We start from the raw sequence: 71,331 nt of genomic DNA on the forward strand, positions 1-71,331 counted from the left end.
GGAAAAGGAGAGATGAGAGCCAAGGGAAAAGGAGAGATGGAGAGATGAGAGCCAAGGAGAGATGGAGAGATGAGAGATGAGAGCAAAGGAGAGATGGAGAGATGAGAGCCAAGGAGGGAGAGATGGAGAGATGAGAGCCAATGGGAAAAGGAGAGATGGAGAGATGAGAGCCAAGGAGAGAGGAGAGATGAGAGCCAAGGGAAAAGGAGAGATGGAGAGATGAGAGCCAAGGAGAAAAGGAGAGATGAGAGCCAAGGAGAAAGGAGAGAGGAGAGATGAGTCGAAAGGAGAGATGAGAGCCAGGGAGAAAAGGAGAGAGGAGAGATGAGAGCCAAGTTGAAAGGGAGATGAGAGCCAAGGAGAGATGGAGAGATGAGAGCCAAGGAGAGATGGAGAGATGAGAGCCAAGGAGAGAGATGGAGAGATGAGAGCCAAGGAGAGATGGAGAGATGAGAGCCAAGGAGAAAGGGAGAGATGGAGAGATGAGAGCCAAGGGAGATGGAGAGATGAGAGCCAAGTCGAAAAGGAGAGATGAGAGCCAAGGGAGAAAAGGAGAGATGAGAGATGAGAGCTAAGGGAAAAGGAGAGATGAGAGCCAAGGGAAAAAGGAGAGATGGAGAGATGAGAGCCAAGGAAAAGATGGAGAGATGAGAGCCAGAGGAAAAGTAGAGATGAGAGCCAATGGAAAAGGAGAGATGGAGAGATGAGAGCCAAGGAGAGAGGAGAGATGAGAGCCAATGGGAAAAGGAGAGATGGAGAGATGAGAGCCAATGGGAAAAGGAGAGATGGAGAGATGAGAGCCAAGGAGAGAGGAGAGATGAGCCAATGGGAAAAGGAGAGATGGAGAGATGAGAGCCAAAGGGAAAAGGAGAGATGGAGAGATGAGAGCCAAGGGAAAAGGAGAGATGGAGAGATGAGAGCCAAGGAGAAATAAGGAGAGATGAGAGCCAAGGAGAAAAAAAGGAGAGAGGAGAGATGAGCCAAGTCGAAGGAGAGATGAGAGCAAGGGGAAAAAGGAGAGATGGAGAGATGAGAGCTAAGGAGAATGGAGAGATGAGAGCCAAGGAGAGATGGAGAGATGAGAGCCAAGAGGAAAAGGAGAGATGGAGAGATGAGAGCCAAGAGGAAAAGTAGAGATGAGAGCCAATGGGAAAAGGAGAGATGGAGAGATGGGAGCCAAGGAGAGAGGAGAGATGAGAGCCAAGGAGAGATGGAGAGATGAGAGCCAAGGAGAGATGGAGAGATGAGAGCCAAGGAGAGATGGAGAGATGAGAGCCAAGGAGAGATGGAGAGATGAGAGCCAAGGAGAGATGGAGAGATGAGAGCCAAGGAGAGATGGAGAGATGAGAGCCAAGGAGAGATGGAGAGATGAGAGCCACGAAGAAAAGTGAGAGAGAAAAAAATAAAACAGAGATGAAGGAATCTCAGGAGTTAATACGAGTCTTCAGAGAGGTAAGAATCACATTTACTCCTTCAATCTGGTTTCCTTTAAGGCTGCAGCTAGTATTGGGAAATCGACGGTGTGTGTGGTGTGTGTGTGTATTGGGTAATACAGTTTAAATAGTTGGCTGTGGTCCAACAGGGTCCAGCCAGAGGCAGCTCTCTGGAGGAGGAAATGCTTTCTAAGCTGTTGTGTGTGTGTGTGTGTGTGTGTGTGTGCGTGTGCGTGCGTGTGCGTGCGTGGGATCAGATCAAATCAGATTAGTGGGGGGGGGGCGGTTGGGGGTTGTAGGGACTGTTGGTCGTTCAAAAGGTATTAGACGTTGGGATTTTGGGGGGATCATCTACTTAGGACAGTCTTGTTCATTGACTTGGAAGTTGGAACAACAGAAAATATGTTGGATTGCATTATGCTTAAGAGTACAGCTGAGCTGTCCACGGACGGAACGAGAAAAGGGGGACACAATTGCATCATTGCATCAGTAGGTGATAGTAGAGCTAGAATAGGAGTATCTTCAAATCCCGAGAGAGCATTTCAACAAATTCCTCTAGTTATTGTAGACCGCTATGTTATCTTGATGTCCCAGCAGTAACTTTGGGATAATGTGTAATAAAACACCATCTGTATTCTCATCACCTCGGAAAATGTCTCTTTTGTGAATAAACTGGGCTTCCATCTTATAAAACAGAAATGTCACTCACATATCTCTATAACACTACTGCCAGAGAATCTCTTAGTTTTCAATAATAAAGGAATGAATATCCCCTCCACAGCACTGGAAGGAGCAGAGCTCGTAGTAATGAATATGTCATTAGTGAGGGGACAAGCCAACCAAAACATATGACTGGATAGTTGGCCATCAGAATGGACCATAATAATGTCCCAAATGGCACCTGATCCCCTATATAGTGCACTACTTTAGACCAGAGCCCTATTCCCTATATAGTGCACTACTTTAGACCAGAGGCCTATTCCCTTTATAGTGCACTACTTTAGACCAGAGGCCTATTCCCTTTATAGTGCACTACTTTAGACCAGGGCCCTATTCCCTATATAGTGCAGTACTTTAGACCAGGGCCCTATTCCCTATATAGTGCACTACTCTAGACCAGGGCCCTATTCCCTATATAGTGCACTACTTTAGACCAGGGCCCTATACCCTATATAGTACACTACTTTAGACCAGGGACCCTATTCCCTGTATAGTGCACTACTTTTGACTTGTTTCAAATTTGGACACAGCCTTTGAGAGGTCAGGGGTTAGATAGTAAATGACAACGACCACAAGAGAAAGCACAGACTGATTTGGGACCAGGCTAGAGATTCACAGCAACAGAGAATGAACAGAGAGGAAGTATAGACGAGGAGGGTAGTAAAGAGGTGAAGAAGAAGAAGAACAGAGGGAGTAAAGAGGAGAAGAAGAGAACAAGAACAGAGGGAGTAAAGAGGAGAAGAAGAGAAGAAGAACAGAGGAGTAAAGAGGAGAAGAAGAGAAGAAGAACAGAGGGAGTAAAGAGGTGAAGAAGAAGAACAGAGGGAGTAAAGAGGAGAAGAAGAGAAGAAGAACAGAGGGAGTAAAGAGGAGAAGAAGAACAGAGGGAGTAAAAGAGGAGAGAGAAGAGAAGAAGAACAGAGAGAGAAAAGAGGAGAAGAAAGAAGAGGGAGAAAGAGGAGAAGAAGAGAAGAGGGAGAAAAGAGGAGAAGAAGAACAGAGGAGAAAAGAGGAGAAGAAGAACAGAGGGAGAAAAGAGGAGAAGAAGAGAAGAGGGAGAAAAGAGGAGAAGAAGAGAAGAGGGAGAAAAGAGGGAGAAAAGAGGAGAAGAAGAACAGAGGGAGAAAAGAGGAGAAGAAGAACAGAGGGAGAAAAGAGGAGAAGAAGAGAAGAAGAACAGAGGGAGAAAAGAGGAGAAGAAGAGAAGAAGAACAGAGGGAGAAAAGAGGAGAAGAAGAACAGAGGGAGAAAAGAGGAGAAGAAGAACAGAGGGAGAAAAGAGGAGAAGAAGAGAAGAAGAACAGAGGGAGAAAAGAGGAGAAGAAGTGACTTGCCTGGTTAAATAAAGGTAAAATTAAAAATAAAAAAAATAGTACATATAGCTCTATTAATACGATCTAGTCTCTAGTACATAGCTCTATTAATACAACCTAGTCTCTAGTACATATAGCTCTATTAATACGATCTAGTCTCTAGTACATATAGCTCTATTAATACGATCTAGTCTCTAGTACATATAGCTCTATTAATACGATCTAGTCTCTAGTACAAATAGCTCTATTAATACGATCTACGCTCTATTAATACGATCTAGTCTAGTACATATAGCTCTATTAATACGACCTAGTCTCTAGTACATATAGCTCTATTAATACGATCTAGTCTCTAGTACATATAGCTCTATTAATATGACATAGTCTCTAGTACATATAGCTCTATTAATACGATCTAGTCTCTAGTACATATAGCTCTATTAATACGATCTAGTCTAGTACATATAGCTCTATTAATACGACCTAGTCTCTAGTACATATAGCTCTATTAATACGATCTAGTCTAGTACATATAGCTCTATTAATACGACCTAGTCTCTAGTACATATAGCTCTATTAATACGATCTAGTCTAGTACATATAGCTCTATTAATACGACCTAGTCTCTAGTACATATAGCTCTATTAATACGATCTAGTCTAGTACATATAGCTCTCTACAGTGGATGATATCAAATGCCATTTTCTTCAACATGTGGTTCATTTCATTAACAACTCATGCTTTATACTCGTTATAGATTTGAATTGCAATTCAAGATGTCGTCGACACTAATCACCGGTATGAGTGCTTCCTAATCACGACCTCTGATCAACTAATCACCGGTATGAGTGCTTCCTAATCACGACCTCTGATCAACTTACATGAGAGAAGAACGCAAATTTATTTTTCAAAAGGTAGTAAAACAACATTATCTGTCCGTTTTCCCTAACAACTAAAGAGCATTGAGCAACGAGGCTAAACTTCTCCGCAGGTTTGGTTCCCAGCAGCTACCACGTTGTAGCATGCGTGAAAGCAACACTGTGTGTGACTGTGTGTGGGAGACACAGTTTTGCATGTCGCTCATCTCAACAACAACAAAAAAATCTGTGGTGAACGCTTGTGACAGTGTGACAACGCTGAGTCTAACATTTGAAATCTGCTCAAGTCAGTGTTGAGTTGGACTTTACCCTCGGTGCTATTCAACAGGTTCATCAACTTGTCCTGAGCTTCTTCCAACATCTCCTGCCTCACGTCAACTGTAACACACACACACACTTCATTTCAATGCTCTGCAGCTTCCCAGAAGTCTGAAGCATGGCTAGCGTGGCTACACTGAACAGTTTAAGTCTGACTGTCGGGACTATATATTTATGTAACAGACCCGCCATGCCAAAAGAAAGATTCAAGTCAGAGGTGCAGATCAGGGTATGATGGGCCTTCTGATGGTTCCCAAACCAGATGGCCCCCTTTAACCATTTCACAACCTTTATCAGTTCAACTAAACCGCTCATACATCTGGATTCCTGTAGTGAATGAAAAACAGACGAGAGGTGGTGTGTGTGTGTGTGTGTGTGTGTGTGTGTGTGTGTGTGTGTGTACTATGATGTAATAACCATGTCTACAGCTGATAGCGAAATCAGTAGACCATTGCAGCTTACAGTGTGTGTGTGTGTGTGTGTGTGTGTGTGTGTGTGTGTGTGTGTGTGTGTGTGTGTGTGTGTGTCTGAGAATGCAGACTGATGTGGGAAACTCTATTCCTGGGTGGGATTGATTCCTGTAGTGTTAGCACTGTTACTATACTAATAATGTGATTTACTCTATTTGTGTTATTTGAGCGGTTGGCTGATAACAACATGTGAAATGGGCCTGTAGAACATTCTGGAATGGAATGCCAGATGTCTACTGGGTAAATAGTTGGACCCCAGACCAGGGTTCTTCAGACCTCTCCTCAGGGAACCACAGACATCCCATGTATTTGAATAATTCAACAGACATGATTCTAGTTGTCAACTAATCAATCAAGTCCTTTTCTACGTTTCGTCAGGAATTTATTCCATTTTTCTCCCAATGTCGCGGGAGTTCAGGCCTCGTCTCATCGCAGCGACTCCCAGTATTTGAAGATCGAGACATGCTTCCTCTGAAACATGCCCTGCTGCTTCCTCTGAAACATGCCCTGCTGCTTCCTCCAATGCCCTGCTGCTTCCTCCGAAACATGCCCTGCTGCTTCCTCAGAAACAGCTGCTTCCTCTCTGAAAACATGCCCTGCTGCTTCCTCGAAACAGCTTCCTCCGAAACACTTCCTCCATGCCCTGCTGCTTCCTCCGAAACAGAAACATTGCTGCTTCCTCCGAAACATACCCTGCTGCTTCCTCTGAAACATGCCCTGCTGCTTCCTCTGAAACATGCCCTGCTGCTTTCTGAAACATGCCCTGCTGCTTCCTCTGAAACATGCCCTGCTGCTTCCTCTGAACATGCTTCCTCGAAACATGCCCTGCTGCTTCCTCAAACATGCCCTGCTGCTTCCTCCGAAACATGCCCTGCTGCCCTGCTGCTTCCTCTGAAACATGCCCTACTGCTTCCTCCGAAACATGCCCTCCTCCTCTGAAACATGCCCTGCTGCTTCCTGAAACATGCCCTGCTGCTTGCTTCCTCCGAAACATGCCCTGCTGGACATGCCCTGCTGCTTCCTGAACATGCCCTGCTGCTTCCTCTGAAACATGCCCTGCTGCTTCCTCCGAAACATGCCCTGCTGCTTCCTGAAACATGCCCCTGCTTCCTCTGAAACATGCCCTGCTGCTTCCTGAAACATGCCCTGCTGCTTCCTCCGAAACATGCCCTGCTTCCTCTGAAACATGCCCTGCTGCTTCCTCTGAAACATGCCCTGCTGCTTCCTCTGAAACATGCCCTGCTGCTTCCTCCGAAACATGCCCTGCTGCTTCCTCCGAAACATGCCCTGCTGCTTCCTCCGAAACATGCCCTGCTGCTTCCTCTGAAACATGCCCTGCTGCCCTGCTGCTTCCTCCACTGCTTCCTCTGAAACTTGCTGCTTCCTCCTGACATGCCCTGGTCCGAAACATGCCCTGCTGCTTCCTCTGAAACATGCCCTGGCTTCCTTGAAACATGCCCTGCTGTGAAGACGGCTTCCTCCCGGAAACATGCTCCGCTGCTTCCTCTCTTAGTCTGAAACATGCCCTCTGCACAGAACTGAAACAGATGAAACAGCCCTGCTGCTTCCTCCGAAACAGCTGCTTCCTCCGAAACATGCCCTGCTCACATGCCCTGGCGGGTCTGTAGCCAGGACTGATCAAGTCTTTTGATTGGTGAATCAGGAGAGGAAGTGAGCCGAACCCGGCCAAACCCGGACAACGCTGGGCCAATTGTGCACCACCCTATAGGACTCCCGGTCACGGCCGGGTTGTGACACAGCCTGGGCTCAAACCCGGGTCTGTAGTGATGCCTCAAGAACTGAGATGCAGTGCCTTTAGGCCGCTGTGCCACTTGGCGAGGTCTGTAGATCCTATTTCACAGACATCTGGAAACACTGGACAGGTACTTTAAGTTCCATCACTTGGCTGCATCTCAAATTAAATGGCACCCCATTTCCTAAAAGGGGCACCGTATTGGGCCAGACTACACTGGCTAGGAGAACCTGGCACAAAAGACTAGGGACGGCATGCCAAATGGCGCGCTATTCCCTATGGGGACTGGTCAAAAAGTAGTGCACTATACAGGGAATAGGGTGCCATTTTTTTGGGACTCGGAGAAAAGCCTAGTTACTGTAGAGAGAAAGGAAAAAGCAGACCGGTTTTCAAAGAGGAACGTGGCGATGAAAACAGGTGTCTGTAATCAGCTGATTTATGTCTGGATCAAACACCTGTCCTCCTCCTCACCTGCTGCTGTAGCGAGAGATGTTCTGGGTGATATGCATTCCTTTTCCATACCTTCCTGTCTGTACATTCCTGTCTGTACATACCATACCTTCCTGTCTGTACCTTCCTGTCTGTCCATTCCATACCTTCCTGTCTGTCCATTCCATACCTTCCTGTCTGTACATACCATACCTTCCTGTCTGTCCATTCCATACCTTCCTGTCTGTACATACCATACCTTCCTGTCTGTCCATTCCATACCTTCCTGTCTGTCCATTCCATACCTTCCTGTCTGTACATACCATACCTTCCTGTCTGTCCATTCCATACCTTCCTGTCTGTACATACCATACCTTCCTGTCTGTACATACCGTACCTTCCTGTCTGTACATACCGTACCTTCCTGTCTGTACATACCATACCTTCCTGTCTGTACATACCATACCTTCCTGTCTGTCCATTCCATACCTTCCTGTCTGTACATACCGTACCTTCCTGTCTGTACATACCGTACCTTCCTGTCTGTACATTCCGTACCTTCCTGTCTGTCCATTCCATACCTTCCTGTCTGTACATACCATACCTTCCTGTCTGTCCATTCCATACCTTCCTGTCTGTACATACCATACCTTCCTGTCTGTACATACCATACCTTCCTGTCTGTACATTCCATACCTTCCTGTCTGTCCATTCCATACCTTCCTGTCTGTACATACCATACCTTCCTGTCTGTACATTCCATACCTTCCTGTCTGTACATACCATACCATCCTGTCTGTACATTCCATACCTTCCTGTCTGTACATACCATACCTTCCTGTCTGTACATACCATACCTTCCTGTCTGTACATTCCATACCTTCCTGTCTGTACATACCATACCTTCCTGTCTGTACATACCATACCATCCTGTCTGTACATACCATACCTTCCTGTCTGTACATTCCATACCTTCCTGTCTGTACATACCATACCTTCCTGTCTGTACATACCATACCTTCCTGTCTGTACATACCATACCTTCCTGTCTGTACATACCATACCTTCCTGTCTGTACATACCATACCTTCCTGTCTGTGTAGTGGAGACAATGACTGTTTCATTATAACATAGTGGAGACAATGACTGTTTCATTATAACATAGTGGAGACAATGACTGTGTCATTATCACATAGTGGAGATAATGACTGTTTCATTATAACATAGTGGAGTCAATGACTGTTTCATTATGATATAGTGGAGACAATGACTGTTTCATTATCACATAGTGGAGACAATGACTGTTTCATTATAACATAGTGGAGCCAATGACTGTTTCATTATAACATAGTGGAGACAATGGCTGTTTCATTATAATATAGTGGAGTCAATGACTGTTTCATTATAACATAGTGGAGACAATGACTGTTTCATTATAACATAGTGGAGACAATGACTGTTTCATTATAACATAGTGGAGACAATGACTGTTTCATTATAACATAGTGGAGACAATGACTGTTTCATTATAACATAGTGGAGACAATGACTGTTTCATTATAACATAGTGGAGACAATGACTGTTTCATTATAACATAGTGGAGACAATGACTGTTTCATTATAACATAGTGGAGACAATGACTGTTTCATTATAACATAGTGGAGACAATGACTGTTTCATTATAACATAGTGGAGACAATGACTGTTTCATTATAACATAGTGGAGACAATGACTGTTTCATTATAACATAGTGGAGACAATGACTGTTTCATTATAACATAGTGGAGACAATGACTGTTTCATTATAACATAGTGGAGTCAATGACTGTTTCATTATAACATAGTGGAGTCAATGACTGTTTCATTATCACATAGTGGAGACAATGACTGTTTCATTATAACATAGTGGAGACAATGACTGTTTCATTATAACATAGTGGAGACAATGACTGTTTCATTATAACATAGTGGAGACAATGACTGTTTCATTATAACATAGTGGAGACAATGACTGTTTCATTATCACATAGTGGAGACAATGACTGTTTCATTATAACATAGTGGAGACAATGACTGTTTCATTATAACATAGTGGAGACAATGACTGTTTCATTATAACATAGTGGAGACAATGACTGTTTCATTATCACATAGTGGAGACAATGACTGTTTCATTATAACATAGTGGAGACAATGACTGTTTCATTATAACATAGTGGAGACAATGACTGTTTCATTATAACATAGTGGAGTCAATGACTGTTTCATTATAACATAGTGGAGACAATGACTGTTTCATTATAACATAGTGGAGACAATGACTGTTTCATTATCACATAGTGGAGACAATGACTGTTTCATTATAACATAGTGGAGACAATGACTGTTTCATTATAACATAGTGGAGACGATGACTGTTTCATTATAACATAGTGGAGACAATGACTGTTTCATTATAACATAGTGGAGACAATGACTGTTTCATTATAACATAGTGGAGTCAATGACTGTTTCATTATAACATAGTGGAGACAATGACTGTTTCATTATAACATAGTGGAGACAATGACTGTTTCATTATCACATAGTGGAGACAATGACTGTTTCATTATAACATAGTGGAGACAATGACTGTTTCATTATAACATAGTGGAGACAATGACTGTTTCATTATAACATAGTGGAGACAATGACTGTTTCATTATAACATAGTGGAGACAATGACTGTTTCATTATAACATAGTGGAGACAATGACTGTTTCATTATCACATAGTGGAGACAATGACTGTTTCATTATAACATAGTGGAGACAATGACTGTTTCATTATCACATAGTGGAGACAATGACTGTTTCATTATAACATAGTGGAGACAATGACTGTTTCATTATAACATAAAGAGGAACCGAGGAAGAAACCCAGAAAGGTGGTACAAAATGTCTGGTCTTTCGAGACGGATAAGAACAATTGTCGACGAAGAAAACTCCTTGAGTAGGTGCGTCCAAACTATGGACTGGTACTGTGTATATATATTACAAAACAATACCTGATGATCCGTGACAGGTTCTGAATGGTCTCTCTGAACATCTCTCGACTCGCTGAGGGGTCAGACATGGTGGACGGCCTCATGTTCTCCTGCTGGACCTTGAGGAGCCTCCTGATGATGTGCTGGTAGTCTCCCCTCAGCCAGCTGTTCTCCCTCGTCTTCTCATTCAGCACCGCCAGGGCCTACAGTAAATCAAGTCAAGTCAAAATATATATGGGGTTGTAAAATTACAATAACTTTAACAAAATTCCTGGTTGGAAGATTCCTGGAATCCAGAGGGGATAGACAGGAAATCCTTCAACTTGGATTTCTGGAAAATCTAGACATTTTAGGAAAATTACCCAGGATTTTGCAACTGTAATAAAAAATTGAATAAAGTTGATAGTGATTTTGACCTGCTCTCTTTCCACGGCATTGGCCCGCAGCTGCTGCTGGAGGAACATCACGTCTTGGCTGTGGCCTCGTCCCCCCAGGGAGACGTGGGAGTGCAGCGCCTGGATCTCTACGTCTTTCTGCTAGACCATCTGGCTGAGTTTCCCCATCTCCTCTCTGGAAACCACCAGCTGGTCCAGCTGTCTGGTGAGGTTCTGGTTCTTCTGATTCAGCTGGCTGATCTCCGTCTCCTTCTCCTTAATGCCCTTCAAATTGAGATCAGATAATGCTTTATTATGAATGGTAATTCATCCCGAATCATCAGCTGCTGCTGAGTACAACACCATTTCAGGAAATAACTTCACTAGTCTCTCTACTTCCATCTTGGACAGGTCGTGTTTCTCGTTGCCGTTCTCCCTGTTATTCAGGGACGACTTGGTCTCGTCTTCCCGTTGGAGAATGACCACTTCCTGTTCCTGGGTTTATCGGGTAGGGCCGAGGTGATCTACTACTTCCTGCTGCAGGCGCCCAATCTCCTCGTCCTTGGCGTGGATCAGCCTATCGTAGTTCTCTCTACTCTGCTCGTGGCGTTGGTGGGCCTGCTCCAACTCATTCTGCTGCGCCAGGAGAGACTGCTGGGAGGAGAGGAGGTACCCTCGCTGCTCCTCTATGGTCCTCTATGGTCCTCTATGCTCCTCTATGGTCCTATATGGTCCTCTATGGTCCTCTTTGGTCCTCTATGGTCCTCTATAGTCCTCTATGCTCCTCTATGGTCCTCTATGCTCCTCTATGGTCCTCTATGGCCCTCTATGGTCCTCTATGCTCCTCTATGCTCCTCTATGGTCCTCTATGCTCCTCTTTGGTCCTCTATGGTCCTCTATGCTCCTCTATGCTCCTCTATGCTCCTCTATGGTCCTCTTTGGTCCTCTATGGTCCTCTATGCTCCTCTATGCTCCTCTATGGTCCTCTATGCTCCTCTATGGTCCTCTTTGGCCCTCTATGGTCCTCTATGGTCCTCTATGCTCCTCTATGGTCCTCTATGGTCCTCTTTGGTCCTCTATGCTCCTCTATGGTCCTCTATGCCCCTCTATGCTCCTCTATGGTCCTCTATGGTCCTCTATGCTCCTCTTTGGTCCTCTATGCTCCTCTATGCTCCTCTATGCTCCTCTATGCTCCTCTTTGGTCCTCTATGGTCCTCTATGCTCCTCTATGGTCCTCTATGGTCCTCTATGCTCTTCTATGGTCCTCTATGCTCCTCTATGGTCCTCTATGGTCCTCTATGCTCCTCTATGGTCCTCTATGGTCCTCTATGGTCCTCTATGGTCCTCTATGCTCCTCTATGGTCCTCTATGCTCCTCTATGCTCCTCCTCTATGCTCCTCTATGGTCCTCTATGCTCCTCTATGCTCCTCTATGGTCCTCTATGGTCCTCTATGCTCCTCTATGCTCCTCTATGGTCCCCTATGCTCCTCTATGCTCCTCTATGGTCCTCTATGGTCCTCTATGCTCCTCTATGGTCCTCTATGGTCTTCTATGCTCCTCTATGCTCCTCTTTGGTCCTCTATGCTCCTCTATGCTCCTCTATGCTCCTCTATGGTCCTCTATGCTCCTCTATGGTCCTCTATGGTCCTCTATGCTCCTCTATGCTCCTCTATGCTCCTCTATGGTCCTCCTCCAGGCATCTCCTGAGGTCTTCAGCTGGGTGATGTCCGTCTCCAGTTCTGTGGTTCATGTTAATGTGCTCAATAAGGCTGTTCATTTAGCAGCAAATACAATGCATAGATATTTATTTAAAAAACAACAAGAGATATGACAGGATGTGTTACCGTTGATGATGTCCGGGGTGCATGGCTCGGCCAGGCCGGGGGACTGGGGTCAACTCTGCTGGTCCTCAGACGCTCTATCTCCTCCTTATAGGATAGGATTTAATGTTAATATCCCAAGGGAAAAAATTGTCTCCAACACACAGTACCACTGTATACAAAATAGACACTGTACACATACAGTACATCGCACGTTACCCACGTCATACATGTTGTGGATGTACCTTCAGGTGGCTGTTGTCTTCCTTCATGCCTTCCAGCTTCTTGTCCTTCTCCTCCAGAGCTCCTCTCAGGGTCTCAGCCTACTGGGTGGCTGCCTAGACCCCGGCCTCCAGCTCCCTCTGGATGGCGGCCATGTTGGCTCTCAGGGTCTCAGCCTCCTCTGTAGCTGCCTGGACCCCGGTCTCCAGCTCCCTCTGGGTGGCGGCCATGTTGGCTCTCAGGGTCTCAGCCTCCTCTGTGGCTGCCTGGACCCCGGTCTCCAGCTCCCTCTGGGTGGCGGCCATGTTGGCTCTCAGGGTCTCAGCCTCCTCTCTGGCTGCCTGGACCCCGGCCTCCAGCTCTCTCTGGGTGGCGGCCATGTTGGCTCTCAGGGTCTCAGCCTCCTCTGTGGCTGCCTGGACCCCGGTCTCCAGCTCCCTCTGGGTGGCGGCCATGTTGGCTCTCAGGGTCTCAGCCTCCTCTCTGGCTGCCTGGACCCCGGCCTCCAGCTCCCTCTGGGTGGCGGCCATGTTGGCTCTCAGGGTCTCAGCCTCCTGGGTGGCGGCCTGGACCCCGGCCTCCAGCTCCCTCTGGGTGGCGGCCATGTTGGCTCTCAGGGTCTCAGCCTCCTGGGTGGCGGCCTGGACCCCGGCCTCCAGCTCCCTCTGGGTGGCGGCCATGTTGGCTCTCAGGGTCTCATCCTCCTGGGTGGCTGCCTGGACCACGGCCTCCAGCTCCCTCTGGGTGGCGGCCATGTTGGCTCTCAAGGTCTCATCCTCCTGGGTGGCTGCCTGGACCACGGCCTCCAGCTCCCTCTGGGTGGCGACCATGTTGGCTCTCAGGGTCTCATCCTCCTGGGTGGCTGCCTGGACCACGGCCTCCAGCTCCCTCTGGGTGGCGGCCATGTTGGCTCTCAGGGTCTCATCCTCCTGGGTGGCTGCCTGGACCCTGGCCTCCAGCTCCCTCTGGGTGGCGGCCATGTTGGCTCTCAGGGTCTCATCCTCCTGGGTGGCTGCCTGGACCACGGCCTCCAGCTCCCTCTGGGTGGCGGCCATGTTAGCTCTCATGCTCTCCGTGAAGGAGTCCTTCTCCTGGAGATTCACATTCAGAACATTTTAAAGTCCTCAATGAGGCAATTAATTTAGCAACAAACACAATTCACCCAAAAAAACAACGAAATCCCAATTTAAAAACAACAAAATAGAAAAAGGATATTTCCAAGCGGAGTGGGAAAGATAAAATAAGGATGTTAGAGAGGTCTGTCACATAGAGTTAGATAGAGGAATCTACATGGATATAACCCGTTCCAACACATGAGTCCTCCATCTAACTCTATGGTCTGTGAGCTGACCTGGAGGAGGTCAATCAGCTGTTTTGTCTCTTCGGCCACGGTGACGGATAGCATGTCGTTGGTGTCTCTGTGTTCGGAGGCCATCTGTTCCACGTCTCTCCTCAGCTGGGAGATCTCCAGGTTCTTCTCCAGGTTCTTCTCCAGGTTCATCTCCAGGTTCATCTCCAGGTTCTTCTCCAGGTTCTTCTCCAGGTTCATCTCCAGGTTCATCTCCAGGTTCTTCTCCAGGTTCTTCTCCAGGTTCATCTCCAGGTTCTTCTCCAGGTTCTTCTCCAGGTTCTTCTCCAGGTTCATCTCCAGGTTCATCTCCAGGTTCTTCTCCAGGTTCATCTCCAGGTTCTTCTCCAGGTTCTTCTCCAGGTTCTTCTCCAGGTTCATCTCCAGGTTCATCTCTCCAGGTTCATCTCCAGGTTCTTCTCCAGGTTCTTCTCCAGGTTCATCTCCAGGTTCATCTCCAGGTTCTTCTCCAGGTTCATCTCCAGGTTCATCTCCAGGTTCATCTCCAGGTTCAGCTCCAGGTTCATCTCCAGGTTCTTCTCCAGGTTCATCTCCAGGTTCTTCTCCAGGTTCATCTCCAGGTTCTTCTCCAGGTTCTTCTCCAGGTTCATCTCCAGGTTCATCTCCAGGTTCTTCTCCAGGTTCTTCTCCAGGTTCATCTCCAGGTTCTTCTCCAGGTTCTTATCCAGGTTCTTCTCCAGGTTCATCTCCAGGTTCATCTCCAGGTTCTTCTCCAGGTTCATCTCCAGGTTCTTCTCCAGGTTCTTCTCCAGGTTCTTCTCCAGGTTCATCTCCAGGTTCATCTCCAGGTTCTTCTCCAGGTTCTTCTCCAGGTTCATCTCCAGGTTCATCTCCAGGTTCTTCTCCAGGTTCATCTCCAGGTTCATCTCCAGGTTCATCTCCAGGTTCTTCTCCAGGTTCAGCTCCAGGTTCATCTCCAGGTTCATCTCCAGGTTCATCTCCAGGTTCTTCTCCAGGTTCATCTCCAGGTTCATCTCCAGGTTCATCTCCAGGTTCATCTCCAGGTTCATCTCCAGGTCCTTCTCCAGGTTCTTCTCCAGGTTCTTCTCCAGGTTCATCTCCAGGTTCATCTCCAGGTTCTTCTCCAGGTTCTTCTCCAGGTTCATCTCCAGGTTCTTCTCCAGGTTCATCTCCAGGTTCATCTGCAGGTTCTTCTCCAGGTTCTTCTCCAGGTTCTTCTCCAGGTTCATCTCCAGGTTCATCTCCAGGTTCATCTCCAGGTTCATCTCCAGGTTCATCTCCAGGTTCATCTCCAGGTTCTTCTCCAGGTTCATCTCCAGGTTCATCTCCAGGTTCATCTCCAGGTTCATCTCCAGGTTCATCTCCAGGTTCATCTCCAGGTTCTTCTCCAGGTTCTTCTCCAGGTTCATCTCCAGGTTCTTCTCCAGGTTCATCTCCAGGTTCTTCTCCAGGTTCATCTCCAGGTTCATCTCCAGGTTCATCTCCAGGTTCATCTCCAGGTTCTTCTCCAGGTTCATCTCCAGGTTCTTCTCCAGGTTCAGCTTCACCGTCCTCTCATGCGCCGTCTGAAAATAATCAAGCTATTAGTACAACACATTCCTTACCAAAGGAATAAACAATACAGTTCATTGTCAAAATGCTTCAAAAGTGAAAAGATAAAACAATAAATTTGAATGTAGATACATGAAGATAGTAAAACAGTAGTGAAACAACAGTGGACCTGTAGTGCCGAGGCGTCCATGGAGCGGGCAGCGGTCAGCTCCTCGATGGTCTGCCTGACCTGCTCCTGGAGGCCCCTCTCTGCCTGGGTCAGCTCCTCGATGGTCTGCTGGTACTGCCTGACTTGCTCCTGGAGGCCCCTCTCTGCCTGGGTCAGCTCCTCGATGGTCTGCTGGTACTGCCTGACTTGCTCCTGGAGGCCCCTCTCTGCCTGAATCAGCTCCCCTTCCAGCTGGCTCTTCTCCAGCTTCAGAGCTTCGATGTTGGTGTCCTTCTCCAGGACGGTTCTGCTGAGAGCATCCTGGACCTCCTTGACCTGCTCCTCTATCCTCCCCTGGGCCTGCTCAGCCTCTGTCTTCAGCCTCTGCTTCTCCATCTTCATCTCGTAGTCTTCTGACATCACCTTCTCCTGGGAGCTCCTCATCTTAGTCAGCTCTCTCCTGAGCTCCTCCAGCTCCTCTCCGGACCCCCCGGATTCTCTCCCTCTCTCCCCAGCCTCGCACAGCTCTGCCCGGGCAGCAGACAGCTGCTCCTCCCTCTCCTGTACGGTTCTCTGGAGCACCTGGTTCTCTTTGCCCGTCCAAGTTTCTCCCTCAACTCCTTGACGGTGGCCTCCAGCTGCTGCTTGCCCATGTGGAGGTGGTTCAGGGTGTAAGCACTCTGGTTCAGTCTCTCCTGCTGGGCCTGTAGTTCTTCCTGTAGCGCCACCCTCTGGTCGGTGGTGGTACTGAGCTCTGACTGCAACCTGAACACCTCAGTCTTAGACTCCTTCAGCTGAACAGAGAGCTTCTCCTACACTGAGATCACATGGAGACACAAGAACTGAATAATAGCATCTCGATAACCATTTTATAGGTAGTCTTACTTTAATAAGTCTAAATTCTGTAAAGGGGGTTAAATCGTTAAAAACATGTGGTAATCCTTGATGGACTTTCTTTTCAACATGGTCTAAGACGCTGTGTATATCCCAATAAACACATTCCTTCCTATACACGACCAATATATCCCAATAAACACATTCCTTCCTATACACAACCAATATATCCCAATAAACACATTCCTTCCTATACACAACCAATATATCCCAATAAACACATTCCTTCCTATACACAACCAATATATCCCAATAAACACATTCCTTCCTATACACGACCAATATATCCCAATAAACACATTCCTTCCTATACACGACCAATATATCCCAATAAACACATTCCTTCCTATACACGACCACTACATGAATATCAACACATTCCTTCCTATACACAACCAATATATCCCAATAAACACATTCCTTCCTATACACGACCACTACATGAATATCAACACATTCCTTCCTATACACGACCACTACATGAATATCAACACATTCCTTCCTATACACAACCAATATATCCCAATAAACACATTCCTTCCTATACACGACCACTACATGAATATCAACACATTCCTTCCTATACACGACCACTACATGAATATCAACACATTCCTTCCTATACACAACCAATATATCCCAATAAACACATTCCTTCCTATACACGACCAATACAATAATATCAACACATTCCTTCCTATACACGACCACTACATTAATATCAACACATTCCTTCCTATACACAACCAATATATCCCAATAAACACATTCCTTCCTATACACGACCAATATATCCCAATAAACACATTCCTTCCTATACACGACCAATACATTAATATCAACACATTCCTTCCTATACACGACCACTACATTAATATCAACACAGTCCTCCCTATACACGACCAATATATCCCAATATCAACACATTCCTTCCTATACACGACCAATACATTAATATCAACACATTCCTTCCTATACACGACCACTACATTAATATCAACACATTCCTTCCTATACACGGCCAATACATTAATATCAACACATTCCTTCCTATACACGACCAATACATTATTATCAACACATTCCTTCCTATACACGACCACTACATTAATATCAATACATTCCTTCCTATACATGACCACTACATTAATATCAATACATTCCTTCCTATACACGACCAATACATTAATATCAACACATTCCTTCCTATACACAACCACTACATTAATATCAACACATTCCTTCCTATACACGACCAATACATTAATATCAACACATTCCATCCTATACACGACCACTACATTAATATCAACACATTCCTTCCTATACATGACCACTACATTAATATCAACACATTCCTTCCTATACACGACCAATACATTCATATCAACACATTCCTTCCTATACACGACCACTACATTAATATCAACACATTCCTTCCTATACATGACCACTACATTAATATCAACACATTCCTTCCTATACACGACCAATATATCCCAATATCAACACATTCCTTCCTATACATGACCAATACATTAATATCAACACATTCCTTCCTATACACGACCAATATATCCCAATATCAACACATTCCTTCCTATACACAACCACTACATTAATATCAACACATTCCTTCCTATACACGACCAATACATTAATATCAACACATTCCTTCCTATACACGACCAATACATTAATATCAACACATTCCTTCCTATACACGACCACTACATTAATATCAACACATTCCTTCCTATACACAACCACTACATTAATATCAACACATTCCTTCCTATACACGACCAATTTATCAGTGCATGGTGCACTACTTCAGGCATTGGTTGTGATTGGCTGTTCCATATCCAGGAAGTGTTACATTGCTGTGTGTCGAAACTAATATAAATGTTTCGTAGACTTTTGTTTAATATCGTCAGACTAAAAGTGAGTGTCACAACCACAACCTGATCAACCTTTAAATAAATACATTTCCTATCTAGGTGACCATCCATTTCCTATCTAGATGATCATCCATATCCTCTCGAGGTGACCATCCATTTCCTCTCTAGTGGGATCATCCATTTCCTCTCTAGGTGATCATCCATTTCCTATCTAGGTGACCATCCATTTCCTCACTAGGTGACCATCCATTTCCTCTCTAGGTGATCATCCATTTTCTATCTAGGTCATCCTCCATTTCCTCTCTAGGTGACCATCCATTTCCTCTCTAGGTGATCATCCATTTTCTATCTAGGTCATCCTCCATTTCCTCTCTAGGTGACCATCCATTTCCTCTCTAGGTGATCATCCATTTTCTATCTAGGTCATCCTCCATTTCCTCACTAGGTGACCATCCATTTCCTCTCTAGGGGGATCATCCATTTCCTCTCCTGGTTGACCATCCATTTCCTATCTAGATGATCATCCATTTCCTCTCTAGGTGACCATCCATTTCCTCACTAGGTGACCATCCATTTCCTCTCTAGGTGATCATCCATTTTCTATCTAGGTCATCCTCCATTTCCTCTCTAGGGGGATTCATCCATTTCCCCTCTAGGGGATTCATCCATTTCCTCTCTAGGGGGATCATCCATTTCCTCTCTATTTTGAAATGTTCTGAACCCAATAGTGGTTGGGACTACTACTGCTGCTGTAAAACGGGCATTATAAAAAGATTTGATTGGTTGATTAAAACACAGTGCGGTCTGCACCAGTTCTAACCAGACCTGTGTAGCTTCCGTGTTCTGTCGGTCCAGGTCTTCCAGCGTGATGACGAGTGTGTCTCGTTCCTCCTGGTTGTCTTTCAGGGCCTGCTCTCTCTTCTCCAGCTCAGCCCTCAGCTCTGCTATCTGCTCTGCGGCGGCTGGGAGATGGAGGTCTGACTCCACTCTGTCCTCGGCACACGCAAGTCTCTCCAGTAGATTCATCTGGGGGAAAAAAAGATTTAAAAAATGTAAAAATCTAAATCGGAACAAACAATCATTATCCATGGACTCGGGAAGAGTTTCTGATGCATGAGCAACAGCTAATGGGATCCTAATCAACTAAACTAACTAAATAATCACCTTTTGAATAATCAACTGATCCATCTGACACTCTCATCAACAACAGAAGGACATTATAGTTTAAGACATCTAGATTCTCAAAGTCACAATGTTAAGTCAACACAGTTTATTTAATGTATCCTGAACTAAAATATAAATGCAATATGTAAAGTGTTGTTCTCATGTTTCATGAGTTGAAATAAAATATGAAAATATAAAATGTTCCATTCACACAAAAAGCTTATTTCTCTAAAATGTTGTTCTTATCCTTGTTAGTGAGCATTTCTCCATTTCAGGTGTGGCATATCAAGAAGCTGATTAAACCGCATGATCGTTACACAGGTGCACCTTGTGCTGGGGACAATAGAAGGCCACTCTAAAATGTGCAGTTTTATCACACGACACAATGCCACAGATGTCTCAAGTTTTGAGGGAGCGTGCAATTGGCATGCTGACTGCAGGAATGTCTACCAGAGCTGTTACCAGAGAACCACGCCAGCCCAGGACCTCCACATCCGGCTTCTTCACCTGTGGGATAATCTGAGACCAGCCACCCGGACGGACAGCTGATGGAACTTTGGAGTATTTATCCAGATTATCCTCTGCTGCCTCCTCCAGCCTGGCTGTGAGCTCCTTCAGTCTCTCCTCTGCGGCCTCCTGCAGGGAGGTGCTGTGGAGGGATAAGGCCTTAGTTGAGGAGTCCTGAGTAACCATGGCCGGACTGTTACCTGGAAGGGTTAGAATACAGTGAGGAACATGTTAGGGGAACGTGAGAGACATTAACCTGAGGTAAGGATGGACATGTTAGGGGAACGTGAGAGACAGTAACCCGAGGTAAGGATGGATAATGCTAGGGGAATGAGAGAGACAGTAACCTGAGGTAAGGATGGATAATGTAAGGGGAACGTGAGAGACAGTAACCTGAAGTAAGGATGGATAATGTAAGGGGAATGAGAGAGACAGTAACCTGAGGTAAGGATGGATAATGTGAGGGGAATGTGAGAGACAGTAACCTGAGGTAAGGATGGATAATGTAAGGGGAATGTGAGAGACAGTAACCTGAGGTAAGGATGGATAATGCTAGGGGAATGAGAGAGACAGTAACCTGAGGTAAGGATGGATAATGTAATGGGAATGTGAGAGACAGTAACCTGAGGTAAGGATGGATCATGTAATGGGAACGTGAGAGACAGTAACCTGAGGTAAGGATGGATCATGTAATGGGAATGTGAGAGACAGTACCCTGAGGTAAGGATGGATAATGTGAGGGGAATGTGAGAGACAGTAACCTGAGGTAAGGATGGATAATGTGAGGGGAATGTGAGAGACAGTACCCTGAGGTAAGGATGGATAATGTGAGGGGAATGTGAGAGACATTAACCTGAGGTAAGGATGGACATGTTAGGGGAATGTGAGAGACAGTAACCTGAGGTAAGGATGGATAATGTGAGGGGAATGTGAGAGACAGTACCCTGAGGTAAGGATGGATAATGTAAGGGGAATGAGAGAGACAGTAACCCGAGGTAAGGATAGATAATGTAAGGGGAATGTGTGTATCTAGAATGGTCCACCACCCAAAGAACACCTAGCCAACTTGACACACAATTGTGGGAAGCATTGGAGTCAATATGGGCCAGCATCCCTGTGGAACGCTTTCGACACCTTGTAGAGTCCATGACCCTGACGAACTGAGGTCATTCTGAGGGGAAAATGGGGGACGTCCAACTCAATATGAGGATGGTGTTCTTAATGTTTTGTGCACTCAGTGTATTTAGCTATACCAGTGCATTTAACTGAATTACAATCCAACCGTTAAAGACGCACAGTGTGGCTGTTGACCCCTACGGTCTAAAGTAGTGCACTAGTCCCTATGGGTCCTGGTCTAAAGTAGTGCACGAGTCCCTATGGGTCCTGGTCTAAAGTAGTACACGAGTCCCTATGGGTCCTGGTCTAAAGTAGTGCACTAGTCCCTATGGGTCCTGGTCTAAAGTAGTACACGAGTCCCTATGGGTCCTGGTCTAAAGTAGTGCACTAGTCTCTATGGGTCCTGGTCTAAAGTAGTGCACTAGTCTCTATGGGCCCTGGTCTAAAGTAGTGCACTAGTCTCTATGGGCCCTGGTCTAAAGTAGTGCACTAGTCTCTATGGGCCCTGGTCTAAAGTAGTGCACGAGTCTCTATGGGCCCTGGTCTAAAGTAGTGCACTAGTCTCTATGGGCCCTGGTCTAAAGTAGTGCACTAGTCTCTATGGGCCCTGGTCTAAAGTAGTACACGAGTCCCTATGGGTCCTGGTCTAAAGTAGTGCACTAGTCTCTATGGGCTCTGGTCTAAAGTAGTGCACTAGTCTCTACGGGTCCTGGTCTAAACCTCCATCTCCTTACCTCCAGTCTGTTGCTGTCCCTCCAGCTCCTCTCCTCCTCCCCTCCAGTCGGTTTCTGTTCCTCCAGCTCCTCTCCTCCTCCCCTCCAGTCGGTTTCTGTTCCTCCAGCTCCTCTCCTCCTTCCCCTCCAGTCTGTTTCTGTTCCTCCAGCTCCTCTCCTCCTCCCCTCCAGTCTGTTTCTGTTCCTCCAGCTCCTCTCCTCCTCCCCTCCAGTCTGTTTCTGTTCCTCCAGCTCCTCTCCTCCTCCCCTCCAGTCTGTTTCTGTCCCTCCAGCTCCTCTCCTCCTCCCCTCCAGTCTGTTTCTGTTCCTCCAGCTCCTCTCCTCCTCCCCTCCAGTCTGTTTCTGTCCCTCCAGCTCCTCTCCTCCTTCCCCTCCAGTCTGTTTCTGTTCCTCCAGCTCCTCTCCTCCTCCCCTCCAGTCTGTTTCTGTCCCTCCAGCTCCTCTCCTCCTCCCCTCCAGTCTGTTTCTGTCCCTCCAGCTCCTCTCCTCCTCCCCTCCAGTCTGTTTCTGTTCCTCCAGCTCCTCTCCTCCTCCCCTCCAGTCAGTTTCTGTTCCTCCAGCTCCTCTCCTCCTCTCCTCCAGTCTGTTTCTGTTCCTCCAGCTCCTCTCCTCCTCCCCTCCAGGCTGTTTCTGTCCCTCCAGCTCCTCTCCTCCTTCCCCTCCAGTCTGTTTCTGTCCCTCCAGCTCCTCTCCTCCTCCCCTCCAGTCTGTTTCTGTCCCTCCAGCTCCTCTCCTCCTCCCCTCCAGTCTGTTTCTCTTCCTCCAGCTCCTCTCCTCCTCTCCTCCAGTCTGTTTCTGTCCCTCCAGCTCCTCTCCACCTCTCCTCCAGTCTGTTTCTGTCCCTCCAGCTCCTCTCCTCCTCTCCTCCAGGCTGTTTCTGTCCTGCGGCACGAGCATGCTTTTGCGGCACAGTCGATAGCGCGCCAGACCTCGGGCTAGAAGGTCGAGGTTACAATACAGTTAGCAAAGCAAAGTCACGTGCGATTTATATCACTTATTCAGCGATGGCTGGTTCAGTGCTTAAATGAGCGCATCATTATTAGACCTGCTCCCTGCCTATTTCATTACAGTATGTTGGATGGAATGATGTTGTTACGCAGTGATACAATGTCTACTTGTGGTTTCTGTCAATGAATGAGTTAAATGCTTGTTGACATATGACATCAGCAACAGGAGTCTTGCTGCTCGAAGTGGATCTCTGAATATCACCACACTAGAAGCGGCTCAGTGTTAAGTCACTTATAAGCGCTGTCACAACTCTTTGATCATTATTACTGTAACGACATCTGGGTTTTTAAGCGCGGAAAGGCACGAGCATGTTTTTGCGGCACAGTCGATAGCGCGCCAGACCTCGGGCTCCAAGGTCGAGGGTTCGAGACCTGCTCCTTGCCTGTTTCATTACATTACTTTTGGCTAGTCTTTGCTATATTCACCCCAAACAAAATTTTAAAAAGTACAACTCTAATCGAAACGTCTTTTATTCAGCACTAGACACACAATAAATACATCATAGAAAGTAATGCTATTCGCGTCTGGGAATATGTAAGACGAATGGGTTGCATTTGTTCCATTGCTTGTTGTTTTGGGTTGGTGCCGATGACCCATCTGATAAAAATTCTCTCTTAAAAGAAAACTATCTGGATCTGGAAAAGTCTAGTCCAGTTATAGAGCAACCGGTGATGTAGATAATTGGTTTAACAGTTACATAGTTTGTAGTGATTACTTTATTACTGACTTGAGTGTCATGCTGCTGAGTGCTGGCTGGCTAATGTTTCTTCTGACATATTTTTTAACTCACCTTCAACTTCTTCCAGCAGCATATGAAGGTGGATATTTGTCCGGTGAATGAGGACAGGCTTCCCCCGACCTGGCCTAGAGACTGGCCCAAGCCAGAGCCCAGTCCACCCAGCCACGATGACATTTTAAGAGAATATCTAGATAGACAGCTCGTTCATATGTTAACATTAAGTCATTTCACTGCGGTCAGACTGGTCATCTTGACTGTGGTTTTACGAAAGCCGAGAGACAAGCTAGATAACCGCTGAACCGCAAAAAAAACATTAACGAAGCGATTGTCTGGTATATCGGTCGTCTTTATCCTATATGATTCCACCGGTTCAGACCACTGAGTGAGGCTGCCATCTCAGCTTGGTGCTGAGCTGTCACATAGATGGACGTGGCCAGCCCAGCCGCACCATGGAATCACGGGATGTGGGGAGGAACATACCAGGGCTGTATTCAAGAAAGCAATACTTTCCACACTGTTATAAAATACTTTAAATGGGAATTATAATGCGCTTTTCTCCATAATGTGGATTTCATATCACATATATAGTTTTCAGTCAAAAGTCAACACCCACAATAAATTCCTATGACATGTTTTGTATAGTGTATAATGTGAAATGGACAACATTTTTTACAAATGTTTATTGACAGGGAGTCTTATAGTACACCAGACGTTGGCATTCAAAGAAAGGTGCACTATACACATACACACACACACACACACACACACACACACACACACACACACACACACACACACACCTGTTTCATTGGGAATTAAGAATCTCCCAACTTAGATGTGGGTCAGTATCTTTTATTTAGAAGAAGCAGGAGTCCAAGGGGAGGGCAGGTACAGCAGGCAAGGTGGTGGGTTTTCTCTGACATAATCAGCAGGAAGGGTCAGGTAGGTTATGGAGTGGGCCAGACCAGTGCTCACAGGGGTTCCTCTCTAGGTGTTCAACAGCATCTAGTCGGTGTTCAACAGCATCTGGTCGGTGTTCAACAGCATCTGGTCGGTGTTCAACAGCATCTGGTCGGTGTTCAACAGCATCTGGTCGGTGTTCAACAGCATCTGGTCGGTGTTCAACAGCATCTGGTCGGTGTTCAACAGCATCTGGTCGGTGTTCAACAGCATCTGGTCGGTGTTCAGCAGCATCTGGTCGGTGTTCAGCAGCATCTGGTCGGTGTTCAGCAGCATCTGGTCGGTGTTCAGCAGCATCTGGTCGGTGTTCAGCAACATCTAGTCGGTGTTCCACAGCATCTAGTCGGTGTTCCACAGCATCTAACCCTAATATAACCAGGAGGTGAGGCCTCATTTTACACAGTAAATTCATCAGGCTTAAGCCATGTTTCAGTCAGGCCAATCACATCAAGATTATGATCAGTTTAGATCAGATTAGTTCATTGACTATAACTGCTGTTACTGTAATTTAATTATGCCAATGTGTTTTCATTAATTGAAAACCCTTAATTAATCTATTTTATGAGAATTTGTAAGATTCTTGTTTGCATAAAATAGACGGAGACCAGCCATTTCGAGCTCTGAAGCAAGCTTCCAGAAAATTGGAACGGAAATGGCGCCACACCAAACTGGAAGTCTACCGACTAGCTTGGAAAGACAGTACCGAAGAGCTCTCACTGCTGCTCGATCATCCTATTTTTTTCAACTTAATTGAGGAGAATAAGAACAATCCCAAATGTATCTTTGATTCTGTCGCAAAGATAACTAAAAAGCAGTATTCCCCACAAGAGGATGGCTTTCACTTCAGCATGAACTTCTTTGACAAAAAGATCATGATCATTAGAAAGCAAATTACAGACTCCTCTTTAAATCTGCCTATTCCTTCAAAGCTCAGTTGTCCTGAGTCTGCACAACTCTGCCAGGACCTAGGATCAAGAGAGACACTCAAGTGTTTTAGTACTATATCTCTTGACACAATGATGAAAATAATCATGGCCTCTAAACCTTCAAGCTGCATACTGGACCCTATTCCAACTAAACTACTGATAGAGCTGCTTCCTGTGCTTGGCCCTCCTTGGTTGAACATAATAAACGGCTCTCTATCCACCGGATGTGTACCAAACTCACTAAAAGTGGCAGTAATAAAGCCTCTCTTGAAAAAGCCAAACCTTGCCCCAGAAAATAGAAAAAAAGCGAAGAATCGGCGCATATCAAATCTCCCATTCCTCTCAAAAATGTTTGAAAAAGCTGTTGCACAGCAACTCACTGCCTTCCTGAAGAAAAACAATGTATATGAAATGCATCAGTTTGGTTTTAGACCTCATCATAGCACTGAGAGTGCACTTGTGAAGGTGGTAAATGACCTTTAATGGCGTCAGATCAAGGCTCTGCATCTGTCCTCGTGCTCCTAGACCTTAGTGCTGCTTTTGATACCATCGATCACCACATTCTTTTGGAGAGATTGGAAACCCAAATTGGTTATCTTATCTGTCGGAAAGATAGCAGTTTGTCTCTGTGGATGGTTTGTCTTCTGACAAATCAACTGTAAATGTCGGTGTCCCTCCAGGTTCCATTTTAGGACCACTATTGTTTTCACTATATATTTTACCTCTTGGTGATGTCATTCAGAAACATAATGTTAACTTTCACTGCTGTGCGGATGACACACAGTTGTACATTTCGATGAAACATGGTGAAGCCCCAAAATTGCCCTCCCTGGAAGCCTGTGTTTCAGACAGAAGGAAGTGGATGGAGGCAAATGTTTTACCTTTAAACTCGGACAAAACATAGAACAAACATCTATGTCCCAAGAAACAAAGAGATCTTCTGTTGGATCTGACAATTAATCTTGATGGTTGTACAGTCGTCTCAAATAAAACTGAAGGACCTCGGCGTTACTCTGGACCCTGATCTCTCTTTTGACGAACATATCAAGACTGTTTCAAGGACAGCTTTTTTCCATCTACGTAACATTGCAAAAATCTGAAACTTTGTCAAAAAATGATGCAGAAAAATGAATCCATGCTTTTGTCACTTCTAGATTAGACTACTGCAATGCGCAACTTTCTGGCTACCCGGATAAAGCACTGAATATAAATTTCAGTTAGTGCTAAATACGGCTGCTAGAATCCTGACTAGAACCAAAATATTTGATCATATTACTCCAGTGCTAGCCTCCCTACACTGGCTTCCTGTCAAGGCTAGGGCTGATTTCAAGGTTTACTGCAAACCTACAAAGCATTACATGGGCTTGCTCCTCCTACTTATCTTTCCGATTTGGTCCTGCCGTACATACCTACACGTGCGCTACGGTCACAAGACGCAGGCCTCCTTACTGTCCCTAGAATTTCTAAGCAAACAGCTGAAAGCAGGGCTTTCTCCTATAGAGCTCCATTTTCATGGAATGGTCTGCCTACCCATGTGAGACGCAAACTCGGTCTCAACCTTTAAGTCTTTAAGACTATTTATTCAGTAGGTCCTATGATTGAGTTGGTGCCCCCTCGGGTTCGTGCCGTGGGGGAGGTCTTCGTGGGCTATACTCTGCCTTGTGTCAGGGTAGTAGGTTGGTGGTTGAAGATATCCCTCTAGTGGTGTGGGGGCTGTGCCTTGGCAAAGTGGTTGAGGTTATATCCTGCCTGTTTGACCCTGTCCGGGGGTATCATCGGATGGGCCACAGTGTCTCCCGACCCCTCCTGTCTCAACCTCCAGTATTTATGCTGCAGTAGTTTCTGTGTCGCAGGGCAAAGGGTCAGTTTGTTATATCTGGAGTATTTCTCCTGTCTTATACGGTGTCCTGTGTGAATTTAAGTATGCTCTCTCTAATTCTCTCGGAGGACCTGAGCCCTAGGACCATGCCTCAGGACTACCTGGCCTGATGTTTCCTTGCTGTCTCCAGTCCACCTGGTCGTGCTGCTGCTCCAGTTTCAACTGTTCTGCCTGGTACCTTGTCACTGGACGTGTTCACGGGTCCTTGTCCAGGACCTGCTGTTTTGGACTCCCTCTACCACACCTGCTGTCTCTAAATCTGAATGATGGGCTATGAAAAGCCAACTGACATTTATTCTTGAGGTGCTGACCTGTTGTACCCTCGACAACCACTGTGATTATTATTATCATCATCATCATCTGACCCTGGTACGCCACACAGCTCCTCAGACCCGGCCTTGGTCAGCATTCCCAGCAACTGATGTCAACCGCCTCATGGGATCGAACCCCCCACAAAAAAGAAGCTAACTAGCTAGTAGTCAATCTTTCCAATAGACTCAACATTTTCCAAAACAACAAACTTCGCCCCAAACAACAAACCGAGTGCCGCCATTTTCCTCAACAGGGTAGCTATTTGTTGAACTTTTGTCAGTTGATTAACTTGAAAGATCTTTACATTTTCACTATTGGAACCCTGTTACAAATAAGGGAATAGGGAAGATTTAGAGAGACACACTCATTCACTCGTTGGGATAGTTCATTGGGGAGCGAGACAAAACAGAAACCAAACGGTACGAAACCCCTCTTTTATTCTGCCTCACTCCAAACTGTATCATATACATATGGCATGCCACATCAATACAGGAACTGACTAAGTACACAATCGATAACACTGAGAATCTGCTCTGAAAATGGGAGGCAACAAAAAGCAACAGAAAAAAACTAGAGATTAAAAGAAAAGATCCATGAAAATAGATTAATCTGTTTCTTTTTGTAGACTTGGGTGACAGTCTAAGAGGCTAAAAAGGGGTGAAGTTTCCCCCTAGCTACAGATCTAGAATCAGTTTCTCCAAACCTCAACCGTTAGCGGTTGACCAATCCAGTCTGTTGTTGATGGGGAAAAACCAGATTCAGTATTTCAACAAATCTAAGTCTTACAAGACAATGTCCTTTCACAAGCAATGTGCCCCGGACACCAAAAGGAGTGAACTTCAGATCCGTATGAGGGAGAACCAACGTAAGATTTATTTATAAAAATTTAAAAAAAAACGTAGAAATAACCAGAAAAAAAGAAAAAACAATTCAAAAGTACGATTTTGCACATAAAAATTAAAAGGTGGACAACTTTCTTCAAAGAGAGAAAAGTAGCCTTCTCTTAATATTTCCTACCAGTTTTAAAATGGAGTCTCTAGTGTACACACACTCTGTCCCCTCTCACACACACTTACCTCACACACCTCACACACTTACCTCACACACACACACTTACCTCACACCCACACACACACACACACTTACCTCACACCCACACACACACTTACCTCACACCCACACCCACTTACCTCACACCCACACACCTCACACCCACACACACTTACCTCACACACACTTACCTCACACCCACACACACTTACCTCACACCCACACACACAGGTAGAATGGCCAACCAACACATGCAGGTGGTTCTGACTGACTGAGGGGTTAGGCTATTAGATCATTAGACCAAGCCCCCTCTTTCTGTAGTTCATTAGACCACGGCCCTTCCTCTTCCTGTAGTTCATTAGACCAAGCCCTTCCTCTTCCTGTAGTTCTTTAGATCAAGCCCCTCCTCTTCTTGTAGTCCTCCAGGTTGAGAGACCTACGTGGAGCACCGTCCTTCACTGCCAGTGTGTTGGCGCTCACTGACAGAGACTTGGCTTCTGAAACACACCAGAGGAACAGCATTACTAGGACACATCCTGTTACAGCTCAGGGTGAAGTTGTCCCTTAGACGCTGACCTTGAATCAGTGCAGCTCCCCCTCCCCCCCCTCACTATGGTTAACGTTGGGATTATGGGAGCTGATCCCAGATCTGTACCTCGGGAAAACGTCACGATGGAGGGGCATACTAAAACGCAGGATCAAGACAGCTAACCGGCCTAAATATTCTGAAATAGCTTGAGATTTTTTAGAAAAGCTTGAAATTGGCCTAATGGACTCAAACAAACTTTATTATAAAAAAAAAATAAAATAATAATAATAATAATAATAATCTGTTAATTCTGATTTATCGAAGTTAGCTGGCTAACTAATGATGATAATCTTTCCATTTCAAGACGATTCGATAAATATCTTTATACATGGGGCTCCGATACAATACAGGAACCACACGTTTAGTTTCAATAGATTAGATAAATATCTTTATACCAGTTGTAGTCGGAAGTTTTACATACAGCCGTGGCCAAAAGTTTTGAGAATGACACAAATATTCATTTCCACAAAGTTTGCTGCTTCAGTTGTCTTTAGATTATTTTTTGTCAGATGTTACCATGGATACTGAAGTATAATTACAAGCATAATTACAATGATTCCAAGCACCACCCTCCTTTTGAAGCTTCCAGTCTGTTATTCAAACTCCATCAGCATGACAGATTGTCCTCGTCAACACTCACACCTGTGTTAACGAGAGAATCACTGACATGATGTCAGCTGGTCCTTTTGTGGCAGGGCTGAAATGCAGTGGAAATGTTTTTTTGGGGGGATTCAGTTCATTTCCATGGCAAAGAGGGACTTTGCAATTCATTGCGATTCATCTGATCACTCTTCATAACATCCCGGCAAATTGCCATCAAACAAACTGAGGCAGCAGACTTTGTGAAAAACTTTTGGCAACGTCTGTACACCTTAGCCAAAGACATTTAAACTTTTCGCAATTCCTGACATTTAATCCTAGTAAAAATTCCCTGTCTTAGGTCAGTTAGGATCACCACTTTATTTTAAGAATGTGAAATGTCAGAATAATAGTAGATTTATTTCAGCTTTTATTTCTTTCATCACATTCCCAGTGGGTCAGAAGTTTACATACACTCAATTAGTATTTGGTAGCATTGTCTTTAAATGGTTTAACTTGGGTCAAACGGTTCAGGTAGCCTTCCACAAGCTTCCCACAATAAGTTGGGTGAATTTAGGCCCATTCCTCCTGACAGAGCTGGTGTAACTGAGTCAGGTTTGTAGGCCTCCTTGCTCATGCTTTTTCAGTTCTGCCCACAAATGTTCGATAAGATGCACTAACATTTGTTGCACAAACACATTTTCTAATTTCCATTCAAATCTGCTGCTGATGGTCATGAGCAGAGCCTCTCTGAGCTGTGTGTCTGAGCTGTGATCACTGATCTACACACAATACCCCATAATGTCAAAGTGGAATTAGGTTTTCATTAAATTAATTTTAAAAAATGAAGAAAAAAACAAACAAAACACTGAAATGTCTTGAGTCAAGAAGTATTCAACCTCCGTTTTGGCCTAAATAAGTTCAGGAGTAAAAATGATCCTTAACAAGTCACAACTGATTTCGTAGAAAATAGTGCTTTCTCCGGCAGGGTTGTGGGTTCGATTCCCACGGGGGACCAGTATTTTTTTTTTAAGTATGAAAATGTACTCACTACTGTCTCTCTGGATAAGAGCGTCTGCTCAATGACATTAAATAGATACACTATATACCGTTCAAAAAGTTTGGGGTCATTTAGAAATGCACTTGTTTTTGGAGAGAGAAAAAAAAAGCACATTTTTGTGTCCATTAAAATAACATCAAATTGATCAGAAACACAGTGTAGACATTGTTAATGTTGTAAATGACTATTGTAGCTGGAAATGGCAGATTTTTTTATGGAATATCTACAGAGGCCCATTATCAGCAACATTCACTCGTGTTCCAATGGCGCATTGTGTTAGCTAATCTAAGTTTATAATTTTAAAAAGGATAATTGATCATTAGAAAGCCCTTTTGCAATTATGTTAGCACAGCTGAAAATTTATGTGCTAATTAAAGAAGCAATAAAACTGGCCTTCTTTAGACTAGTTGAGCATCAGCATTTGTGGGTTTAGATTACAAGCTCAAAATGGCCAGAAACAAAGTACTTTTTTCTGAAAGTCGTCAGTCTATTCTTGTTCTGAGAAATGAAGGCTATTCCATGCGAAAAATTGCCAAGAAACTGAAGATCACGTTCAACGCTGTGTACCACTCCCTTCACAGAACAGCACAAACTGGCTCTAACCAGAATAGAAAGAGAAGTGGGGAGGCCCCGGTGCACAACTGAGCAAGAGGGCAAGTACATTAGAGAAACAGATGCCTCACAAGTCCTCAACTGGCAGCTTCATTAAATAGTACCACTAAAAACACCCGTCACAACTTCAACAGTGAAGAGGCGACTCCAGGATTCCCTAATCAATCTAAACACAATACCCCATAATGACGTCACAATACCCCATAATGACGTCACAATACCCCATAATGACGTCACAATACCCCATAATGACGTCACAATACCCCATAATGACAAATTGAAAACAGGTTTTCAGAAATGTATGCACATTTATTAAAAATAAAAAACAGAAATACCTCATTTACATAAGTATTCAGACCCTTTACTCAGTACTTTGTTGAAGCACCTTTGGCAGCGATTACAGCCTTGAGTCTTCTTGGGTATGATGCTACAAGCTTGGCACACCTGTATTTGGGGAGTTTCTCCCTTCCTTCTCTGCAGATCCTCTCAAGCTCTGTCAGGTTGGTTGGGGAGTGTCGCTGCACAATTATTTTCAGGTCTCTCCAGAGATGTTTAATTGGGTTCAAGTCTGGGCTCTTGCTGGGCCACTCAAGGACATTGAGACTTATCCTGAAGTTGTCTTGGCTGTGTGCTTTGTGTCGTTGTCCTGATGGAAAGTGAACCTTCGCCCCAGTCTGAGGTACTGAGCAAGCTTTCATCAAGGATCTCTCTGCACTTTCATCTTTCCTTCAATCTTGACTAATCTCCAGCGCTGAAAAACATCCCCACAGCATGATGCTGCCACCACCATGCTTCACTGTAGGGATGGTGCCAGGTTTCCTCCAGACGTGACGCTTGGCATTCAGGCCAAAGAGTTCAATCATGGTTTCATCAGATCAGAGAATCTTGTTTCTCATGGTCTGAGAGTTCTTTAGGTGCTTTTTGGCGAACTCCAAGCAGGCTGTAATGGAGGCCACTTTTCAGTAAAAGGCACGTCTGGCCAATCTACCATGAAGGTCTGATTGGTGGAGAGCTGCAGAGATGGTTGTCCTTCTGGAAGGTTCTCCCATCTCCTTCCAGACACTGGAGCTCTGTCAGAGTGACCATCGGGTTCTTGGTCACTTTCCTGACAAAGGCCCTTCTCCCCCGATTGCTCAGTTTGGCCAGATGGCCAGCTCTTGGTGGTTCCAAACTTCTTCTATTTAACAATGACGGAAGCCACTGTGACATTGGGGACTGACGCATAATCGATGAATTTTTACATTCCTAATGCACTGATGCTGCTTTGTAGTATACCATATACTTATATATGGTCTAGCAGCACCACGACCGAACCCACATCAAAAATTGAACAATCCCCCTGGAGACGGGGGTTCGACCCGTGAACCCACCACTTTGTGCTCGTTACATATGAACTTCACCTGCGTTGGGAACCTGTAGGTCAATCTTGACGTCAAAGTCGTGAACTTTAAAGAGGTCCTCTGATAGGTCGCTGGTGTTCTTAGTCGGGTCGATGACTTTCAGAGCAGCCTGTCCTGCTCCCCTGCCCATCTCGAACTCCAAGTCCATCTCTTTGCCTGACCCTTCTCCGTACTTCTCATTGAGGTGTTGGAGGATAGCTGCATGGACTGAAGGGTCTCTGGCCTGCCAAAACACAAACAGACAGACACACAAGTTAATCTGAATATTATAATATTATACAGCATGGCTGCATCCCAAATGGCACCCTACATAGAGACTTACGTTAGACAACTTGGTAGAGAGCCAGAGAGCGACAGAGCGAGAGCGACAGAGAACGAGAGCGAGAGAGACAGAGAGCGAGAGAGACAGAGAGCGAGAGAGACAGAGAGCGAGAGAGACAGAGAGCGAGAGAGACAGAGAGACAGAGACTTACGTTAGACACCATGGTAGACAGACAGACAGAGACTTACGTTAGACAACATGGTAGACAGACAGACAGAGACTTACGTTAGACAACATGGTAGAGAGCCAGAGAGAGACTTACGTTAGACACCATGGTAGACAGACAGAGACTTACGTTGGACACCATGGTAGACAGACAGAGACTTACGTTGGACACCATGGTAGACAGACAGAGACTTACATTGGACACCATGGTTGGTTTGCACTGCCGTCTAGTAAACGGGTCCATCTGCATCTTGGCATTCTGTCCTTCAGCCTGAAAGAGAAATAGTATATATAATATAGTCATAATAATAATTACAAATGTAACGTAACAATGAGTCGTAATAAGCAATAGAATATAAATGTACACTGAATAAAAATATAAACTCAACATGTAAAGTGTTGGTCCCATGAGCTGAAATAAAAGATCCCAGAAATGTTCCATATTAGCACATAAAGCTCATTTCTCTCAAATTCTGTGCACAAATGTGTTTACATCCCTGTTACTGAGCACTTCTCCTTTGTCAAGATAACCCATCCCACCTGACAGGTGTGGCATAATCAAGAAGCAGATTTAACAGCATGATCATTATACAGGTGCACCTTGGGCAGGGGACAATAAAATGCCATTCTAAAATGTGCAGTTATGTCACAAAACACAATGCCACAGATGTCTCAAGTTTTTGAGGGGAGCGTTGCAATAACCCATCTACCTGACAGGTGTGGCAAATCAAGAAGATGATTAAACAGCATGAACACAGGTGCACCTCAAAATTAAATGTTACATGCGCTGATATAATAATACATAATAATAATAATAATAATAATAATACAGCAGGTGTTACAGTGAAATGCTTCCTGACAAGCCCTTAACCAACAATGCAGTTAAAACCTCTTAAAGAGGGTATGAATTTTTTCAGCTTTTTGTTAAAAAAATCACGCAAAATTTCAACGTCCTGCTACTCAGGAATATAGTATATGCATATGATTAGTATGTGTGGATAAAAAGACACTCTGAAGTTTATAAAACTGGTTAAATCATGTCTGTGACTATAACAGAACGTGTGTAGCAGGCAAAACACCAAGGAAAACTGTTCACAAAAAAACAAAAACAAAATATCCCTTCGCCAGTTCTCTGTATTGTCTATGGTACGGGAAAATAGATAGCGCCCCGTTTACAGTTCCTACAGATTCCACACGATGTCGCCAGTGTTGGGAATTGGGTTGAAGTTAATCCTTGGTGAAATGAGGAATAGGCACTTCCTGTCATCGGGGGAAGTTATGAAAGAGAGAATATGGACCATGATTTCAAGACTTGCTGCTGTTGAATACAGATCGCCCCGTGATCAATTTGATCGATTATTAACGTTTACTAATACCTAAAGTTGGATTACAAAAGTAGTTTGAAGTGTTTTGTCAAAGTTTATAGGCAACTTTTTTAATTTAAAAAAAATGACGTTGCGCTTTGGAAAGCTGTTTTTTCCTGGATCACATGGGCTTCATAAATGGACATTTTGGGTATACAAGGACCGATTTAATCTAAAAAAAAGACCCAATTGTGATGTTTATGGGACATATAGGAGTGCCAACAAAGAAGCTCGTCAAAGGTAATGAATGTTTTATATTTTATTTCTGCGTTTTGTGTAGCGCCGGCTACGCTAATTCTTTTGTTTACGTCCCCTTCAGGTATTTCGGGGTGTTGCATGCTATCAGATAATAGCTTCTCATGCTTTCGCCGAAAAGCATTTTTAAAATCTGACATGTTGGCTAGATTCACAACGAGTGTAGCTTTAATTGAGTACCCTGCATGTGTGTTTTAATGAAAGTTTGAGTTTTATCGAGTACTATTAGTTGTCACTCTGAAATTTCCCCTGATGTTGATCCCTGTACAGGGACAGCAGCCATAACTACTGAACGCAAATAAACTGAATATAAAGAAAAAAATAGAACAATAAATAATTAAGGCGCAACTATAAAATAGTAGCTAGGGACAAAAGGCCACTAAAATGTGCAGTTTTGTCACACAACACAATGCCACAGAAGTTTCATGTTGAGGGAGTGTGCAATTGGCACGCTGACTGCATGAATGTCCACCAGAGCCGTTGCCAGATCATTGAATGTTCATTTCTCTACCATAAGCCGCCTCCAACGTAATTTTAGAGAGTTGAGCAGTACGTCCAACCAGCCTCACAACAGCAGACCATGTGTATGGCATCGTGTGGGCGAGCGGTTTGCTGATGTCAACGTTGTGAACAGAGTGCCCCATGGTGGCGGTGAGGTTATGATATGGGCAGGCATAAACTACGGACAACGAACACAATTGCATTTTATCGATGGCAATTTGAATGCAGAGAGATACCGTGACGAGATCCTGTTGTCGTGCCATTCAACCACCGCCGTCACCTCATGTTTCAGCATGATAATGCACGGCCCCATGTCGCAAGGATCTGGACACAATTCCTAGAAGCTGAAAATGTCCCAGTTCTTCCATGGCCTGCATTACTCACAAGACGCGTCACCCATTGAGCATGTTTGGGATGCTCTGGATCGACGTGTGACAGCGTATTCCAGTTCCCGCCAATATACAACAACTTCACACAGCCATTGAAGAGGAGTGGGACAACATTCCACAGACCACAATCAACAGCCTGATCAACTTTATGTGAAGGAGATGTATGGTGCAAACGGTGGTCATACCAGATAGTGACTGGTTTTCTGAACCACACCCCTATTTTGTTTAAGGTATCTGTGACCAACAGATGCATATCTGTATTCCCAGTCATGTGAAATCCAAAGATAAGGGCCTCATGAATTTATTTTAAATTGACTGATTTTCTCATATGAACTGTAACTCAGTAAAATATTTTAAATTGTTGCATGTTGCGTTTATATTTTTTGTTCAGTATATTTATAACAAAACCAAAACTTTAACGGATTAAAAACATAATTGCGCTGCGATGACAGGTATTTAGTTCAGATGGAGGCTGGGATACTTACGACTAGAGCCTTCTCAGACTCCACGATGTTCCAGCTACGATTCCTCTGGTTGATGTAGCTGGAGGAGACAGATGGACAGAGAGGTTTAGATACATTCGGAGAAAACAGATGGAGGTTATTCGGAAAAAGTATTCAAACCCCTTGACTTTCTCCACTTTGTTACGTTACAGCCTTATTCTAAAATAATTAATCAATCTACACACAATACCCAATAATAACAAAAGCAAAAAAACATTATTTTTTTTAGAATGTTTTATTTAAAAAAAATCTCAAACTGAAACATCACATTTCCATAAACATTCAGACCCTTTACTCAGTACTTTGTTGAAGCACCATAGGTAGCGATTACAGCCTCCAGTCTTCTTGGGTATGACGCTACCTGCTTGGCACACCTGTATTTGGGGAGTGTCTCCACGTTCTTCTCTGCAGATCCTCTCCAGCTCTGTCAGGTTGGATGGGGAGCGTCGCTGTACAGCTATTTTCAGGTCTCTCCAGAGATCCAAGTCCAGGCTCTGGCTGGGCCACTCAAGGACATTCAGACTTGTCCCGAAGCCACTCCTGCATTGTCTTGGCTGGGTGCTTCGGGTCGTTTCTTGTTGGAAGGTGAACCGTTGCCCCAGTCTGAGGTCCTGAGCAAGTTTTCTTCAAGAATCTCTCTGCACTTTGCTCCGTTCATCTTTCCCCCCAATCCTGACTAGTCTCAGTCCCTGCCGCTGAAAAACATCCCACAGCATGATGCTGCCACCACCATGCTCCACTGTAGGGATGGTGCCTGGTTTCCTCCAAACGTGTACACTTCGCATTCAGGCCAACGAGTTCAATCTTGGTTTCATCAGATCAGAGAATCTTGTTTCTCATGGTCAGAGTCCTTTAGATGTCATTTGGTAAACTCCAAGCGGACTGTCATGTGCCTTTTACTGGGGGGTGGCTTCCGTTCGGCCAATCTAACATAAAGGCCTGATTGGTGGAGTGCTGCAGAAATGGTTGTCCTTCTGGAAGGTCCTCTCATCTCCACAGAGGAACCCAGGAGCTCTCTCAGAGTGACCATCGGGTTCTTGATCATCTCCCTGACCATGACCCTTCTCCCCCGATTGCTCAGTTTGGCCGGGTGGCCAGCTCTAGGAAGAGTCTTGGTGGTTCTAAACATCTTCCATTTAAGAATGGAGGCCACGGTGTTCTTGGGGACCTTCAATGCTGCAGACATTTGCTTGGTACCCTTCCCTAGATCTGTGCCTCGACACAATCCTGTCTCTGAGCTCTACGGACAATTATTTCGACCTCATGGTTTGGTTTTTGCTCTGACATGCACTGTGAACTGTGGGACCTTATATAGACAGGTGTGTGTCTTTCCAAATCATGTCCAATCAATTGAATTTACCTCAAGTGGACTCCAGTCAAGTTGTAGAAACATCAAGGATGATCAATGGAAACAGGATGCACCAGAGCTCAATTTCGAAATCTCATAGCAAAGGGTCTAAATATTTATGTAAATAAGGTATCTTATTTGTAATAAATGTACAAACATTTCTAAAAACCTGTTTTCACTTTGTCATTATGGGATATTGTGATGTCATTATGGGGTATTGTGTGATGAGTTTGATATTCCTTTAAAATAAATATAGGTTCTTATTCTGGTGACATGGTGATCGATGCTTGGCTGCCGTTGAACAAATATTCTCGCTCTTATCCATAACAATCTCATCATATAGGCTAGCCATGCCGCACCGGTTGTTGTAAAACAGATTAAAGGGATAATCACTGCGCCAGTTAGCAGTTAGCGCCAGTTAGCAGTTAGCGCCAGTTAGCAGTTAGCGCCAGTTAGCAGTTAGCGCCAGTTAGCAGTTAGCGCCAGTTAGCAGTTAGCGCCAGAAACGACCTTCAAACTGCACGCAGATACATAAAATAGTATCCACGAGTTCATCTGACTCCGGGTAAGTTGCAAAATATCCCGTTTAACGTGTTGTGAGGATGACATTTAATTCAATGTTTCTTCATTTAAAAAAAAAAACATTGTAAAAGTGAGGTTTACCTAAAATTGGATCTTACTATACAAACATTGCTATGTACTACATTCATCACCCCCCCTCAAAGACTCTAAATAAATGAAGTTCATTATAATAAAAAATATAATATGATTATTGTGTTTACCTGATGGCAGAGATGTTTTTGGTTCTCTGTCTGTCCAGATGCTCGGCCCTCTCCTCCAACTCATTCAGCTGGTCCTGGATCTCTTTGGCTCGGTCTCCTTCTCCACTCTCCTCAGCCATGGCCTGGAAGAAGACAAGTCAAGTTCATTTGTCCTGCAACAGGATACACATGGTACGCAGGACAATGAAATGCTGACCTGCAGGTTCAAGGTGAACACCATATGAACAATAAATGGAATCAGAAAATGTAACTCTATGGAATCAACAGTGTACACACACACACATTAAAGCACACACACACACCGTACCCACACCGTACCCAGGAGATGTTAATTTATCTACCTTATCTTTGAGTAGTGATGTTTTCTTCATGGCGTAGTTGGAAGGAGCCTTTCTGAATCTGTCTTTCTCTTTAACAATCTGTGGATCAACCGACAAGGTCAAAGTTCAACACTGTAATGAACATCATTAATACGGTACAGAATAGGTATGACCGGGAAATAAGCCTGAACAAATGAGACCAATATTAATGCCAATGGCACCCTATGCACCCTATTCCCTGGGGCGGCAGGGTAGCCTAGTGGTTAGAGTGTAGAGGTGGCAGGGTAGCCTAGTGGTTAGAGTGTAGAGGAGGCAGGGTAGCCTAGTGGTTAGAGTGTAGAGGCGGCAGGGTAGCCTAGTGGTTAGAGTGTAGAGGTGGCAGGGTACCCTAGTGGTTAGAGTGTAGAGGTGGCAGGGTAGCCTAGTGGTTAGAGTGTAGAGGTGGCAGGGTAGCCTAGTGGTTAGAGTGTAGAGGTGGCAGGGTAGCCTAGTGGTTAGAGTGTAGAGGTGGCAGGGTAACCTAGTGGTTAGAGTGTAGAGGCGGCAGGGTGGCCTAGTGGTTAGAGTGTAGAGGAGGCAGGGTAGCCTAGTGGTTAGAGTGTAGAGGAGGCAGGGTAGCCTAGTGGTTAGAGTGTAGAGGTGGCAGGGTAACCTAGTGGTTAGAGTGTAGAGGAGGCAGGGTAGCCTAGTGGTTAGAGTGTAGAGGAGGCAGGGTAGCCTAGTGGTTAGAGTGTAGAGGAGGCAGGGTAGCCTAGTGGTTAGAGTGTAGAGGAGGTAGGGTAGCCTAGTGGTTAGAGTGTAGAGGTGGCAGGGTAGCCTAGTGGTTAGAGTGTAGAGGAGGCAGGGTGGCCTAGTGGTTAGAGTGTAGAGGCGGCAGGGTAGCCTAGTGGTTAGAGTGTAGAGGTGGTAGGGTAGCCTAGTGGTTAGAGTGTAGGGGCGGCAGGTAGCCTAGTGGTTAGAGTGTAGAGGAGGCAGGGTAGCCTAGTGGTTAGAGTGTAGAGGAGGCAGGGTAGCCTAGTGGTTAGAGTGTGGAGGAGGCAGGGTAGCCTAGTGGTTAGAGTGTAGAGGAGGCAGGGTAGCCTAGTGGTTAGAGTGTAGGGGCGGCAGGTAGCCTAGTGGTTAGAGTGTAGAGGAGGCAGGGTAGCCTAGTGGTTAGAGTGTAGAGGAGGCAGGGTAGCCTAGTGGTTAGAGTGTAGAGGAGGCAGGGTAGCCTAGTGGTTAGAGTGTAGAGGAGGCAGGGTAGCCTAGTGGTTAGAGTGTAGAGGAGGCAGGGTAGCCTAGTGGTTAGAGTGTAGAGGTGGCAGGGTAGCCTAGTGGTTAGAGTGTTGGACTAGTAACCGAAAGGTTGCAAGTTTGAATCCCCGAGCTGACAAGGTACACACCTGTCGTTCTGCCCCTGAACAGGCAGTTAACCCACTGTTCCTAGGCCGTCATTGAAAATAATAATTTGTTCTTAACTGACTTGCCTAGTAAAATAAAGGTAAAATAAAAATGTAGTGCACTACTTTAGACCAGAGCCCTATAAAGTGCACTACTTTAGACCAGAGCCCTATAAAGTGCACTACTTTAGACCAGAGCCCTATAAAGTGCACTACTTTAGACCAGAGCCCTATAAAGTGCACTACTTTAGACCAGAGCCCTATAAAGTGCACTACTTTAGACCAGAGCCCTATTCCCTATATAGTGCACTACTTTAGACCAGAGCCCTATTCCCTATATAGTGCACTACTTTAAACCAGAGGTCTATGGGCCCTACATAAGGAATATGGTCCCTGGTCTAAAGTAGTGCACTATATAGGGAAATAAGGTGATATTTGAGATGGCCGGATACTTACGTCCTCGATGTCTTTGTCGTTGAATTTGTAGTTACAGGCCTCTTTGATGGCCTGCTCCTTCTTATTGATCTCATCTAGAGTAGGAACCTGCATACTGGCTATGATCATCTGTAGACAGAGAGCAAAAACATCAAGAGACTCTGCTCTCCGACAGGCCCGACGTAACCCGGTATAACAGAACCCTGTTTCTCAACGAGACACCCATCGAAGATCCACAACATTCATCTTTCCCAGTCACTTTGGATATTGCCTTGTCTATTGTTACAAATATTGCTGTCTACCAGGAGGAGGAGTTCAAGCTCCTCTATCCAGAATCAGCATGTTCCCACTGGCACTTCCTCAAGTCAACCATCCAACCAACCAGAAATCTCAATTTCCCACTTCCTCAAGTCAACCATCCAATCAGCATGCTCCTTCCAGTCAACTCACCGCCTCCTTCCACTTCATGAATTCGTTTTCTGTGAACTCCTGATTGGACACAAACTCCAGTCTGAAGACTCGGGTATCACCACCATGCCTAGAGGAGAGAGATTATGGGACAGAGGGCACAGAGAAACCGTCACAGACAAAGAGACAGAAATAGCGAAACGGGAAGAGAGGAGGAGAGAAACAGGAAGAGAGAAGGAGAGAGAAACAGGAAGAAGAGAAGCCAAGGGTAGTAGCAGGTAAGAGGAGAGAGAAACAGGAAGAGGAGGTGGAGAGAAACAGGAAGAGGTGGAGAGAAACAGGAAGAGGAGGTGGAGAGAAACAGGAAGAAGAGAAGCCAAGGGTATTAGCAGGTAAGAGGAGAGAGAAACAGGAAGACGAGAAACAGGAAGAAGAGGTGGAGAGAAACAGGAAGAAGAGAAGCAAAGGGTAGTAGCAGGTAAGAGGCGAGTAGTTTTAAATGAAGGATCTCGTACTGTAACTGTAGTCCTTTGTTCGTCCGGGTCGTTCCCAACTGGTACACTTTAGCCGTCTCTACCACGTCAACTATTTCAGCCACCTTATCACAGGGAATTACAAGAAATACTCATTATTGAACAGAACTGAAAATATCAAAGTTAAATAGGAATAAGTTTCCCAGACACGGAGATTCACCATTGAGCATGATTTTTAGCCTAGGACCAGGTTTAAACATGCACTCAAGCTATTTTTTTTTTTTAAATAACTTTTACTATTGTAAATAATATCCCACGAATTAATACAGTAATGTACACACACATAAGGGTAAAGAAAATATGTTTTGACCAAAATAGTTTTTTTTCTTTTCGTTTTTGTTTTTTGACACAAGTGCAAACTTCAAGGAGTAGTAGGCCGGTGCCCTCTGATGTCATCAGCCTCCATCTTGCCTGAGGAACAAAAGGGGAGCAATAGAGAACCCCCCCCCCCCACCCCCACCCCCATGCCATGCCATGAGGATACCTGGACCACCTATTGAGATGTGCTTTTTGTTCAGTAAATCAGGTGATAAACGGGTTGAAAAGGAGAGTAGGGTAGGACTTTAAATCTGTCTCAGGGGAAACAGCCCCAATAAATGCATCTTGTTACCCTGTAAACCGGTTTGCTACTGCTGTTCCCGATGCCGATCCGTACGAAGCAGCCGCTGACCGTCTTCTGGAAGAACGGCATGTGGCACCAGCGCTCCAGTTTGTGTCGGGACAGACGGACGCGGTTCAGCTCGTCTGGCAGTGACACGGGCTGAGACTTTGGTGGCGTCTCCTCTTTCCTGAAAACGTCCCGAGACAGGAAACATAGAAACACTGGTCACTGATCCTTGGTCAAGCAGAAAGGTTTCAAATAGTTTTTTTTTTTTTATTAAAAAAGCTACAAGGTTACTGAAATGGGATTTCTTAGACTAACTAATTCTTGAAGACCAAATTCAACATAAAGTAATTTAGACCTATTAAGGAACTACTAATTTGCAGTGTTTAACATTGAGCTCCAGTACTACCAGGAACACTAATATTTTTTGTATTTTTTTTTTTTAATCAACCCACAGCTGATGGATAGATACTCACTCTTCGTCTTCGGAATAAGATGAAGAGCGTGAACTGCGATCGCTCTTTACTGAGGATTTGTCTTCATCATCCTCCTCTTCCTCCTCCTCGTCGTCAGAGTACACCTCGCTGGTCTTCAGGGGCTGCCGTTTCGCCAGGAGCTCCGCTGTCCTCGTTTTCTTCTTCTCTCTCTCCGCTTTCAGTTCCTCCATGGCCTGAGACTTTTTATCCAGCTTCTCATCCCGTTTAGTTCTCCGCTCCTTGTTGTGGGACATAACCTACAGGAGAATGTAGTCACAATGTACCTGGAAGGACTATGGAACACAATGTGGTGTGTTGTTTAAAAATATACAGCACATTGGGAAAGTATTCAAATGGACGTTTTCCACATTTTGTTACGTTACAGCCTAATTCTAAAATGGATTAAATAATTTATCCCTCATCAATCTACACACAATACCCCATAATGGCAAAGCAGAAACAGATTTTTAGAAATTATAGCCAATGTATTAAAAATTATGTAAATAATAATAATAATAAATATATATGTGCAGCGATGCTCCCCATCCAACCTGACAGAGCTTAAGAAGATCTGTAGAGAAGAATGGGAGAAACTCCCCAAATACAGGTGTGCCAAGCTTCGTGCGTCATACCCAAGAAGAGTTGAGACGGTAATCGCTGTCAAAGGTGCTTCAACAAAGCACTGAGTAAAAGGTCTGAATACTTATGTAAATGTGATATTTCTAAAAACCTGCTTTTGCTTGGTCATTATGGGGCATTGTGATGTCATTATGGGGCATTGTGATGTCATTATGGGGCATTGTGTGTAGATTGCTGAGTAACAAACAATGTAATCCATTTTAGAATAAGGCTGTAACGTAACAAAATGTGGAAAACGTCAAGGGGTCTGAATACTTTTCAAATGCACTGTACTTTCACACATGTGCTGCTGCTAATATGTTCTTTATTTTACTCTTATTATTATCTATCCAGATGTCTAGTCACTTTACCCTGTCTTCATGTCCATATCTACCTCAAATACCTTCTTATTATCTATCCTGATGCCTAGTCACTTTACCCTGCCTTCACGTACATATCTACCTCAAATACCTTATTATTATCTATCCTGATGCCTAGTCACTTTACCCTGCCTTCATGTACATATCTACCTCAAATACCTTATTATTATCTATCCTGATGCCTAGTCACTTCACCCTGCCTTCATGTACATATCTACCTCAAATACCTTCTTATTATCTATCCAGATGTCTAGTCACTTTACCCTGCCTTCACGTACATATCTACCTCTAATACCTTATTATTATCTATCCTGATGCCTAGTCACTTTACCCTGCCTTCATGTACATATCTACCTCAAATACCTTATTATTATCTATCCTGATGCCTAGTCACTTTACCCTGCCTTCACGTCCATATCTACCTCAAATACCTTCTTATTATCTATCCAGAGGTCTAGTCACTTTACCCTGCCTTCACGTACACATCTACCTCAAATACCTTCTTATTATCTATCCTGATGTCTAGTCACTTCACCCTGCCTTCATGTCCATATCTACCTCTAATACCTTATTATTATCTATCCTGATGCCTAGTCACTTTACCCTGCCTTCACGTCCATATCTACCTCAAATACCTTATTATTATCTATCCAGATGTCTAGTCACTTTACCCTGCCTTCATGTACATATCTACCTCTAATACCTTATTATTATCTATCCTGATGCCTAGTCACTTTACCCTGCCTTCATGTACATATCTACCTCAAATACCTTATTATTATCTATCCTGATGCCTAGTCACTTTACCCTGCCTTCACGTCCATATCTACCTCAAATACCTTCTTATTATCTATCCAGAGGTCTAGTCACTTTACCCTGCCTTCACGTACACATCTACCTCAAATACCTTCTTATTATCTATCCTGATGTCTAGTCACTTCACCCTGCCTTCATGTCCATATCTACCTCTAATACCTTATTATTATCTATCCTGATGCCTAGTCACTTTACCCTGCCTTCACGTCCATATCTACCTCAAATACCTTATTATTATCTATCCTGATGCCTAGTCACTTTACCCTGCCTTCACGTCCATATCTACCTCAAATACCTTATTATTATCTATCCTGATGCCTAGTCACTTTACCCTGCCTTCACGTCCATATCTACCTCTAATACCTTATTATCTGTCCTGATGTCTAGTCACTTTACCCTGACCTTCACGTCCATATCTACCTCTAATACCTTATTATTATCTATCCTGATGCCTAGTCACTTTACCCTGCCTTCATGTACATATCTACCTCTAATACCTTATTATTATCTATCCTGATGCCTAGTCACTTTACCCTGCCTTCACGTACATATCTACCTCAAATACCTTATTATCTATCCTGATGTCTAGTCACTTTACCCTGCCTTCACGTCCATATCTACCTCAATACTCCTGCACAATGAGTCCTTAGAAATGTTTTCAGAAGATAAACTCACCACCTGCAGGTCCTGATGAGCCCGGTCTTCATGATGACCGGATGATCGCTCTCGCTTCTTCCGTTCTTCCTCGTCCTTCTTTTTCTTCTCCTCTTTCTCCTTCTTCTTCGCCGTCTTCAGTTTCTTTTTAATTTCAAATCTGATACAGAAGATGTTCGATTATGGGATATACATAGCAATAAATCAAGATATACATATCAAGGGCTAGTCATTCACTTAAAAAAATATTTTTATTTTATTTAACTAGGCAAGTCGGTTAAGAATATATTCTTATTTACAATGACGGCCTACCGGCCAAACCCGAGCGACGCTGGGCCAATTGTGCGCCGCCCTGTGGGACTCCCAATTACAGCTCCATTGGTGATACAGCCTGGATTCGAACCAGGGTGTCTGTAGTGACGCCTCTAGCACTGAGATGCAGTGCCTTAGACCGCTGTGGCACTTGGGAGCCCTCTCACAATCTACTGATCAGGCAATTAGGACAAATCACTGGGATTTACGACGTGTCTGTGGTGTGTTATTCAGGACTTATTATATTTTACCCCTTTTTCTCCCCTGTTTCGTGGTGTCCAATTGTTTTTTAGTAGCTACTATCTTGTCTCATCGCTACAACTCCCGTACGGGCTCGGGAGAGACGGAGGTTGAAAGTCATGCGTCCTCCGATACACAACCCAACCAAGCCGCACTGCTTCTTAACACAGCGCGCATCCCAACCCGGAAGCCAGCCGCACCAATGTGTCGGAGGAAACACCATGCACCCGGCCACCTTGGTTAGTGCACACTGCGCCCGGCCCGCCACAGGAGTCGCTGGTGCATGATGAGACAAGGATATCCCTACCGACCAAGCCCTCCCTAACCCGGGCGACGCTAGGCCAATTGTGCGTCGCCCAACGGACCTCCCGGTCGCGGCCGGTTACGACAGAGCCTGGGCGCGAACCCAGGGACTCTGATGGCACAGCTGGCGCTGCAGTACAGCGCCCTTAACCACCCGGGAGACCATTCAGGACTTTTAGAAATATGCGCACGCACACACACACACACACACACATACTGTGAGCAAAAAATATCAACGTAACATTGCAACAATTTCAAAGATGTTACCGAGTTACACCTCATAAGTAAATCTGTCAATAAAAATACATTCATTAGGCCCTAAATCTATGGGTTTCACATGACTGGGAATACACATATGCATCTGGAGGTCACAGAAAACTTTAACTAAATAATTGTAGGGTCGTGGGTCAGAAAACCACACAGGTTCTGCTGTGACCAACAGCATGCGACGGGAGATCTCCTTTGAGTTGATGAGGTCATGAATTATGGCCTGTAGAATGTTGTCCTGTTCCTTTTGAACATGTCGTCGTACACGTCGATCCAGAGCATCCCAAACATGCTCAACGGGTGACATGTCTGGTGAGTATGCAGGCCACGGAAGAACTGAGACATTTTCAGGATCCAGGAATTGTGTACAGATCCTTGCGACAAGGGGCTATGCAACATAAAATATGATTTGTTTTATTTTATTTAAACCTTTATTTAACTAGGAGAGTCAGTTAAGAACAAATTCTAATTCACAATGACGACCAAACCCGGGCGGCGCTGGGCAAATGGTACAGCCTGGATTCAAACCAGGGTCTGTAGTGATGCCACAAGCACCGAGATGCGGTGCCTTAGACCGCTGCGCCACTCGAGAATCCCTAAAGGCGATGGTGGTGAATGAATAACAACAATGGGCCTCGGGATTTAGTCAAGGCATCTCTGTGCATTCTAATTGCCATTGATCAAATGCAATTATGTGCCAATTCTCTAACACAACATTGGCAGTGGCCTATGGTAAAGAAATGAACATTCAAAATGGTGTTTTTATATTTTTGTTGAGCACACACACACCATCTCAGTCTCGACTCTCCGGCGCTACGACAGTCTCGACTCTCCGGCGCTACGACAGTCTCGACTCTCCGGCGCTACGACAGTCTCGCGCTCTCCGGCGCTACGACAGTCTCGACTCTCCTGCGCTACGACAGTCTCGACTCTCCGGCGCTACGACAGTCTCGACTCTCCGGCGCTACGACAGTCTCGACTCTCCTGCGCTACGACAGTCTCAGTCACAACTCTCCTGCTCATCCTAGTCTCACCTTATATTCTTCATATGAATAAATGAACGCGGGTCTGTACTCAAAGGATCACTTTTGCTTCTTAGTCCAGGACTAGGCTAAAGTTTGCATCCAGGAAACTGTCCCTTATAGTTCCAACTTCCTGAAGTAGTCTTACCTCCTCTTGAGCACCTCCCTCTTCTCTATCCTATTGAAGAGCTCCTGCTCCCTCTCCTTCTCCGTCATCTGCTCCAGACGAGCCCTGTCCTTCTCGTCTCCCATCAGGTCCTCTCCGTATTCGTCCCTGAAAACATCGTCCTCCGATGAGGATTCTGAGCTGGAGGCAGAGCTGTTGCTCTCGGAGTCAGACACCTCACCTGGAGGAAGAGACCATTACATTATAAGAAACCCCAAGAGAGATGTTTATCTCAACGTGTCTTTCTGCGATTCCACGTCTCCGATCACCTGGAAGACACCATTACATGGAGTTAGTTAGCATTATTAGTTGGTAGATACGCAAGAATCAAATGGTCAAATAAACCACTGGCAGCAATCAACAACTCTTGGGGTCTATCTCAATTAGTCTTTCAAAGATTCCTTGCATCCCATCTCCTTCTCAAGTGTATATAGAATGAGAAGATCCAAGGTCTCTCCCCTTGGGTCATCCTCTCCAATGTGTTTTTAGAAGGAGCCAAGGAGAGAGGATGAGAAGTATAGAGGAAAGAAGGAGGGGGGGGGGTGAGCCCGGGGTCTCAGGACAACGTACCCTCCTCGGGGGGCAGAACTGTCAGCTGAACTGTCTCCACCAGAACTACCGGACGATGCAGCTTTATGGACCCTCTTCTTCGCCGCCTCTTTCTTCTTCTCTGTTGTTGTCGGTTTCCCTGGCTTAACTTTCTTCTTGACTTTAGGACCACCGGCGGTCCACTAAGTGAAAACAACATACACAGAAAAATCAGTAAGCACAATGTTGTCACGTGGAGCATCAAGGACTGTATAAAAATATAGTGATAATAACATGACTCTTTCATGCCACCTAGTATAAGGGCTGGTTTCCTGGACCCAGGTCAAGCCTAGTCAGGGACTAAAACATTTTTCTAAAAATTTTTTTTGAAAAAACATCCTCAGTTGAGCTTGCTTCTTAGTACAGGAAACCAGCTCTAAGGAGTTCAACATAGATATAGAGAGGAGATTCATACCTCATCGTCGCTGTCTGATGTCTCAGAGTCTGATGAGGCTGCAGGCTTACTGACTGGCTGGTCATCCTGTTGGTTATCCTGCTGGTCATCCGAGTCCACCCTCTTCCTCTTGGTGGCCAGAGACAGAAGCTCCTGGGGGCCACAGGGCGAGAGAAAGGGGTTGAGTGCCTGAACTCCTGATACAGTAGATCAAACAGACAAAGTGGAGAAGCTGACATCCTATTATAAAAAATAGAGCCGGAAGCGCCTGGGTGCCACAGGGTGGGATACACAAGACAGAGGGGTAAGTTTAAAGCATGGGCGATTGTGTCTGAAAAGGCTGACACAGTGATAAGACAATGGGCAGGTAGAATAGTGGAGGAGTTTACCTACTGTACAACATATATATTTTCAATAGTTAATATGGATTGACTTATACAGGATGAATTCTGTATGGCCTGCTCAGAGGACAGCAGAACAGGTAAATGTTACATTTTTGTTGACTAAACCTTTACAGTATATTTAGAGGCTGTTGCATGTGTGGAAGCATAATAGTACTATAGTTTATCAGTCCCTCGCTTTTATTATGTAGTCTTATTTTACAGTGAGAAACTTAAAATGATTCTATTTTAATATGGTGCTGTGTAAAAAAAAAAAGAGCCATCATTGGGTAATATACCTCCCTGTTGAAGCTTGTGTCAACGTTTAACTGTATGTTTACCAAAACAAAATGTAATCAACAGGCCGAATTGTTGCTAGCTACCTAACTAAATTACTATCAGGCGATATAATAGCAAAGATAGCAAATTACCACCTTCACTGCTACATGTAAGGCTATGCTAAATCTACGATTGACATGTCTTTATAGCAACACCACTGGCTGTACAGAAACGGGACAGTCTATCGGACGCTAGCTGGTTAGCTAACATTAGCTAACTGTGTGTCAACATTTAACTTCAGCTGCGCCCCTTCGGGTCATGCAGAAAGATTGCGTTATAAATCCGTAGGTCACTGTATTATTTGACTTGCAAATTATGACAAATTATTGTCGTTGCCACATGATACTATAAACTGGAATTGAATAAAGCCAATAAAACGTCAGGCCTATGGCGCGGTGTAATCCTCCAAAACTCCTAGGCACAGCTAACATTACCTAGGTTGTCAACACCGAGAGCGGAAAAAAAACACATAGAAACCTCCTTACTTGATCTAAATTATCATCACTGGCACTATCTTCAGAGTCAGAGTCGATAACGACTCGACCTTTCCGTTTCTTTACATTCACCATGATTAAAGCTTTATGTTTCGTCTGTGGTGGCTGTTGAACTAAAACTCCGCAGTCCTCCACAACGGGCCGATATACAACTGAACATTGTCGCAACGACTAGAAAACAAGCGGAACTGAAAATCACCGGCAGTGATTTCAGGTAGGACTTTTATCTGGACGGACTACAACCTTGGATTGGTACACTTCCGTATTAAAAAAAACCTCATGATTACACATTTATAAAAATCGGTAAGAGATTATACTTATTTTTATTCTACGCTACAAAGTGAAGAACACAATGCTGTTTACTTAAGGTCTGTTTGTAAATAAATTCGTGAGACCGATCCAACCGGTAACAAGTTCAGTTGTCAGTCACCGGGTAAGTAACGTTAACGACAGAAAAAAAACATTGCATTTCCTGCTATCAAAATGAGTTGATTGATATTGTACATTCTGTTATTCACTTAGCTTGTCTTCATATGACTATTAACCAGAACCTGGATGTCCTGTTACAGACTGTTGATGTGGTCATATAGCTAATGGCTTAGTCCAGTATTTCACTAAAGGAGCCAAACGTTACTCCTTAGTCCAATGTTACATGTTTTGTATAAAGGGCGAATTGACTCTGTAAACCAAAACAGCCCAGTAATCATCTACATGTGTTGAAACAAATCCCTATACTTTAATATCACATCAAAATAATTTCTCAAACGCAAAATACACATTTAATGTCAACAGTTTTAACCGGTTTAACACAGTTGCAGCAGACAGTACCTTTTTTTATAGTAACACGTTTGTGGCGTACCAAGCACAGGTTGTCCACTCTGTCTTCCGTCTGTTTTCCGTAAACAAGCGCTGTAACTTGGAGATATGGCCGTGTGGGAATCCTAACCCTATAAACGGTGTGTATCAATTTAATTTATTTCTTGCCGATATGAAATATAAGGTCCTTATGCTTCCAAAACAGTACCGCAAGAAATCAGTGTTTTAATGTTCAGACTGAGCGTCGCGGCACAAGAAAGCATACCTTTTTTTTTTTTTACAGAAGATGAATTCGTCATCGTCAATGACTTTTGTGTAATGGAACTGAGTGAGATGATCAAGGGATACCTATGGCAATGAACATGATAATGCCCTGGCTGTGACATCGTACTTGCTCCTCTTGACAGTCAATCCTTAACGACCACCTTTGTCCCCCCCAACAGTAAAGGCAAGAAACCAGGATTACTTTTTATGGCAGTGTCAAGAGCTACACATTTCACACCAGCAGTGAGATTTCTTGGATCCTGCTACAAACAGAGACTCTTGACCCCACACCTGTCTGTGGGATGGAGGGCTGTTTCTGGAGGAGAGTACAGACGGCCAGGCCAGACACAGGACAACACCCCCATATGGAAGAAGTTTGACTTCAATAAAGGTGTGGAGGGGATACGGAAGCATTTTACTCTGCTGAAGAACGAGTTTCTGGGCCGCTGGACAGGGCCAGAGGGAAAGACACTGATTGAACATATCCTGGAACAGACCAGGGTGATCTGGGAGTTCAGAGGGCCAGAGAGCCTGGAGCACTGGACAGTGTCTTCAGACCAAGAGATCGGCGGGAGGAGTGAGGCCTATCTGAAGCTAGGCAGGAACAACGCTACATGTCTGATGTATGGGACCCTCTGTTCTGCTCCCCCCAGAGACGGAGAGACACGATATAGTGGATACTGCACTCTACGTTCCAAACCGCCCATGGTTAGTACTGATGTTGTCTTAACTTAGCCCAGGTGCCAGTCCGTTTCTGCCCTCTTGCCAATGAGTTGGCATGATTATACAAACACCGGTACTCAGGCTAGTCTTTCCTCCCCAGTAAGATTAAACAGCTGCCAAACATTGAGCACGTCCTTCAGTCAGTTCCATGACTCATCCTTGGGAAGATGTTAACCCCCCCCCAAAAAACATGTTTTCTCTAGGGTTCGTTCGACAGTAAGAAGCATCACGATTGGTCCAGCTTCAACACCCTGCACCTGCGTATCCGTGGTGACGGGCGACCATGGATGATTAACGTCGGTGCGGAGACCTACTTCTCACACCAGAAGGACGACATGTACAGTTACTTCCTGTACACACGGGGAGGACCTTACTGGCAAGATGTCAAGGTACAGCTTAGCCAGGGACACTTTCAGTTGCAAATGCCATGACATAGAGACGTTATTATTCCACAGTCTACATATTAGAGGCATGTTTCGTTTAATTACAGCCCATTTCCATTTTGGCTTTTCGTTTAAGGAAACTGTCTTCAATTGTTTGCATCTCACACTGCACATGACTGAGGCTATCGCCTTGTGATCTTAGTTGTGACTACTATGGGACATGACCAAGGCTATCGCCTTGTGATCTTAGTTGTGACTACTATGGGACATGACCAAGGCTATCGCCTTGTGAGCTTAGTTGTGACTACTATGGGACAAGAACGAGGCTATCGCCTTGTAATCTTAGTTGTGACTACTATAGGACATGACCGAGGCTATCGCCTTGTGATCTTAGTTATGACTACTATAGGGCATGACCGAGGCTATCGCCTTATGATCTTCGTTGTGACTACTATAGGACATGACTGAGTGATCTTAGTTGTGACTGCTATAGGACATGACCGAGGCTATCACCGAGTGATCTTAGTTGTGACTACTATAGGACATGACCGAGGCTATCACCGAGTGATCTTAGTTGTGACTACTATAGGACATGACCGAGGCTATCGCCGTGTGATCTTAGTTGGTCCAGAAGTATTTGGGTGCTAACATTTGATTGCACCTTTACAGATTCCATTCTCAAAATTCTTCCTCTCTAGTCGCGGGAGGGTACAAGATGATCAGCATCCTCTCTGGTTGGACAAAGTAAGAAAAGTTATACTGCATAGTACTCAGACAAGGGTAAAATGATGATTCACTTGCTAGATTTTTGTAACTCTTAATGTCCGTTTTGTGCTCCTAGGTTAACACCATAGGATTAACGCTGGGTGATAAGGCAGACGGTCCATTTCAACTGGAGATTGATTTTGTTGCCGTGTGTAACGACCGTGCACACACAGAGAAGTTTGCATACGAAGTATACAAGAGGAACCCTGAAGTCTGAGGACAAGCATCACCCACCAAGTCCCGTTCCCCCCCCAAAAAAAATCTGCTTCAGGAAATGCCAAATTTACTACATGTATTTACAATTCTGGAAAAAGTACAACATATACACACACTGTAAAACATGAATTACAGATGACCAAAATATTTAACACGTTAACGTGAACAATAAAGTACATAACATTGTAATAGTGAAGTTGTTTGAGGAACGACAGAGTAAAACTGAACAATCATAACAGATGCAGTAAAAACAGGGTCTAATCTTTACAGGGGGGAGGGGGGGGGGGGTGACAATAATTAGGTCATGACGAGGCCTCGTCTGGCTCCAAGCATGGTCTCTTTCTTCTGCTTCCTGTCTTCAGTCTGTTTTGTCCTCCTTTCCTCCCTTGAATAAAATTAAATATGGAAATCAATACAGCCATTCGGAAAGAGCGAGTTTCAGGACAGACACTCAGTTCCCTTGGACTTTTTTTTTTTTTTTTTTTTGATTGAGTAATCAATGAACGATTGACAAAAGCTGAGAATTCAATTACTCAAATTCCCCGCCACTTTTAACTTGTCAGTCCCCAACACTCACCTGGTCTGAACCGGGTGCTGTTTGTAGTTCTTCTGGTGTGAAAGAACAATCTGAGACTGGTCAGCTGTGTTCTCCTTGGTCTCTCCGTAAGGCTTCAGCTTCCCTACAGACACGATAAACCTGGGCGTTATATATCGAGACTAGCCACGATAAACCTGGGCGTTATATAGCGACTAGCCACGATAAACCTGGGCGTTATATAGCGACTAGCCACGATAAACCTGGGCGTTATAGCGACTAGCCACGATAAACCTGGGCGTTATAGCGACTAGCCACGATAAACCTGGGCGTTATAGCGACTAGCCACGATAAACCTGGGCGTTATCGCGACTAGCCACGATAAACCTGGGCGTTATCGCGACTAGCCACGATAAACCTGGGCGTTATCGACTTACCCTTGTGAGGCTTGTAGGTGAGAGGCTTAGAGAGACTGGCCTTCAGATCAAAGTTGGCCTTGTTGGTTCCAGGAGTGTGAGAAAGAACACTGGTGTTTGCATTAAACACAAATGCTGTTCCTTATATATATAAAAAAAAAGAAGGAAAAATGCCAAAGAAAACAGGAAGGAATCAATTCAGTTGTAATGCATAGATAATGCAAAGTAAAGACCACATAGAAATTACATTGAACGTGTTCTAGATTTAGAGAGGATGTTACCTGGCATCTTGGTGCTAGAGGGAACAGAGAGCTTGTTGACTTCACGTTTCCCGACAACTTTAGTCTCTTTTCCAGGAGTGACGAGATCCACGCGGGTTGACGGGCGCGCTGGTGTCTTGACCATGGACCCCTTGTGTTCGTTATCCTGAGTCGCCTGAGAGAACCTTTACACAAACCAACAGTTGGACTTAATCTATAACATTTCATTCCAGAAAACGGTCACCTTGAACAAAAGCTAGTGAGTTCACTTCTATTTTGCAGCAACTCGTCACACAGGGCACGGTGTGAAGTTCGTCACAAGAGGTTTAACCAGGAAGTTTCAGTAGCACTGTAAAGTACTTGGTACAAACTAAATCAGACCAATGTTTTAAAGACTCACCGAACATTGATCCTGCAAGTGGACAGGACTGTGGGTCTGAATGGAACAGCAGCGTCCTTCTGAGGGGAGTTGGTGCCTGAGACCCGGGTCGGTCTGCGTTGGTCTGTAGCCGGCTTACTGGCTGAGAGTCTACTTTTATCAGTGGCTGATTTGATGCCCGAGACCCGGGTCGGTCTGCGTTGGTCTGTGGCAGGTCTCTGGGATGCTGGGCTGAACAGGGAGGCACAGCTCGACACCTGGAAAACACATCAATGATTGATCACACCAAGCAACAATTGAATAGGAACCAATTAAGAAGCTAAAAAAGACTCCAAATGTACTGCTTACCACTGGGGGTTTTCCTTCAGTCGGGTGAGAAAGAGTCTTATCGGAGAGAACCTTAAAGAATATAAAAAGACAATATATAATTAACCATTTGACATATTTATGAATTAGCTATGCTATTTTGTAATTAATAGTTCCTTGGGCTTATTTGAGATTGAACATCAAACCCCACCTTGACCACAACACAAACAACACCTCTAAACTACACTGCTCAAAAAAATAAAGGGAACACTTAAACAACACAATGTAACTCCAAGTCAATCACACTCCTGTGAAATCAAACTGTCCCCTTAGGAAGCAACACTGATTGACAGTACATTTCACATGCTGTTGTGCAAATGGAATAGACAACAGGTGGAAATTATAGGCAATTAGCAAGACACCCCCAATAAAGGAGTGGTTCTGCAGGTGGTGACCACAGACCACTTCTCAGTTCCTATGCTTCCTGGCTGATGTTTTGGTCACTTTTGAATGCTGGCGGTGCTTTCACTCTAGTGGTAGCATGAGACGGAGTCTACAACCCACACAAGTGGCTCGGGTAGTGCAGCTCATCCAGGATGGCATATCAATACGCGCTGTGGCAAGAAGGTTTGCTGTGTCTGTCAGCGTAGTGTCCAGAGCATGGAGGCGCTACCAGGAGACAGGCCAGTACATCAGGAGACGTGGAGGAGGCCGTAGGAGGGCAACAACCCAGCAGTAGGACCGCTACCTCCGCCTTTGTGCAAGGAGGAGCACTGCCAGAGCCCTGCAAAATGACCTCCAGCAGGCCACAAATGTGCATGTGTCTGCTCAAACGGTCAGAAACAGACACCATGAGGGTCCAACGTCCACAGGTGGGGGTTGTGCTTACAGCCCAACACCGTGCAGGACGTTTTTCATTTGCCAGAGAACACCAAGATTGGCAAATTCGCCACTGGCGCCCTGTGCTCTTCTCAGATGAAAGCAGGTTCACACTGAGCACATGTGACAGACGTGACAGAGTCTGGAGACGCCGTGGAGAACGTTCTGCTGCCTGCAACATCCTCCAGCATGACCGGTTTGGCGATGGGTCAGTCGTGGGGTGGCATTTCTTTGGGGGGCCGCACAGCCCCCCAGAGGTAGCCTGACTGCCATTAGGTACCGAGATGAGATCCTCAGACCCCTTGTGAGACCATATACTGGTGCGGTTGGCCCTGGGTTCCTCCTAATGCAAGACAATGCTAGACCTCATGTGGCTGGAGTGTGTCAGCAGTTCCTGCAAGAGGAAGGCATTGATGCTATGGACTGGCCCGCCCGTTCCCCAGACCTGAATCCAATTGAGCACATCTGGGACATCATGTCTCGCTCCATCCACCAACGCCATGTTGCACCACAGACTGTCCAGGAGTTGGCGGATGCTTTAGTCCAGGTCTGGGAGGAGATCCCTCAGGAGACCATCCGCCACCTCATCAGGAGCATGCCCAGGCATTGTAGGGAGGTCATACAGGCACGTGGAGGCCACACACACTACTGAGCCTCATTTTGACTTGTTTTAAGGACATTACATCAAAGTTGCATCAGCCTGTAGTGTGGTTTTCCACTTTAATTTTGAGTGTGACCCTAAATCCAGACCTCCATGGGTTGATAAATTTGATTTCCATTGATAATTTGTGTGATTTTGTTGTCAGCACATTCAACTATGTAAAGAAAAAAATATTGAATAAGAATATTTCATTCATTCAGATCTAGGATGTGTTATTTTAGTGTTCCCTTTACTTTTTTGAGCAGTGTAGTTCAACTCTGACCCTGCAAGGTCCAGAGACCGCTGGTTTTCTGTTCTACCTGATAATTAAAATTGCACCCACCTGGTGTCCCAGGTCTAAATTAGTCCCGGATTTTTTAAAAACACAGTGGAACTGGCTTTGAGGTCCAGAGTTGAGGGATATAGTTCATTACCTTCAGTTCCTTCACGGAACTTCTGAACAAATCAATTTGCTTGGTCTTCCTTTCCACGTACGAATCGATTGACTCCATCCTCTTGAAATGTGCCTCGTGGAGCTTTCTGAAGTCTACAATAGAAAGGGTGTAAATTATATATATATTTTCTTCTCTCCCCCAGGTCAGAATTTTGACTACTTATCTCGAGGCTTAATGTATTCCCGGACAGACATCGTTTCAAGCAAGGACCTAAAAAAAAAAAAATGTTTTAGATCCTGTAGCTACAGAACGTATGATTCAGGTGACTAACTTGGTGTCGTAGGCTTCAGCATCGACTTCGTCCTCTTCAGGAGCCCCTCGTGGCGAGGGATCTTTCCCACTGGCTTCACCACCTTCTGTCCCTCTCCTATGCAAAGCAATATGAGAATGTGATCAATAAACATTTTTTTTTTTTTTTTTTTACATTTTAGTAATTTAGCAGATGTTCTTATCCAGAGCGACTTACAGGAGCCTGGCTCAAGGACAGATTTTTTTATTTATTTATTTATTATTACCTAGTCGACTCTGGTATTCGAAACCACCAACCTCTCGGTTACTGGCCCAATGCTCTTAACTGCTAGGCTACCTGCCACCCTAATGATGTTACTGAAACCAGAGTTGAAGCTCTACATAACACTTCCACGTCCACCAGACTAACCTTTCTCAAAAGTCACTGCTGGGGCTGCATCTTTGTGGCCAGGTTCAGGCGGTGTCTGAACATTGGTTTTCTGTGACTCCTCCGCTGGTGCTGCCACCCCAGAATCCTTAGCGGCAGACGTTTTCCTTCTCTTAACACTCCCTTGGCCGATTCTGGGTTCAACCAGCTTCTCAAAGATCTAGATCAAAAACACCATAGTTCAGTTTCTCAAACAGAGCAAACATGTCCTTTCTTAACATAAGACACATGGAGACCACTGTCGGGGCACACACACACCTCATCTTCAGGCTCCTTCCTCTTCTTCGGTCGCCCTCTACCGCGACGTTTGGTAACAAACTCCTGAGCTTGATGTTTTAGGAAAGGCTCATCAACCTGTGATGAATTGACGACTTCCTGGGTTGAGTTGATGTCATCCTGTGCAGCGATGCCAGTCTCATCCCCCTGCTAAATACACAACCAGAGGTTTGTAAAATTACAACGCAAACAGAGCTAGTTATAAACACACAGAAAGAAAGTTAAGGAGAAATCGGTGTACCTTGCAGATCGCATAGAAGTGTAATAAGTTGCGTTTTTTTTTTAAATGTCAAGTGCACAAATTACAGTGAAATGCCTTTTTTGCAAAGAAGTTCTTATCCCAACAATGCAGTGATCAGTATCAATTTACACCTGTATTTAACTAGGCAAGTCGGTGAAGAACAAATTCTTATTGACAAAGACAGCCTACCCCGGCCAAACCCAGAAGACACAGGGCCAATTGTGCTCTGCCCTATGGTACTCCCAATCACGGCCGGATGTGATAGAGCCTGGATTCAAACAAGGGACAGTAGTGACGCCTTTTGCACTGAGATGCAGAACCTTAGATCGCTGCGCCACTCGGGAGCCCTATGCAGTAATCAATGTAGTAGTATAAAGTATATGCATAGTCACTTTACCTCTACCTACATGTAAATGTTAACCTCGACTAATCTGTGCCCCCACACATTGACTCTCTACCTGTACCCCTTGTATATAGCCTTGTTACTGTTATTTTATTGTTGCTCTTAAAATTAGTATTTTTTTTATTTTTTTGTTTACTTCCAAGTTTATTTAGTAAATACCTTTACACATCTGCATTGTTGGTTAAAAGGCTGGTAAGTACATTTACATTTAAGTCATTTAGCAGACGCTCTTATCCAGAGCGACTTACAAATTGGTATGTTGTATTAGGCGCATGTGACAAATTAAAATTGTGATTTTAAGTCAAATAGAACAAGAACAAAAACGAGAGAAAAAATATATAATTTGAACAGAAGTTGGAGGGAGCTTCAAGCCAGAACTTAACGTACCTCCACTGCAACATCTCCCTGCTGCTGGAAATGCTCCTTGAGCACCTTCAGAAGCTTATCAGCCTTAAAAAAACACACACACACACATAAAACAAAGTTAGCTAGGTTATACACTGCAAAACAACGTGATGGATAATCTAGTACGTTAACTAGCTGTTAGTTGGGTAACGTTAGCTAGCTAACCCACCAACAACCCAATACAGTTACTGTTTACGATTTATTGTACCTTCAGTTTTGAGGTTTTGAGCCCAATCTCCTTCGCAAGACTGCGTAATTCGGCATACTTCATGGAATCCAATTCCATTTTTTTTCTTTTTGTTTTACCTAAAAAAACAAATTAGTTTGTCGCTTGAACACGTTTTATCTCATCCGCTCCGACTCACAGACAATTTATTTTGTCGCGCCTGACCGTTAAAATGCTCAGGTTCAAAAAACTGGAGTATAAGACGTTTGATTGGCTGGCGGATGTACACGGAAGTACCTCGCAACCAATCAAAACTAATTTCTATTAGCACCTTGGTTCTCCACTAGATGGCAGTAAAAACACGGAATAAACGGAATAAAACAACCGAAAAAGACACTTAATAAAATATATGTTTTGGGTCAAAGTTGAAATAACGTGACATTTTAAATAAAATACTAGAAACATCTATGATTTCGAGTCATTTCAATACTGCGATACAAATGACCAAAGCCTGGAGAATGAGTCAGTGAACCAAGCCATTTTGTCGGGCATCCAGCAACTTTCCATTGAGGACGATGGAACAGTGTGGGCTGATTCCCGAGCGATATGTGAAGAGGCAACATGTCAACTCACTCAATTTGTCTTAGTAAGTTGCTCAATTACAACTAGCTAGTTAGGTGTTTAATGTTTTGTCAACAAGAAATCCAATTGAATATTACTAGTGTGTTTACGTTGTCAGGTTTATAACGAGGGGGAACCCGGTCTGAGAGGTGCTTGAACCAGCAACGCTGCCCCTATGAGTAACTCGTACTAACGTAGGGCCGGGACCCCTCGAGCAGGGTTGGCCAACTGGCTTCTTCTTTGGTGGTTTATCGGTTGGCATTGGTTATTGTTTGGTATCCAACGTCATGGTGCATTACCACCACCTACTGTACTGGAGTGTGGGCCAGAGACCGGGAGAAACTCATTCCTACCTGCCAGTCCTATTGCTCTTAAAAAATATAAACATATTTGAGAGGATATCTAATATGACGTTTTATTCAATATACTATTTAAACTCATTTCCCTAATCCCCTTCTCCTTCATATCAGATCTCAGGCTCTCTATTTCCCTCTGATACTGCCCACATTGTATCAATACGTGCTCCACGGTCTCTATTTCTTGGTAATACTCACACTTTCCTGTTGGAAGCTTTCCTATCACATATAAGGTCTTATTCAACAGACTGTGTCACACCCTTAATCTTGTAAAAATAGCCTCCTCTCTTCTGACCCTCCCTCACCGTCCTCCCCGACTTTCCTCTGTACTTGAAGTAAATGCTTGCCCTTAGTATCTCTAGTCAACTGCTCCTGTCATCTCTACACCAACACTGTCCATATCAGGCTTTTAACCTGTCATCTCTACACCATCACTGTCCATATCAGGCTTTTAACCTGTCATCTCTACACCATCACTGTCCATATCAGGCTTTTAACCTGTCATCTCTACACCATCACTGTCCATATCAGGCTTTTAACCTGTCATCTCTACACCATCACTGTCCATATCAGGCTATTAACCTGTCATCTCTACACCATCACTGTCCATATCAGGCTTTTAACCTGTCATCTCTACACCATCACTGTCTATATCAGGCTGTTAACCTGCTCCTGTCATCTCTACACCATCACTGTCCATATCAGGCTTTTAACCTGTCATCTCTACACCATCACTGTCTATATCAGGCTATTAACCTGCTCCTGTCATCTCTACACCATCACTGTCTATATCAGGCTTTTAACCTGTCATCTCTACACCATCACTGTCCATATCAGGCTTTTAACCTGTCATCTCTACACCATCACTGTCTATATCAGACTTTTAACCTGTCATCTCTACACCATCACTGTCTATATCAGGCTGTTAACCTGCTCCTGTCATCTCTACACCATCACTGTCTATATCAGGCTTTTAACCTGTCATCTCTACACCATCACTGTCTATATCAGGCTTTTAACCTGCTCCTGTCATCTCTACACCATCACTGTCTATATCAGGCTTTTAACCTGTCATCTCTACACCATCACTGTCCATATCAGGCTTTTAACCTGTCATCTCTACACCATCACTGTCCATATCAGGCTTTTAACCTGTCATCTCTACACCATCACTGTCTATATCAGGCTTTTAACCTGTCATCTCTACACCATCACTGTCTATATCAGGCTGTTAACCTGCTCCTGTCATCTCTACACCATCACTGTCTATATCAGGCTTTTAACCTGTCATCTCTACACCATCACTGTCTATATCAGGCTGTTAACCTGTCATCTCTACACCATCACTGTCTATATCAGGCTGTTAACCTGTCATCTCTACACCATCACTGTCTATATCAGGCTGTTAACCTGCTCCTGTCATCTTTACACCATCACTGTCTATATCAGGCTGTTAACCTGTCATCTCTACACCATCACTGTCTATATCAGGCTATTAACCTGTCATCTCTAAACCATCACTGTCTATATCAGGCTGTTAACCTGTCATCTCTACACCATCACTGTCTATATCAGGCTTTTAACCTGCTCCTGTCATCTCTACACCATCACTGTCTATATCAGGCTTTTAACCTGTCATCTCTACACCATCACTGTCTATATCAGGCTGTTAACCTGTCATCTCTACACCATCACTGTCTATATCAGGCTTTTAACCTGCTGCTGTCATCTCTACACCATCACTGTCTATATCAGGCTGTTAACCTGTCATCTCTACACCATCACTGTCTATATCAGGCTGTTAACCTGCTCCTGTCATCTCTACACCATCACTGTCTATATCAGGCTTTTAACCTGTCATCTCTACACCATCACTGTCCATATCAGGCTTTTAACCTGTCATCTCTACACCATCACTGTCTATATCAGGCTTTTAACCTGTCATCTCTACACCATCACTGTCCATATCAGGCTTTTAACCTGTCATCTCTACACCATCACTGTCTATATCAGGCTGTTAACCTGTCATCTCTACACCATCACTGTCTATATCAGGCTATTAACCTGTCATCTCTACACCATCACTGTCTATATCAGGCTTTTAACCTGTCATCTCTACACCATCACTGTCTATATCAGGCTGTTAACCTGTCATCTCTACACCATCACTGTCTATATCAGGCTATTAACCTGTCATCTCTACACCATCACTGTCTATATCAGGCTTTTAACCTGTCATCTCTACACCATCGCTGTCTATATCAGGCTTTTAACCTGCTCCTGTCATCTCTACACCATCACTGTCCATATCAGGCTTTTTGCCTCTGCCTTGCTCATTGAAACTACAACATCAACATCCCCACTATTAAGTGCTTGTTTAGCCCCTACATTAGCTGCCTCGTTCCCCTCCACCCCACATATGCTGGGACCCAAGTCAATGTTATCTGTATACCCATCTGTCTAATTCTGCTATGGGGTTGTAGCACCTCATAAAGCTGGTCTTGTCTGCTAACTGACCTAAAGGACGGCAGACTCATCAACAATGCACATGAATTAGAGCAAATAACTACTGTCTGTCTTGACTTCCTCCACCCACTGCAAGGCCAACAGTACGGCCATCAGCTCCGCCGTATATACAGCCAGACGATCTGTAATACATTTCCTGACTTCCACCCCACATTCCTGCACTACAGATGTTGACCCAGAACTGCCTGTCCTTGAATCTCCTTGAACCATCTGTGTATATGGCCACAAAATCCTCATACACAATATCCAGATGTCTTCATATGACTATTAACCAGAACCTGGATGTCCTGTTACAGACTGTTGATGTGGTCATATAGCTAATGGCTTAGTCCAGTATTTCACTCAAGGAGCCAAACGTTACTCCTTAGTCCAATGTTACATGTTTTGTATAAAGGGCGAATTGACTCTGTAAACCAAAACAGCCCAGTACTCATCTACATGTGTTGAAACATTATTTTGATGTGATATTAAAGTATAGGGATTTGTTTCAACACATCAACACCCTCCCTATCTTTCTGTTGTCTCTCCAATCAGATGGTTCAACACCCTCCCTATCTGTCCCTAGTCTCTCCAATCAGATGGTTCAACACCCTCCCTATCTGTCCCTAGTCTCTCCAATCAGATGGTTCAACACATTTACATTTACATTTAAGTCATTTAGCAGACGTTCTTATCCAGAGCGACTTACAAATTGGTGAATTCACCTTCTGACATCCAGTGGAACAGCCACTTTACAATAGTGCATCTAAATCATTAAGGGGGGAGGGTGGTGAGAAGGATTACTTATCCTATCCTAGGTATTCCTTGAAGAGGTGGGGTTTCAGGTGTCTCCAGAAGGTGGTGATTGACTCCGCTGTCCTGGCGTCGTGGGGGAGTTTGTTCCACCATTGGGGGCCAGAGCAGCGAACAGTTTTGACTGGGCTGAGCGGGAACTGTACTTCCTCAATGGTAGGGAGGCGAGCAGGCCAGAGGTGGATGAACGCAGTGCCCTTGCTTGGGTGTAGGGCCTGATCAGAGCCTGGAGGTACTGCGGTGCCGTTCCCCTCACAGCTCCGTAGGCAAGCACCATGGTCTTGTAGCGGATGCGAGCTTCAACTGGAAGCCAGTGGAGAGCGGAGGAGCGGGGTGACGTGAGAGAACTTGGGAAGGTTGAACACCAGACGGGCTGCAGCGTTCTGGATGAGTTGTAGGGGTTTAATGGCACAGGCAGGGAGCCCAGCCAACAGCGAGTTGCAGTAATCCAGACGGGAGATGACAAGTGCCTGGATTAGGACCTGCGCCGCTTCCTGTGTGAGGCAGGGTCGTACTCTGCGGATGTTGTAGAGCATGAACCTACAGGAACGGGCCACCGCCATGATGTTGGTTGAGAACGACAGGGTGTTGTCCAGGATCACGCCAAGGTTCTTAGCGCTCTGGGAGGAGGACACAATGGAGTTGTCAACCGTGATGGCGAGATCATGGAACGGGCAGTCCTTCCCCGGGAGGAAGAGCAGCTCCGTCTTGCCGAGGTTCAGCTTGAGGTGGTGATCCGTCATCCACACTGATATGTCTGCCAGACATGCAGAGATGCGATTCGCCACCTGGTCATCAGAAGGGGGAAAGGAGAAGATTAATTGTGTGTCGTCTGCATAGCAATGATAGGAGAGACCATGTGAGGTTATGACAGAGCCAAGTGACTTGGTGTATAGCGAGAATAGGAGAGGGCCTAGAACAGAGCCCTGGGGGACACCAGGGGTGAGCGCGTGGCGAGGGGAGACAGATTCTCGCCACGCCACCTGGTAGGAGCGACCTGTCAGGTAGGACGCAATCCAAGCGTGGGCCGCGCCGGAGATGCCCAACTCGGAGAGGGTGGAGAGGAGGATCTGATGGTTCACAGTATCGAAGGCAGCCGATAGGTCTAGAATGATGAGAGCAGAGGAGAGAGAGTTAGCTTTAGCAGTGCGGAGCGCCTCCGTGATGCAGAGAAGAGCAGTCTCAGTTGAATGACTAGTCTTGAAACCTGACTGATTTGGATCAAGAAGGTCATTCTGAGAGAGATAGCGGGAGAGCTGGCCAAGGACGGCACGTTCAAGAGTTTTGGAGAGAAAAGAAAGAAGGGATACTGGTCTGTAGTTGTTGACATCGGAGGGATCGAGTGTAGGTTTTTTCAGAAGGGGTGCAACTCTCGCTCTCTTGAAGACGGAAGGGACGTAGCCAGCGGTCAGGGATGAGTTGATGAGCGAGGTGAGGTAAGGGAGAAGGTCCCCGGAAATGGTCTGGAGAAGAGAGGAGGGGATAGGGTCGAGCGGGCAGGTTGTTGGGCGGCCGGCCGTCACAAGAAGCGAGATTTCATCTGGAGAGAGAGGGGAGAAAGAGGTCAGAGCACAGGGTAGGGCAGTGTGAGCAGAACCAGCGGTGTCGTTTGACTTAGCAAACGAGGATCGGATGTCGTCGACCTTCTTTTCAAAATGGTTGACGAAGTCATCTGCAGAGAGGGAGGAGGGGGGGAGGAGGATTCAGGAGGGAGGAGAAGGTGGCAAAGAGCTTCCTAGGGTTAGAGGCAGATGCTTGGAATTTAGAGTGGTAGAAAGTGGCTTTAGCAGCAGAGACAGAGGAGGAAAATGTAGAGAGGAGGGAGTGAAAGGATGCCAGGTCCGCAGGGAGGCGAGTTTTCCTCCATTTCCGCTCGGCTGCCCGGAGCTCTGTTCTGTGAGCTCGCAATGAGTCATCGAGCCACGGAGCGGGAGGGAGGACCGAGCCAGCCTGGAGGATAGGGGACATAGAGAGTCAAAGGATGCAGAAAGGGAAGAGAGGAGGGTTGAGGAGGCAGAATCAGGAGAAAGGTTGGAGAAGGTATGAGCAGAGGGAAGAGATGATAGGATGGAAGAGGAAAGAGTAGCGGGGGAGAGAGAGCGAAGGTTGGGACGGCGCGATACCATCCGAGTAGGGGCAGTGTGGGAAGTGTTGGATGAGAGCGAGAGGGAAAAGGATACAAGGTAGTGGTCGGAGACTTGGAGGGGAGTTGCAGTGAGGTTAGTGGAAGAACAGCATCTAGTAAAGATGAGGTCGAGCGTATTGCCTGCCTTGTGAGTAGGGGGAAGGTGAGAGGGTGAGGTCAAAGAGGAGAGGAGTGGAAAGAAGGAGGTAGAGAGGAATGAGTCAAAGGTAGACGTGGGGAGGTTAAAGTCGCCCAGGACTGTGAGAGGTGAGCCGTCCTCAGGAAAGGAGCTTATCAAGGCATCAAGCTCATTGATGAACTCTCCGAGGGAACCTGGAGGGCGATAAATGATAAGGATGTTAAGCTTGAAAGGGCTGGTAACTGTGACAGCATGGAATTCAAAGGAGGCGATAGATAGATGGGTAAGGGAGAGAGAGAATGACCACTTGGGAGAGATGAGGATCCCGGTGCCACCACCCCGCTGACCAGAAGCTCTCGGGGTGTGCGAGAACACGTGGGCGGACGAAGAGAGAGCAGTAGGAGTAGCAGTGTTATCTGTGGTGATCCATGTTTCCGTCAGTGCCAGGAAGTCGAGGGACTGGAGGGAGGCATAGGCTGAGATGAACTCTGCCTTGTTGGCCGCAGATCGGCAGTTCCAGAGGCTACCGGAGACCAGGAACTCCACGTGGGTCGTGCGCGCTGGGACCACCAGATTAGGGTGACGCGGCCACGCGGTGTGGAGCGTTTGTATGGTCTGTGCAGAGAGGAGAGAACAGGGATAGATAGACACATAGTTAACAGGGTACAGAAGAGGCTACGCTAATGCAAGGAGATTGGAATGACAAGTGGACTACACGTCTCGAATGTTCAGAAAGTTAAGCTTACGTAGCAAGAATCTTATTGACTAAAATGATTGAAATGATACAGTACTGCTGGAGTAGGCTAGCTGGTAGTGGCTGCGATGTTGACACTACACTAATCAAGTCGTTCCGTCGAGTGTAATAGTTTCTACAGTGCTGCTATTCGGGGGCTAGCTGGCTAGCTAGCAGGTTGATTGCGTTACGTTACTTTAAAAGAACGACAATAGCTGGCTAGCTAACCTAGCTAACCTAGAAAATCGCTCTAGGCTACACAATTGTCTTAGATACAAAGACGGCTATCTGTCCCAAAGACGGCTATCTGTCCCTAGTCTCTGTCCCTAGTCTCTCCAATCAGATGGTTCAACACCCTCCCTATCTGTCCCTAGTCTCTCCAATCAGATGGTTCAACACCCTCCCTATCTGTCCCTAGTCTCTCCAATCAGATGGTTCAACACCCTCCCTATCTTTCTGTAGTCCAATCAGATGGTTCAACACCCTCCCTATCTGTCCCTAGTCTCTCCAGATAGATCAACTCCCTCCCTATCTGTCCCTAGTCTCTCCAGATGGATCAACTCCCTCCCTATCTCTCCCTAGTCTCTCCAGATGGATCAACTCCCTCCCTATCTGTCCCTAGTCTCTCCAATCAGATGGTTCAACACCCTCCCTATCTGTCCCTAGTCTCTCCAATCAGATGGTTCAACACCCTCCCTATCTGTCCCTAGTCTCTCCAGATGGATCAACTCCCTCCCTATCTGTCCCTAGTCTCTCCAACACTTCTAGATTAACTACTGGAGGCGGGAGTAGCCATGGTTGATTTACAGGAATAGCTACTGTTGGCCAAAACTCCCTTCCTTACAGTCCCATCTCCTACATCTGTGTATTACCGCACCTACCAAAAGCTTGTGTTCTGTCTTCGCTCATGTTCCCAGCATGCCTGTAAAATCCCTTTCGCAGGATGAGACACCCCATGCCCCTGTAGGTTGACACCATAATGAATTGCCAGCTGTTGTCCCCTAATCTGCAATTGCATATCCCCCCCTATCTCCACCTGTAGTGCAGACACTGGGGAGGTACGAAACGTCCCACTACTCCTTGCCCCTGTATGACTTTCCAATGATGTCCGGGATGCTGACCCATACACTATGCTGCCACAGTCTATTACAGATCAGATCAGTGCAACGAGGGGGAACACGCCCCCCCCCCCCCACACTCCTTCCCTGTCAGACCGGATCAATGCAACATATTTGGTCTTCAATGAGGAACACCGGGACCCTCCACTCCTTCACCCGTCAGACAGCGCGTCACATTTAGCACCTTCTTACACTATTCCACCACTCTCTCAATGTGTTCTGCCCAGGTCAGTCTAGGGTCAAAGTTTACCCCAAGGAACCTGAAGGCCCCCACCCTTTCCAAGTTTCTCCCATATAACCTCAAGCATACCTCATCTCCCACCTACCACCTGGTGAAGAACACTGTCTGAGTTTTCTCTACAGAGAACCTGAATCCCCACATTAATGCCCACTGCTCTTACATTTACATTTAAGTCATTTAGCAGACGCTCTTATCCAGAGCGACTTCCTCATCAATCACTTCCTGTACCTTCCAGACTATGTATGGCACATTTCTTCCCCTCTTCCATAAGGCGCCATCATCTCCAAATAACGACCTCCCAATATCCGTCCGTACCTGAGAGTAAACATCATTGATCACGATTGAGAACAACAGAGGACTAATCACGCTCCCCTGCGGTGTACCGTTATCCACAGGGTAGCTGGGTGATAGAGACTTCCCCACCCTCACCTGGATAGACCTTCCAAACAGGAAGTCCTTTATCCAGTGGTGCGTTCTTCCTCCTACCCCCATAATATCAAGCTTGATTAGCAAACCCTCCTTCCATATCATATCATACACATTCTCCACATCATATCATACACATTCTCCACATCATATCATACACATTCTCCACATCATATCATACACATTCTCCACATCATATCATACACCTTCTCCACATCACATCATACACCTTCTCCACATCACATCATATCATACACATTCTCCACATAAAAAAATACAGCTACAACAGTCTCCTTGTTCACCTGAGCCTTCCTGACCTCTCCTTCCAATCAGAGCACTGGGTCCATAGTTCCCCTTCCTGATCTCTCCTTCCAATCAGAGCACTGGGTCCATAGTTCCCCTTCCTGATCTCTCCTTCCAATCAGAGCACTGGGTCCATAGTTCCCCTTCCTGACCTCTCCTTCCAATCAGAGCACTGGGTCCATAGTTCCCCTTCCTGACCTCTCCTTCCAATCAGAGCACTGGGTCCATAGTTCCCCTTCCTGACCTCTCCTTCCAATCAGAGCACTGGGTCCATAGTTCCCCTTCCTGACCTCTCCTTCCAATCAGAGCACTGGGTCCATAGTTCCCCTTCCTGATCTCTCCTTCCAATCAGACCACTGGGTCCATAGTTCCCCTTCCTGACCTCTCCTTCCAATCAGAGCACTGGGTCCATAGTTCCCCTTCCTGATCTCTCCTTCCAATCAGAGCACTGGGTCCATAGTTCCCCTTCCTGACCTCTCCTTCCAATCAGAGCACTGGGTCCATAGTTCCCCTTCCTGATCTCTCCTTCCAATCAGAGCACTGGGTCCATAGTTCCCCTTCCTGACCTCTCCTTCCAATCAGAGCACTGGGTCCATAGTTCCCCTTCCTGATCTCTCCTTCCAATCAGAGCACTGGGTCCATAGTTCCCCTTCCTGATCTCTCCTTCCAATCAGAGCACTGGGTCCATAGTTCCCCTTCCTGATCTCTCCTTCCAATCAGAGCACTGGGTCCATAGTTCCCCTTCCTGATCTCTCCTTCCAATCAGAGCACTGGGTCCATAGTTCCCCTTCCTGATCTCTCCTTCCAATCAGAGCACTGGGTCCATAGTTCCCCTTCCTGATCTCTCCTTCCAATCAGAGCACTGGGTCCATAGTTCCCCTTCCTGATCTCTCCTTCCAATCAGAGCACTGGGTCCATAGTTCCCCTTCCTGACCTCTCCTTCCAATCAGAGCACTGGGTCCATAGTTCCCCTCCCCTTCCTGATCTCTCCTTCCAATCAGAGCACTGGGTCCATAGTTCCCCTTCCTGACCTCTCCTTCCAATCAGAGCACTGGGTCCATAGTTCCCCTTCCTGATCTCTCCTTCCAATCAGAGCACTGGGTCCATAGTTCCCCTTCCTGACCTCTCCTTCCAATCAGAGCACTGGGTCCATAGTTCCCCTCCCCTTCCTGACCTCTCCTTCCAATCAGAGCACTGGGTCCATAGTTCCCCTCCCCTTCCTGATCTCTCCTTCCAATCAGACCACTGGGTCCATAGTTCCCCTTCCTGACCTCTCCTTCCAATCAGAGCACTGGGTCCATAGTTCCCCTTCCTGATCTCTCCTTCCAATCAGAGTACTGGGGGGTCCATAGTTCCCCTTCCTGATCTCTCCTTCCAATCAGAGCACTGGGTCCATAGTTCCCCTTCCTGATCTCTCCTTCCAATCAGACCACTGGGTCCATAGTTCCCCTCCCTGACCTCTCCTTCCAATCAGAGCACTGGGTCCATAGTTCCCCTCCCCTTCCTGACCTCTCCTTCCAATCAGACCACTGGGTCCATAGTTCCCCTTCCTGACCTCTCCTTCCAATCAGAGCACTGGGTCAATAATTCTTAATCTTACATACATGTGATGTTAAAGCTATTGGCCAATAGCTTGTTGGCCTCATTGGGTCCTTTCCTGGCTTCCGGATTGGTACCACTACTGCCTTCTTCCAGCAGCCTGGTAGTTTCCCCTCCTCACACACTCTGTTGTTGTACAACACCAATACCGTATCGAGTGCCTCATCGCTAAGATGGGCCAACATAATATAACACACCTCATCTTTCCCAGGTGAAGTTAACCCAGCCGTACCTATTGCCCTTTTCACCTCAGCCATGACGCATTCGACGCATCATTTACATCCTCCCTCCTATCCAACACTCCAGGAAGCTCCTCTCTCGTTCTCTCTCTCTCCCCCTCTGCCCTTCCTCTGACAAATTTGCAGAGCTGTTCACTTGGACAAACACTTTGGCCATCATCTCTGCCTTCTCCTCATCTGTTACTGCCACATCCTTCCCACTCCCTTCTGACCCCACTCATCCTCTTAATCATCCCGCACACTTCTCCCACAGCTGTCGCACTTCCAATGGTGTCACAGAACAGACACCAACACAACCTCTTTGCCTGACGGATAGTTCTCCTCACCAGGGCCTGTTTATACTGAACCAGACTGAGGGATAGTTCTCCTCACCAGGGCCTGTTGATACTGAATCAGACTGAGGGATAGTTCTCCTCACCAGGGCCTGTTGATACTGAATCAGACTGAGGGATAGTTCTCCTCACCAGGGCCTGTTGATAATGAACCAGACTGAGGGATAGTTCTCCTCACCAGGGCCTGTTGATACTGACTCAGACTGAGGGATAGTTCTCCTCACCAGGGCCTGTTGATACTGAACCAGACTGAGGGATAGTTCTCCTCACCAGGGCCTGTTGATACTGAATCAGACTGAGGGATAGTTCTCCTCACCAGGGCCTGTTGATACTGACTCAGACTGAGGGATAGTTCTCCTCACCAGGGCCTGTTGATACTGAACCAGACTGAGGGATAGTTCTCCTCACCAGGGCCTGTTGATACTGAATCAGACTGAGGGATAGTTCTCCTCACCAGGGCCTGTTGATACTGAACCAGACTGAGGGATAGTTCTCCTCACCAGGGCCTGGGCCTGTTGATACTGAATCAGACTGAGGGATAGTTCTCTCACCAGGGCCTGTTGATACACCAGACAGGGCCTCACCAGGGCCTTTATACTGAAC

At 45.3% G+C, this 71,331-nt stretch overlaps 3 protein-coding genes and 1 pseudogene across 5 annotated transcripts; 1 reads left to right on the forward strand and 3 right to left on the reverse strand.

The window, feature by feature from the left end:
• Positions 1-6,736: 6,736 nt before the first annotated feature.
• Positions 6,737-20,439, reverse strand: LOC135532757 (thyroid receptor-interacting protein 11-like; annotated as a pseudogene).
• A 7,896-nt stretch (positions 20,440-28,335) lies between these two features.
• LOC135532756 (RNA polymerase-associated protein RTF1 homolog) lies at positions 28,336-50,162 on the reverse strand. The gene is made up of 17 exons (XM_064960200.1): positions 49,966-50,162; positions 48,783-48,914; positions 48,346-48,510; positions 47,762-47,955; positions 45,494-45,629; positions 43,002-43,258; positions 42,532-42,709; positions 41,904-41,986; positions 41,431-41,518; positions 41,002-41,109; positions 39,188-39,265; positions 38,847-38,968; positions 36,699-36,756; positions 33,901-33,975; positions 33,218-33,440; positions 29,154-29,474; positions 28,336-29,003 (listed from the first exon to the last, which is right to left on the reverse strand). Exons 1-16 carry the CDS (start codon positions 50,047-50,049, stop codon positions 29,368-29,370), a joined length of 2,088 nt encoding a protein of 695 aa, XP_064816272.1. The 5' UTR covers positions 50,050-50,162; the 3' UTR covers positions 28,336-29,003; positions 29,154-29,367.
• A 28-nt stretch (positions 50,163-50,190) lies between these two features.
• On the forward strand, positions 50,191-53,428 carry LOC135532755 (complex I intermediate-associated protein 30, mitochondrial-like). Of its 3 annotated transcripts, XM_064960198.1 has the most exons (6): positions 50,192-50,407; positions 50,843-50,930; positions 51,234-51,762; positions 51,981-52,166; positions 52,830-52,904; positions 53,002-53,428. In XM_064960198.1, the coding sequence occupies exons 3-6, from the start codon at positions 51,262-51,264 to the stop codon at positions 53,140-53,142; spliced, it is 903 nt and encodes a 300-aa protein (XP_064816270.1). In that variant the 5' UTR covers positions 50,192-50,407; positions 50,843-50,930; positions 51,234-51,261; the 3' UTR covers positions 53,143-53,428. The 3 variants fall into 3 exon arrangements, with proteins under 3 accessions (XP_064816271.1, XP_064816270.1, XP_064816269.1); XM_064960199.1 differs by lacking the exon at positions 50,843-50,930 and having other exon boundaries at positions 50,191-50,277; XM_064960197.1 differs by lacking the exon at positions 50,843-50,930.
• On the reverse strand, positions 53,204-59,401 carry LOC135532754 (nucleolar and spindle-associated protein 1-like). Its single transcript, XM_064960195.1, has 12 exons — positions 59,221-59,401; positions 58,995-59,057; positions 57,946-58,113; positions 57,670-57,847; positions 57,283-57,378; positions 56,991-57,103; positions 55,080-55,130; positions 54,753-54,988; positions 54,374-54,537; positions 54,114-54,233; positions 53,719-53,821; positions 53,204-53,526 (listed from the first exon to the last, which is right to left on the reverse strand). The coding sequence occupies exons 1-12, from the start codon at positions 59,296-59,298 to the stop codon at positions 53,439-53,441; spliced, it is 1,458 nt and encodes a 485-aa protein (XP_064816267.1). The 5' UTR covers positions 59,299-59,401; the 3' UTR covers positions 53,204-53,438.
• Positions 59,402-71,331: the final 11,930 nt, after the last annotated feature.

The sequence above is a fragment of the Oncorhynchus masou genome, unplaced genomic scaffold (assembly GCF_036934945.1).
Source record: "Oncorhynchus masou masou isolate Uvic2021 unplaced genomic scaffold, UVic_Omas_1.1 unplaced_scaffold_2011, whole genome shotgun sequence".
Classification (NCBI taxonomy): Eukaryota; Metazoa; Chordata; class Actinopteri; order Salmoniformes; family Salmonidae; genus Oncorhynchus; species Oncorhynchus masou.

Excerpts from the sequence above, each read along its gene's own strand:
- LOC135532756 (XM_064960200.1), bottom strand. The coding sequence starts at position 50,049 with ATGGTGAATGTAAAGAAACGGAAAGGTCGAGTCGTTATCGACTCTGAC. Across the intron at positions 45,630-47,761 it reads AGGGAGGTGCTCAAGAGGAG|ATTTGAAATTAAAAAGAAAC; the intron begins GTAAGACTACTT and ends CTTCTGTATCAG. Across the intron at positions 33,976-36,698 it reads AGTCTGAGAAGGCTCTAGTC|GCTGAAGGACAGAATGCCAA; the intron begins GTAAGTATCCCA and ends TTTCTCTTTCAG.
- LOC135532754 (XM_064960195.1), bottom strand. The coding sequence starts at position 59,298 with ATGGAATTGGATTCCATGAAGTATGCCGAATTACGCAGTCTTGCGAAG. Across the intron at positions 53,822-54,113 it reads CACCTACAAGCCTCACAAGG|GGAAGCTGAAGCCTTACGGA; the intron begins GTAAGTCGATAA and ends TCGTGTCTGTAG. Across the intron at positions 53,527-53,718 it reads CAGCACCCGGTTCAGACCAG|GGAGGAAAGGAGGACAAAAC; the intron begins GTGAGTGTTGGG and ends ATTTTATTCAAG.
- LOC135532755 (XM_064960199.1), top strand. The coding sequence starts at position 51,262 with ATGGCAGTGTCAAGAGCTACACATTTCACACCAGCAGTGAGATTTCTT. Across the intron at positions 51,763-51,980 it reads TACGTTCCAAACCGCCCATG|GGTTCGTTCGACAGTAAGAA; the intron begins GTTAGTACTGAT and ends TGTTTTCTCTAG. Across the intron at positions 52,905-53,001 it reads ATCCTCTCTGGTTGGACAAA|GTTAACACCATAGGATTAAC; the intron begins GTAAGAAAAGTT and ends TTGTGCTCCTAG.